At 41.5% G+C, this 72,089-nt stretch overlaps 1 protein-coding gene across 2 annotated transcripts; it reads right to left on the reverse strand.

Annotated features, from left to right (window-relative positions):
* Window positions 1–7,700: 7,700 nt before the first annotated feature.
* On the reverse strand, window positions 7,701–39,651 carry oprm1 (opioid receptor, mu 1). 2 transcript variants are annotated; one of them, XM_020460810.2, is made up of 3 exons: window positions 39,209–39,651; window positions 12,274–12,629; window positions 7,701–11,457 (listed from the first exon to the last, which is right to left on the reverse strand). In XM_020460810.2, exons 1-3 carry the CDS (start codon window positions 39,451–39,453, stop codon window positions 10,925–10,927), a joined length of 1,134 nt encoding a protein of 377 aa, XP_020316399.1. In that variant the 5' UTR covers window positions 39,454–39,651; the 3' UTR covers window positions 7,701–10,924. The 2 variants fall into 2 exon arrangements, with proteins under 2 accessions (XP_020316399.1, XP_020316398.1); XM_020460809.2 differs by having other exon boundaries at window positions 12,262–12,629.
* Between the last annotated feature and the right edge of the window lie 32,438 nt (window positions 39,652–72,089).

The raw sequence follows: 72,089 nt of genomic DNA on the forward strand, positions 1-72,089 counted from the left end.
ATATCCTACCAACGGGACATCAAAAACTGTTATATTTTATGTTTCACCAAATCGTAGCTGAATTACGACATGGATAACATTCAGCTGGTGGGATATACGCTGCACCGGCTAGAAAGAGCAGCATACGGGGGGGGGGGGGGGGGGGTCGAGGGGTGGTAGGGCAGGGTGCCTTGTAAGGATCCGCCGTCGGCGAGTGGGAAAGCTGCCCTTACCATCAATATTACTTGCCAAGATACAATCATTGGACTATAAATTAGACAAGGTACGAGGGGGGGGGGGGGGTCGAGGGGTGGTGGTCTGTGTATATATATTTGTAAACAACAGCTGGTGCACGAAATCTAAGGAAGTCTCTAGATTTTGCTCGCCTGAAGTAGAGTATCTCATGATAAGTTGTAGACCACACAATTTGCCAAAAGAGTTATCATTCATTTTTTTTGTGGCTGTTTATTTACCACCACAGACGGATGCTCATCCAGAGGCGGCGCTCCTAGTGGCCGGGGACTTTAATGCATTGAAACTTAAATTAGTTTTATCTCATTTCTATCATCATGTTAAATGTGCAGCCAGAGGTAAAAAATCTAGATCACCTTTACTCCACACACAGAGATGCCTACAAAGGTGGTAACCTAGTGGTTAGAGCGTTGGACTAGTAACCGGAAGGTTGCAAGTTCAAATCCCTGAGCTGACAAGGTACAAATCTGTCGTTCTGCCCCTGAACAGGCAGTTAACCCACTGTTCCTAGGCCATTGAAAATAAGAATTTGTTCTTAAAGGACTTGCCTAGTTAAATCAAATTTAAAATTGGCGAATCTGAACATAATTCTATCCTCCTGATTCCTGCTTACAAGCGAAAATTAGCAGGAAGCACCAGTGACTCGGCCTATAAAAAAGTGGTCAAATGACGCTAAACTACAGGACTGTTTTGCTAGCACAGACTGGAATATGTTCCGGGATTCTTGGCATTGGCATTGAGGAGTACACCACATCAGTCACTGGCTTTATCAATAATTGCATCAATGACGTCGTTCCCACAGTGACTGTACGTACATACCCCAACCAGAAGCCATGTATTACAGGCATCACTTGCACTGAGCTAAAGGGTAGAGGTGCCGCTTTCAAGGTGCGGGACTCTTATAAGCTTATAAGAAATCCTGCTATGCCCTACGAAAATCCATCAAACCGGCAAAGTGCCAAAACAGGACTAAGATTGAATCGCACTACACCGGCTCCGACGCTCGTTGGATGTGGCAGGAACTGCAAACTATTACAGACTACAAAGGGAAGCACAACCGCAAGCTGCCAAGTGACACGAGCCTACCAGATGAGCTAAATTACTTCTATGCTCGTTTCGAGCTAAGCAACACTGAGGCATGCATGAGAGCATCAGCTGTTCCGGACGACTGTGTGATCACGCTCTCCGTAGCCGACGTGAGTAAGACTTTCAAACAGGTCAACGTTCAGAAAACTGCTGGGCCAGACGGATTACCAGGAGGTGTGCTCCGGGCATGTGCTGACCAACTGGCAGGCGTCTTCACTGACATTTTCAGCATGCCCCTGATTGAGTCTGTAATACCAACATGTTTCAAGCAGACCACCATAGTCCCTGTGCCTAAGAACACTAAGGTAACCTGCCTAAATGACTACAGACCCGTAGCACTCACGTTTGTAGCCAAGAAGTGCTCTGAAAGGCTGATCATGGCTCACATTAGCACCATTATCCCACAAACCCTAGACCCACTCCAATTTGCATACCGCTCAAACAGATCCACAGATGAAGCAATCTCTATTGCACTCCACACTGCCCTTTCACACCTGGACAAAAGGAACACCTACGTGAGAATGCTATTCGTTGACTTCAGCTCAGGGTTCAACACCATAGTGCCGTCAAAGCTCATCACTAAGCTAAGGATCCTGGGACTAAACACCTCTCTCTGCATATGGATCCTGGACTTCCTGATGGGCCCCAGGTGGTGAGGGTAGGTAGCAACTAGGGCTGGGCGATAAATCAATATCAATAATTATTAAGGTAATTACTTCCTCAATAACGATATAAAAACTTTTAGATACATTTTCGATAATGTCGATATAGAATAATTAGGTACAGCAGTCCATTTTACCTTTGTGACGCAGCAGGAACGTGCGGAGAAGTGACAATATGCACGCGGACAGGTATATGCCCACTAAAAACCACTTAGCACCTCAAGTGATGGAGTAGCCACTATTAACAACGAAAAATGAGGGATGGAGGCGAAAACAGTGGTAGTGATAGCCATGGAGAAGGAGCAGATAAATAAAAAGGGTTAAACTGTTTCAGTAATTTGGAAGTGGTTTGGTGTTTTGAAGTCCGGCAAAGAGCAGAGCAATGTTCGGTACAAATTGTGGCTGCGACAGGTGGCTACGAAGTCTGGTAATACGACAGACCTTTTTCAACATCTGAAGCAAAATCACTTCTTTGGAACATGCAGGAAGTTTGAGTTTGTGCCACGGTATTGATAAACGCCCCTCAAGCACCAGCCAATCTAGGGATGTTTGAGTTTGCTCCACGGTATTGATAAACGCCCCTCAAGCACAAGCAAATCTAGGGACGTTTGCCCGAAGCAGTCAACACTGACAGCATTTATGCCCTACAAGCAAACATCGAAAAGACAAAGACATCACAAATACTATTATGCATTACATTGCTAAGGACATGCTACCAATTAGCACAGTCGAAAAGGAAGGTTTCAAGAGGCGTATCAATTTAATTGACCACAGGTCCCTGGCCACAAACATGGAACAATTTTCCTTCAAGTATAATTTTATGTGTAGCTCACATAATTAAAGAAAATGTCAACTTTATTTAACTAGGCAAGTCAGTTAAGAACAACTTCTTATTTACAATGACGGCCTATTGGGAAACAGTGGGTTAACTGCATTGTTCAGGGGTAGATTTTTACCTTGTTAGCTCAGGGATTCGATCTAGCAACCTGTCAGTTACTGGCCCAACGCTCTAACCACGGTTTGTTCAGGCATTCTTGAGTTGGAAGCAGATATGCACCCTTTAAACATTATTATAATTTTTATTTTATTTTAAATTTAACCCCTTTTTCTGCCCAATTTCGTGGTATCCAATTGTTTAGTAGCTACTATATCTTGTCTCATCGCTACAACTCCCGTACGGGCTCGGGAGTGACGAAGGTTGAAAGTCATGCGTCCTCCGATACACAACCCAACCAAGCCGCATTGCTTCTTAACACAGCGCGCATCCAACCCGGAAGTCAGCTGCACCAATGTGTCGGAGGAAACACCGTGCACCTGGCAACCTTGGTTGGATGCGCCTGGCCCTCCACAGGAGTTGCTGGTGCGCGATGTGACAAGGATATCCCTACTGGCCAAACCCTCCCTAACCCGGACGACGCTAGGTCAATTGTGCGTCACCCAACGGGCCTCCCGGTTGCGGCCGGCTTCAACAGAGCCTGGGCACGAACCCAGAGTCTCTGGTGGCACAGCTGGCGCTGCAGCACAGCACCCTTAACCACTGCGCCACCTGGGAGTCCCCTTTAAACATTATTTGATTAATATCGTGATAATTATTCGATAATTATGATAATAGTTCGCTACACCCGCAATAATGTCTGCTAAACACGTGTATGTGACCAATAAAATTTGATTTGATTTGAAGCACACAGCTAAGACAACGCAGGAGTGGCTTCGGGACAAGTCTCTGCATGTCATTGAGTGACCCAGCCAGAGCCCGGACTTGAACGGACTTGAAATAGCTGTGCAGCAATGCTCTCCATCCAACCTGACAGAGTTCTAGAGGATCTGCAGAGTAGAATGCGGGACACTCCCCAAATACATGTGTACCAAGCTTGTAGAGTCATACCCAATAAAATACAAGGCTGTAATCGCTGCCAAAGGTGCATCAACAAAGTACTGAGTAAAGGGTCTAAATACATATGTAAATGTTATATTTCAGTTTTTTATTTTCAATAAATTAGCAAAAATGTATAAAAAACAGTTTTTCCTTTTCATTATGGGGTATTGTGTGTAGATTGATGAGGGAAAAAACAATTTAATCACTTTTTTTAAGGCTGTAACGTAACAAAATGTGGAACAATTCAAGGGGTCTGAATACTTTCCGAAGGCACTGTATATAAACATGACATGAATCTATTGAAAGCCACGAATGCTTATCTGAAAATAGACTTTCCAATTACAATGAGAGAGAGGGTCCTGTGTTGCTCATTCAATGTGTTTTAGTTTTTTGGATAAGTGCTCATGTTTTTGGGATTCTCACAGTGTGCAGTTTGTGATGGGGCTGTGTTGCCATAGTAATGAAATATATGAAGCTGAGAGCAAGACAAATAATGTCAGAACTCCCGCCCCATTACGTTTCACTCTGTAGTATTTGCATAGACTAAGAGTTTCTTCGTCTCCAAGGGCACATGGAAGCAAAGGATGCATGTGTTGATTTTTGGAGAAACCTGACAGCTTGTATTCATATACAGTATGCTCACACACTTCCGAGAAGAGATTTCAAGCCATTTGGGTCAATATTAGCCTACCCTGGTTGTCAGAATAAAATATTCTTAACGTATTTCGCAGTTTTATAGCTTTGTTTTATGCAAATGTATTTTATACTTGCCATAAAGACTAAATGATGTATACTTAATTGATAGAAATTGATGCAATTGGCAAGAAACAGTCATGTGGCTTCATCAGAGGCAAACAGGATCCTTGGCAACAACTAGAATGCTTAATATAGTGCATCTCTAACATAGTGCCGTTCTTCCAAGCTACTCCGTAACACAAGTATCTCTGGCTAAGTGCAGGACTAAGTACTGGACTAAGTGTGTGTGTGTGTGTGTGTGCGTCTGTGTGTGTGCGAGCGTTGTGTGTGTGCATGAGTGAGTGTTGTGTCCCAAAACCACCGCCAAGCCTCCTAAAACTGCTGCTTCATCAGACAGAGAAAAGGCTTGATCTCTTACCATTCAGTTGCTTGTATTGTCCCAGAATCTTCAAAAAATTGTAATAATTTCCATCGTTGCCACCCATCATTGCCACCCACTGCCATGCTATCATGTCGTGTCTGCACTGCTGCAGTGGTTGAGCGATGTTCCTAAAAAAAGGTGGTTTCTTCAGTCAGCAGGCATGGAGCCAGTAAGAGGGATATTATTGCAGTACCCGGCCTGCTATGACATACTGCTGCCTGTGACTTACTCCTTATTCAGCAGGTCCTCCATTTCAGCAGCAAAATGCAATTTTCCCCTCATTGAGATTGGGTGGTTAGGTAGCCATTTCTCAAAGTGTGAAATTTGTTAAGGTACAATTACCTTCTACAAGGATGGAGTGAGAAGTGAGTGCATACACTGAGTGTTTTTTCACAGGAAGAAATGTTTGCTTATTTGATGAGATAGGTACAAGTCTGGACAGTTTTTTTCCAGGAATAAATGTTCGTTATTTGATGTTATTTAACTGTTTTACCCATCTCATATGAATATACTGTATTCCAGTCAAAGCTCATCCTATATAACTACTGCTGTACACACCTTTTCTATTCATATACTGTCTATAATGTCTATACCAACCATGATATACATATACATTTATATTCCTGACTCTGCTAGTTCTAATATTTCTATATTTAAAAAAAACATTGTGTGGGGGGGTGTGTGCGTGTATTGTTTCAAATTGTTAGCTATTACTGCACTGTTGGGGCTAGAAACATAAGCATTTTGCTACACACGCGATGACATCTGAAAAATATGTGTACATGACCAATAAAATTAAGATAAGGTAGGGATCTAGCACAGAATTCAATCCAGGACCTTGCTATTTTCAACCTAGAAATAATGCCGGAACTATTACCTACCTTTTCTCAGAGTGATTGAGCAATGTTGGTCAAACAAGAGGGTTTCTTCAGCCAGCTGGCACGTTGACCCTTGGCTTCTTTAAAGGTACAATCTGCAATACTGCTGTTCAATGGTCATTGGAATTAGGCTAGTCGTACTGTATACCCATTGATCCTTGAAGAATTTAACCAAAAAATGCCGTAGAACATTTGTCTTACCCCATTATAACACAAAATAGAAAGCCACTTTTCTCAACAGTTTTTTGTTGTCTTTTGGGGATTTATTTAGAATACAGCTTTAAAAGTTTGTAACTATCAAATTGATGTCATGGACTGTAAGTCAATGCATCCATAGGATCCATCAAATTTGGAACTGGTTACATTTCTTTATCCTCATCCTTCAGCTTTATAACAAGCCAGGTGGCTATACTGAATGGCTTGAGGTTTTCCATGAACGAAATCCAACAAAGAACATAATAGGTTGATGTGAGCCAAATCCTGGATGGTTACTTCCAGCCTCCAGACATCAATGGACAGACAAACAAACTGAAGCCTGTCGTCTGACACATTCTTTGAGGAACCAAAAGGGATTATTACCCTTTTCACAGATCTTCAGGATAAACACTTAATTCATAAAGACTGAGAAAATCCTATTTCAATCACTTGCAACCATTTTTAATTACTTCTCTTTTCTTTGAGCCACTACAACAGCTTAATAGTCAACTGAATTGATCACTCATATCACCTACCACACAGCTCTCAACTCCACAGAGTCTATCTTCTCTCCGTCACACAGACATTGGCATCCTAATGAAATAGGAGCCCACCTCTTTGATTATGTTAAAACTTGACAGAGTTGGTACTCTGGGATAAGGTCTAAAGCAGACCATGTCATATTAATGGAAGGGCAAGAGTAACAACCTTCATTATCATTCAACTCAACGAGGCTATTCAGACTGACAAGTGACAACTAATCCAATCCGATATTTAGGCCTAATTCAGTCACTTCCTCTAGTCTGATGGCATTACACTCCTGTGTAATAATGTATTGGTAAACTGCCATGGTGGTGTATTTGTAAATTGTAAATTGTGAATACTTATACCTCTCATAAATAGTCATAACCATGCATTATTCAGATTATCAGATTTCATTTGCTAACTTTTTATGGCCATTACAAAAGTCTGAGGAATGCATGGCAAATCAATTAGCACTGCAAATGACTGTAAAGAAATGCATTGATTTTACTTTAATGATGGATCAATATCTTTTCTTAATCCAAACACAAAAGCTGACTCAAATTAAATTTCCCTTAGGTAACACTGCAGAGAACAGTGTACAATGGGCATGACATATTTGATTTCAAAGTATTACAGAATCAAATTATAGCCCCTCTACAGCCGGTGGTCCCATGTCGGGTAATAAACAGCCTGGCAATAACTGAAAACAGCTGCTGCTTTCAGGGGGTTCATTTTGTTCCCAGGCTAGCTAGCTCTCCTATAATGGAAGAGAAGAGGAGAGACTGACATCACACACAATGCTATACTCTGAATCAATAATTCTTACCTTATAAAACACTGTCTCAAATTGTGGCCTTTACGCATAAAACATGCATGACACATTGGCCTGTTGATACCGAATGTGATGCCAAGTCACAATGTCAAATGGTTTTACAACTTTGACATGACAAGTGGATCAGATGGGGGAAACTGATTTGTCAGTCATATGAAATCTAAAGTGCTTGATGCAGTGCATCTCAACCAAAACCTTTTTTGCTCCATTACAGAGAGAGAAGGTGTGGAGGTCTATTGAACATTTGTTGGATAAAATGGTAGCAACAAATAAGATACACATAGATTCAATATTGTGGTAAAGGTAATATTCATTACAGTGTTTGATAGATAATGGTTTATTTGACTACTTACAAAAACATTCAAAATTCAGAATTTAAGTATATTTAGAAAAACAACATTTGCTGATTAACAACTTTATGTAAAATGTAGTATCATGCATATTTATCATTTGAGATATTTGAGTGAAAATCACATAAACAGTTTCAAATTTACAACAATCATTTAGAAAGTACAATGTTCACCATGGTAACATTAAAAGCATCCACCATTTTAAGACAAATCAGGGATTTTGTAAAATACAAAGTCACATGTACATGTTGGTCTATGATACAGTATATTGTCTTATCCCTGAAAAGATACACAGGCATAATGATACCATCATATACAACTTGAAAATAATATCATAATACACAGCTGACAAAGCCTGACGGCATCCCTATCTACACATACTTTCTAAAATACTTGAACGGACTGACATACAATGTATATCTTTTTTTAAATAATATATAAATATATCAAGCAAGTACAAGCAAGTTCCAACCTGGGTCCAAATGCTATTTAAGGGATTTCAATTACTTTCACATACATTTCAAAGTAAACATTTATTGTTTTCTCAAATAGAAGTAGTTGTTTCAGTCCCATTATTTAAAAATACTGAAATACACCGAAAATATGTGCAAAAATATAAACGCAACATGCAACAATTTTAAAGATTTGACTGAGTTCCAGTTCATATCATGAAATCAGGAAATTGAAATAAATAAATTAGGCCATAATCTAGGTTTCACATGACTGGGAATACAAATATGCATCTGTTGGTCACAGTTACCTTAAAAAAAAGGTAGGGACATGGATCAGATAACCACGATTTGCCTCATGCAGTGTGACACATCTCCTTCGCATAGACTTGATCAGGCTGTTGATTGTGGCCTGTGGATTGTTGTCACACTCCTCTTCAAATCAAATCAAATTGTATTGGTCACATACACGTGTTAAGCAGATGCCATTGCGGGTGTAGCGAAATGCTTGTGTTTCAATGGCTGTGCGAAGTTTCTGGATATTGGAGTGAACTGGAACACGCTGTCGTACAAGTTGATCCAGAACATCCCAAACATGCTCAATGGGTGACATGACTGGTGAGTATGCATGCCATGGAAGAACTGGGACATTTTCAGCTTCCGGGTATTGTGTATAGATCCTTGCGATATGGGGCTGGGCATTATCATGCTGAAACATGAGGTGATGGCGGCGGATGAATGGCATGACAATGGGCCTCATGATCTTGTCACGGTATCTCTTTGCATTAAAATTTCCATCAATAAAATGTAGTTGTGTTAGTTGTCTGTAGCTTATGCCTGCCCATACCATAACCTCACCGCCACCATGGGGAACTTTTTTCGTCAGCAAACTGCTCGCCCACACAACACCATACGTGGTCTGCGGGTTCTCAGGCCGGTTGGACCTACTGCCAAATTCTCTAAAACGACGTTGGAGGCGGCTTATGGTAGAGAAATGAATATTAAATGATCTGGCAACAGCTTTGGTGGACATTCCTGCAGGCAGCATGCCAATTGCACACTCCCTCAAAACTTGAGACATCTGTGGCATTGTGGTGTTTGACAAAATTGCAAATGTTAGAGTGGCCTTTTATTTTCCCCAGCACAAGGTGCACCTGTGTACTGATCATGCTGTTTAGCTTCTTGATATGCCACACCTGTCAGGTGGATGGATCATCTTGGCAAAGGGGAAATGCTCACTAACAGGGATGTAAACACATTTTTGCACAACATTTTTGAGAAATATGTTTTTTGTGCACATGGAACATTTCTGGGATCACCACTTTACGTGTTGCGTTTATATTTTTGTTCAGTGTACTGTAAGTATTTAAAATACAAATACTTAAAGAGATTCTCCAGTACTTTTCAATACTTTTTAGCCAGTACTTCTGAAAGTAGTGCTCACGAGCCAAAACTGTTTTTCCCGAAAATTGCGTACTGTCACATATGTGCAAATATGTGCACCACATCATTGCTGTTTCCCTCTGCTCTGCTGTGGGTGAATCGCTTGCATCTTGATAGCTGTCACTCATATGGTGAGGGGTTGAAGCTCATTGGCTGAAACTTGAAATGCTAGGGTGCTGGCCCACACGGGGGAAAATGTAGGGAACAAGGCGCAGCACAGCTTCCAGAAAATAGCCCCTTTCCAACTAAGGATTTCGTGGCTAATTGACGTAAAACAGTACTTCTGCTCATAGATTACGGATTATGGATTTATGAACTACACATTTGCAAATCCAGCCCAAAGTGAGAGGTTTAAAAAAGACTTAGTAGTCACCAAAGTCACCATGTCTTTTTTCACCAAAGTCACCATGTCTTTATTTAAGCATGTATTTGAACCCAGGTCTGCCACAACTCAATGGTTAGGACTTTATCTCCGTAAACTTGCAAGCACTGTAATATATCCGTTTTAAATATCAATAAATATTTCAGTTACTTGACGTTGATAAAGCAGCATTATCATGTTGATGGAACATTTTGCAGGTGAGCAAGTTCTGCCAAGCACTGTTAAAAATGACTAACAGTATTCAATACAATATCTGATAATAACTAAATGTAATCATATATACGGTATATATATATTTTAAATCACTTTCAGTTTGGATATTTTGCAGGGCTACATTAAAGGCAATTCACATACACATACAATACATAACAATTTAGCACAGATCATATAACATATAAAAGCAGCTATACACAGCTTTAAAGCTGCAGTCTGTGATTGGTAGGCTACATCCATTTTCTGACTTTTAAATTAATGATATATAGCCATTGACTCTTGAAGCAAACAATAATGTAATTGTAAACAAACAATGTACAACTTCAAAACATGGCCAATTTATAATTTTCAGTATGTTCAGTATACCAGTCTAAAAGGATAGCCTACTGTGTACATAACAGCTGATGTTGGTTCATTTCAGTGTTCAGCCCAAAGTTCAACATTTTAATAATGCTACCTGACAGAAAGCCTTACGCTGAGCGCTATTCTACATTCAAATATTTGTCAGCCTTGCCAGAAAGAGGCGACAGTAACATAGATGCTCATGCCAGGTTGCATTTCAGCATCTTGGCGCATTACGTGTCAGAGCTTTGTGTCAGAGCACCGTGGTTACCTGGGTGACTTCCGAGATCATGTCGTCGTTGGGCTGGCAGCATGAGTCTAACGACAACATCTCCATACCTAGTCATACCTCTTGATTGGACCTCTCCACCGTGTTGGCGCTGGAGTGGTGCTCGTGTTGGTGGTGGTGGCGGGTACGAGAAGAATTCTGCAGCTCCAGCATCGAAGGACTCAAGGGGATGCAGAACTCGCGGAAGCAGCGTTTGAAGTTCTCGTCCAGGAAGGCGTAGAGGACGGGATTCAGGCAGCTGTTGGTGTAGCCCAGAGCGATGCAGAAGTGCCAGGTGACGGACTGCAGCAGGGAGTTGGGGATATTGATAAGGGCTTTGATGATGACGTAGATGTGGATGGGCGTCCAGCAGATGATGAAGACGGCCACCACCACCAGGACCATACGGGTGATGCGGCGCAGGTTGCGGTCCTTCTCCTTGGAGCCGGACAACATGCGCACGCTCTTTAGGCGCAAGATCATTAGCCCGTAGCATACGGTAATGATGAGGACCGGGATGATGAAGGCAAAGATGAAGACGCAGATCTTCAGAAGATTCTCCCAGTACCAGGATGGGTGGGGGAAGATCAAAGTGCAGTCGATGATTCCTGAAAATGTGAAGACACAGTTGAACGAATGTAGCATATGAGGAAATCAACGCCTCACAGCAGTATTTTTCACAGGTAGATAAAACTACAGTATATAGGCCACAAAGCATTGCTCGAAATGATAAACATAAAAGTCAGTTATGTTTTCGTTTGTTAAACAAGCTTGTGCTGACAGCTTGTATTCCTCAGGCTGACATCAGATACATCATGAGACTGCAAATAACACAATCTATTCTCATCTAACCAATAACAAGAGCTAAGAAGATTTTGACAGGCACTTTGAAAACCTAATTCAGGGATCAAGCATCACCAATGTTGGTGACAAGTTTCTATCCCACTACTACTACTACAATTATGCACAAACTTTCTGAAGATTATGCCTGGTGGTAGCTGCTAGTCTATGGCCATATATACCATCTTTAAAGCATAATATTGATGACTAAATTTGGAGGCCTACATTAAGGCCAATTAGGGATGAACGCTTGCAAAACAATTGAATGAGTTTGTGTCACATGTAAACCTAAATAAAGGATCTGAAAGTGTTCTTATTGATAATAAAAACATGCTTATGATATGATAATAAAAACATGCTTCATAGCTAACGTGGCACTCGATTTCTCTCTATGACAGACCCAGACCATGCGTAGAACAGCAAAGTGCTTAAATTCCGTTGGCTTTCCGTTCACTTCACAGAAATAACTATCAAACATAATTGTTACTCTCGCTGCTGTGGTATGCTCACGAACATTACGGATAGGATATCTATAACTGAGGATAAAAGAAAAACAGCAGGGGGAAACGTACTGTCGTACTTGCCGTTATCGGTTACAGTAGTTAAGGCGGTGAACATGACAGGCAGACCGATGGCAGAGGACAGGATCCAGTTGCACACGTTGACAATCTTCGCGTTACGGGGCGTGCGGAAGTCTAAGGCCTTGACGGGGTGGCACACTGCAATGTAACGGTCAATACTCATGGTGGTCAAGGTGAAGATACTGGTGAACATGTTGTAGTAGTCGATGGATATCACTATCTTGCACAGCACGTCTCCAAACGGCCAGGTCCCCATCAGGAAGTTGACACTCTGGAAGGGCAGCGTACTGGTGGCTAGTGCATCAGCCAAGGCCAGGTTGAAGATGTAGATATTTGTGGCGGTCTTCATTTTAGTGTATCTGGAAAGACAACATATAAAAATAAAAATTAAGAGACCAAATTAGGGTGTGCTTATCAGAAAACAAATAATCTGGACAGCAACTCGTCTATCGGAAAACCATTTAAAGGTAGACTCAGAATTATCTTTGGTTCACTCTGCCATTCATGGCAACGTCTTACCGCTGTGTCTGTTACTCAGTCAAGTCATGCCTACCAGAACAGGATTACAAAATATTGCAATGGATTCATAAGGAATTGATATTACAAACATACAGATGGATGGTGTATTGACACACAAACAACTGTCAATTAACTATAATCCAATTTCTCTTTACGGAGATTTACTTACTAGGATGATACTATTGCATTGCATGTCATGGGAGATTAAAAAAATGTACACAAGTAGCTAGACAGATTCTGAGACTCTATATGTGCAACACCAGGGTTGTGGGTTCGATTCCCACGGGGTACCAGTGCGAAAAACAGTATGAAAATGTATGCACTCAATACTGTTAAATTGCTCTGGATTAGAGCATCTGCTAAATGACTCAAATCTAATACAACAGTTGCACATGTCTGTTAAAGTACTCTAATAATGTTAAATAAACAGATTATCATGGAAACGTCATTTAGCGCTCTGTTCAAACATTCTTTCCCCGAGAGAAAAGCCACATGATAGTTCCACATGTGAAATCAGTTGTGATCTGACAAATTCACATGTTGCCATTAAGTTACTGGCAAATACACAATAGCCTCTTCACAGCGCACCTCATTACTGACACATTATCTTACAAAGTTTGCAGAACAGTCAACGTTAAAGGAGACGCTCTACTTTTATCGGCATAACCGTCAAACACTTCCACAAATACACACATATTTGACCAAGTCCCCAACTATGCTAATGAGCCCCACCAGTACATTACCCCCACCTATATTTCAAACCGGAGTGATGATCGTGCCTTATATTCAAAATATTGGGTAGAAAAATGTCCCATTATACCTACGAGGTACCAATCTGTATCATGGAGTTCATATGTGTACCTGTGAAGTGTAACTTTGACGTTTTTGTACCCCAGGTAACAACACTGTAGTGGACCCTAACCAAACCATATTTTTTTCAGTGTGTTAATATACAGTATGTTCCAAGCAATTAGTATGAGCCTGGTGCCACTGAAGAAACATTGCTGCACTCTCAACCAAGAAATGGCAAGTTCAAATTCCCAAATAATGGATACTCTACGTCAGAACTCTTCAACCCTGTTCCTGGAGAGCTACCCTCCTGTAGGTTTTCACTCCAACCCCCGTTATAACTAACCTGGGCCCAGTTTTCCGAAGTGATGGAACTTACGCTTACAAGTGTTCCACTTAATGCATCTTTCCTACAACGGCAGAAGATGTAACATGCGTTTCCCAAAACAAGTGGCCTGTGAGAGAGCGGTCACTAGGAGCATGTATCGATACTGATAGGAAGGGGAGTGCTGCTCTCGGATCAGCTTTCTCCATTCAAATCTTACCTTAACATTATAATTATTTCACAACACTGACGACGGATCAACTCCTATAGAGATGTTACCACCTACTGCTGAAAATATCAAGTCATCTTATTTTACTGCTTACCTGATAAAAATGCACTAAATCGCTGATTTGGCACACCATTGCGCACAATGCAATTTAAATAAGAATAGATCATGAAATATATTGACACAAATTACAGACAGTAGCCTACAAGTAGCAAAATAGAACTCAATTTAACATTAAATGCCTATAGCCTACTGTATTTATATTTGCAGTAATCTCGTTTTTTTTATACGATGATTGTTTGTATCAATTGTACAAAGACATTACACCGTTTATCAACCTTCCAGAGTAAAATATTCTAAATTACATTTGATAATTACGCTTTCCAAATTTCACCAAACAGTCAAACAGATCAAGAGATATAAACATGTGCCTGCTATAGGCCACCGTGTGATCGATATTAGTTTTCTTGCATATGATGAATCTTGACAGTGTTTATAGCCCTCGACCAGCACAAAAACATCCTGTGGCGGACTGCAATAGCATCGAACAGTCCCCGTGATATGCAACTGTTCAGGGAAGTCAGGAACCAATACACGCAGTCAGTCAGGAAAGCTAAGGCCAGCTTCTTCAGGCAGAAGCTTGCATCCTGTAGCTCCAACTCCAAAAAGTTCTGGGACACTGTGAAGTCCATGGAGAACAAGAGCACCTCCTCCCAGCTGCCCACTGCACTGAGGCTAGGTAACACGGTCACCACCGATAAATCCATGATTATCGCAAACTTCAATAAGCATTTCTCAACGGCTGGCCATGCCTTCCGCCTGGCTACTCCAACCTCGGCCAACAGCTCCGCCCCCCCCGCAGCTCCTCGTCCAAGCCTCTCCAGGTTCTCCTTACCCAAATCCAGATAGCAGATGTTCTGAAAGAGCTGCAAAACCTGGACCCGTACAAATCAGCTGGGCTTGACAATCTGGACCCTCTATTTCTGAAACTATCCGCCGCCATTGTCGCAACCCCTATTACCAGCCTGTTCAACCTCTCTTTCATATCGTCTGAGATCCCCAAGGATTGGAAAGCTGCCGCAGTCATCCCCCTCTTCAAAGGGGGAGACACCCTGGACCCAAACTGTTACAGACCTATATCCATCCTGCCCTGCCTATCTAAGGTCTTCGAAAGCCAAGTCAACAAACAGGTCACTGACCATCTCGAATCCCACCGTACCTTCTCCGCTGTGCAATCTGGTTTCCGAGCCGGTCACGGGTGCACCTCAGCCACACTCAAGGTACTAAACGATATCATAACCGCCATCGATAAAAGACAGTACTGTGCAGCCGTCTTCATCGACCTTGCCAAGGCTTTCGACTCTGTCAATCACCATATTCTTATCGGCAGACTCAGTAGCCTCGGTTTTTCGGATGACTGCCTTGCCTGGTTCACCAATTACTTTGCAGACAGAGTTCAGTGTGTCAAATCGGAGGGCATGCTGTCCGGTCCTCTGGCAGTCTCTATGGGGGTGCCACAGTGTTCAATTCTCGGGCCGACTCTTTTCTCTGTATATATCAATGATGTTGCTCTTGCTGCGGGCGATTCCCTGATCCACCTCTACGCAGACGACACCATTCTATATACTTTCGGCCCGTCATTGAACACTGTGCTATCTAACCTCCAAACGAGCTTCAATGCCATACAACACTCCTTCCGTGGCCTCCAACTGCTCTTAAATGCTAGTAAAACCAAATGCATGCTTTTCAACCGATCGCTGCCTGCACCCGCATGCCCGACTAGCATCACCACCCTGGATGGTTCCGACCTTGAATATGTGGACATCTATAAGTACCTAGGTGTCTGGCTAGACTGCAAACTCTCCTTCCAGACTCATATCAAACATCTCCAATCCAAAATCAAATCAAGAGTCGGCTTTCTATTCCGCAACAAAGTCTCCTTCACTCACGCCGTCAAGCTTACCCTAGTAAAACTGACTATCCTACCGATCCTCGACTTCGGCGATGTCATCTACAAAATGGCTTCCAACACTCTACTCAGCAAACTGGATGCAGTCTATCACAGTGCCATCCGTTTTGTCACTAAAGCACCTTATACCACCCACCACTGCGACTTGTATGCTCTAGTCGGCTGGCCCTCGCTACATATTCGTCGCCAGACCCACTGGCTCCAGGTCATCTACAAGTCCATGCTAGGTAAAGCTCCGCCTTATCTCAGTTCACTGGTCACGATGGCAACACCCATCCGTAGCACGCGCTCCAGCAGGTGTATCTCACTGATCATCCCTAAAGCCAACACCTCATTTGGCCGCCTTTCGTTCCAGTTCTCTGCTGCCTGTGACTGGAACGAATTGCAAAAATCGCTGAAGTTGGACTTTTATCTCCCTCACCAACTTCAAACATCAGCTATCTGAGCAGCTAACCGATCGCTGCAGCTGTACATAGTCTATTGGTAAATAGCCCACCCATTTTCACCTACCTCATCCCCATACTGTTTTTATTTATTCACTTTTCTGCTCTTTTGCACGCCAATATCTCTACCTGTACATGACCATCTGATCATTTATCATTCCAGTGTTAATCTGCAAAATTGTAATTATTCGCCTACCTCCTCATGCCTTTTGCACACATTGTATATAGACTCCCCCTTTTTTTCTACTGTGTTATTGACTTGTTAATTGTTTACTCCATGTGTAACTCTGTGTTGTCTGTTCACACTGCTATGCTTTATCTTGGCCAGGTCGCAGTTGCAAATGAGAACTTGTTCTCAACTAGCCTACCTGGTTAAATAAAGCTGCAATAAAAAATAAAAATAAAACATGTGTACCAAATGTTGCCACAATACCGATATCCTTTATATCCATTTATGTACCAGACCACGCACACAGATTGTTTATTGATCCATAGAGGCCATGTTGTTTAAGATACTAGTCTGGGAAAAAATTGTGTTGAGACCTTTGTCCATAGATGCCACATATCATGTTTTGTGCAGATTGGTAATTCGGTGCCAGAAGAGTAGCACTTTAAGTGTTTAAAAAAAATGCACCATGGCCACCCTATGGGTGGGTCCCTGAGGCAAATGTGTTCCTTATGAGGACAAGAACCTATGTACCAGATTTCATGACTTTAAGTCAAATGGGGTAAGGAGCATGACCTTTCAAAGTAAGCATTTTCAATCTCTTGTTATAGCGCCACCATTTGGCCAATCAGTGTAATTTGATAAATGCCAGATCTCTAATGCAAGACGCATAATTTACCCACATTTAGTCAAAATCCATCCAGTTCTGTCTGAAATATCGCATTTGACTAACGCACGAATGCACTAACGTACTAGAAGCTTTCACGGGTCCGTTCCCGGGTCCGCTGGATCCGTTCCCGAAATGGACATGGGGCTTTACCATCCGGAGCCGATATGCATCAATATTAAATATTGAGACCCGTCCCAAATGGACCCGAGGTCAACTAGACCAGTTCCGTATAGATCTGGCCGGATCCAGACCTGAGCCGAGTGAGGGAAGCAGCAAAAACGTAATTTTGTAAGCTACTTTATAAACCAGAGCTGATAGAGTGCGAGGGAGAGGAGATAGAGAGAGGTGATGCTCTAGCAGGGGCCGTGCTGTGTGACTAGGCTACTGTGAGTGTGAGCGAGTGACACAGGAACAGGGAGGAGGAGGGAGGGAGAGATGAGAGACGGCAACCAAGCAAGCTGACTTCCACTATGGTAGACTAATAACTGCCATACTGTAGCTAGGTTACTTATCATCCAATATGATTACTTAGTACCTGTCTTGACTGCATCAACCCGGGCAAAGGTAGTTAAGATAGCTAGCTAAGGGCCTCCCGAGTGGCGCAGTGGTCTATGGCTGTGCCACTAGAGATCCTGGTTCGAGTCCAAGCTCTGTCGCAGCCGGGCCGCGACCGGGAGACCCATGGAGCGGCAGGGATGTTCTGCCGGACGCAATGCACGCTGAAACGGTCGCCAGGTTACGGTGTTTCCTCTAACACATTGGTGTGGCTGGCTTCCGGGTTAAGCGGCATTGTGGCAAGAAGCAGTGCGGCTTGGCTGGGTTGTGTTTAGGAGGGCGCACGGCTCTCGACTTTCGCCTCTCCCGAGTCCATACGGGAGTTACAGCGATGGGACAAGACTGTAACTACCAATTCGACACTATGAAATTAGGGAGAGAAAAAGTAAAAAATACAAAAAAGAAGATAGCTAGCTAGCTAACTAGGCTAATTGAGGCTGCACACACTTTCTCGCCCTACACAGTTACAAACTACAACTAAATTCGGAATATAAAGTAACAGCCTACCTGTTGGCTCTTGGTCGTTGTAGATTATTCTCCTTTAACTTTTAATTACATTATTTTCATTTAATCTTCCATTGAGTAGATATCTCCTAACTTTGCCCCAAACGGAGGCTCTATGACTGTAGCCTATTGCTGTTTTGATGACTTATGATTGGCCAATCACAAAAATAAGCTACACGCACCACTCTCGTGAAAAGCAAAGAACGGCAGCATAAAGAATACCATCTCTCTCTCTTGCTCTCTCTCTCTCTACTGCAGAAGTCGCGTTTGGATCTGCATAGGTCTTTCCGGACAAGTCAGTTAAAATTACACTTAAAAAGGTCATTTACACTTGAGCTGACATCAGCAGGGTTTACAGTGAATGCAATCTCCGAGAACGTCAGGGAAATTGCCTTGTCGATCCTGCATTGCACGTGGATTGAATCCTGGCTGAAGATTGAGATAGCTGGGGCATGTATGCCAAAATAAATCAAACTATTTTACTTTAAAAGATAGCTGACAAAAAAGGAGTTATGTTTGCAGTTTGAGCATGGAGTCATGCATTGTACATAAGCCATGGATGCAAACACGGAACTGGATGCCTTGACCTTTAAGCATAACATTGTCTGCTAATGCACAGTCCGTGTCTGATGGATGTTTTGTATTGCACATTCTGGAACATAAAATTGCTGTCTATAACAAGACCATAAAACACAGCTGGGGTTAATTGTTGATCATGTCTGTCTTCTGTGTGAAGCTTGAGTCTCCCAGACAAAAAATGATGATTACCTAACAGTTCCAGTGAGATAAACTGAAAAGATGGCTCCCAATATAAGGGGAAATAATATAGGGCAGCAGCTAGTATTCCTGGGGTATAAACATATTGAGGCACTTACATCGCACAAAAAAACAAACAGTACACCATATAACTTTATTACGCCACTACATATCTACAATATAAAATATATAATACCACCATACAACAATATTACAATGTGAAAGGGAAAGAAGGATACCGTCAGTTGCACTCAACCAAAATGTGTCTCCTGCATTTAACCCAAACCCTCTGAATCAGAGTTGCAGGGGGCTGCCTTAATCGACGTCCACGTTATCAGCGCCCGCGGAGCAGTTGTTATTGGGGCAAGAACGGCAGATTTTTCCACCTTGTGTAGAGTCCATGTGCTAGCGTGTGTGTGTGTGTGTCTCGTCACAGTCATTTTTGTTCCATAAGGTGTAGTTTTATCTGTTTTTAAATCAGATTTTACTGCATGCATGAGTTACTTGATGTGGAATAGAGTTCCATGTAATCATGGCTCTGTGTAGTACTGTTTGTTTATCAGAGTCTGTTCTGGAATTGGGGACTATGAAGAGACCCCTTGTGGCATGTCTTGTGGGGTATGCATGGGTGTCTGAGCTGTGTTCTAGTCGTTTGAATAGACAGCTCAGTGCTTTCAACATGTCAATACCTCTCACAAAGACAAGTAGTGATTCAGCCAATCTATCCTCTACATTGAGCCAGGAGAGAGTACATGCATGCTATTGATGTTAGCTCTCCATATATATTTAAGGGCCAGTTGTGCTGCTCTGTTCTGGGACAACTGTAATTAGCCTATATTCCTCTTTGTGGCACTTGACCATATGCCTGGGCAGTCGTCCATGTGCGACAAAACTCGGGCCCGTAAGAGTTTTTTTGGTGATATCAATGTCAAGAAAGAAGAGTAGAGTTTTATTATCCAATCTCAGCTACTGTTGTATCCATATGTTTCGACCATAACATCCAGAGTTACTCCAAGCAGTTTAGTCTCTTCAACTTGCTCAATTTCCACATTATTCATTACAAGATTTAGTTGAGGATTTAGGGTTTAAAATCAAATCAAATTTTATTGGTCACATACACATGTTCAGCAGGTTTCCTCCAAATACAATGCTTTTAGTTTTTTAAATATACTGAGCAAAAATATAAACGCACACATGACTGGGAATACAGATATGCATTTGTTGTTCACAGATACCTTTAAAAAATGGGCCCCTGGATCTCGTCACAGTATTTCTATGCATTAAAATTGCCATTGATAAAATGCAATTGTGTTTGTTGTCCGTAGCTTATGCCTGCCCATATCATAACACCACCGACACCATGGGGCACTCTGTTCACAGCGAAGACATCAGCAAACTGCTCGCTCACTTGACACCATACACGTACACGTGGTCTGCAATTGTAAGGTCGGTTGGACGTACTGCCAAATTCTCCAAAACGATGTTGGAGAAGGCTTATGGAAGAGAAATTAATATTAAATTCTCTGGCCACAGCTCTGGTGGACATTCCTGCAGTCAGCATGCCAATTGCACGCTCCTTGAGACATCTGTGGTATTGTGTTGTGTGACAAAACCGCACATTTTAGAGTAGCCTTTTATTATTCACAGTACAACATGCAAGCTGTTTAATCAGCTTCTCAGATGGATGGATCATCTTGGCAAAGGAGAAATGCTCACTAACAGGGATGTAATCAAATTTGTGCTAAACATTTTAGAGAAATAAGCTTTTTGTGAGTATGGAACATTTCTGGGATCTTTTATTTCAGCTCATGAAACATAACATGTTGCATTTATATTTTTGTTCAGTGTATTTAGTATCTTATTACTTGTTCAGTGTATCTTATTACTTGCCACCAATTCTAAAGCTGTCTGCAGCTCTTTGATAAGTGTTGCAGTGATTTCACTTGCTATGGTAGTTCATGTGTATAATGTTGAGTCATCAGTGTCCATAGACACACAGGCTTTACTCAGTGCCAGTGGCAGGTCATTAGTGATTGAAAAAAGTAAGGGGCCTAGATAACTACACTGGGGAATACCCGTCTCTACCTGGATTATGTTGGAGATGCTTCCATTAAAGAACACCCTCTGTGTTCTGTTAGACAGGTAACTCAATCCATGATATAGCAGGGGATGTAAAGCCAAAACACATACATTTTTCCAGCAGCAGATTATGATTGATAATGTCAAAAGCTGCACTGAACACTAACAGCTCCAACAAGCATCTTATTATCAATGTAGTTCAGCCAATAAAATCAAATCTAATTGTATTTGTCATATGCACTGAATACAACAGGTATTACCGTGAAGTGCTTACTTACAAGCCCTTAACAAACAATACAGTTCAAGAAATTGTCACGTTCTGACCTTAGTTCTTTTGTTATGTCTTTGTTTTAGGTTGGTCAGGGCGTGAGTTGGGGTGGGTTGTCTATGTTCGTTTTTCTATGTTGTGTTTTGCGTTTGGCCTGGTATGGATCTCAATCAGAGACAGGTGTCGTTAGTTGTCTCTGATTGAGAATCATACTTACAGTGCCTTGCGAAAGTATTCGGCCCCCTTGAACTTTGCGACCTTTTGCCACATTTCAGGCTTCAAACATAAAGATATAAAACTGTATTTTTTTGTGAAGAATCAACAACAAGTGGGACACAATCATGAAGTGGAACGACATTTATTGGATATTTCAAACTTTTTTAACAAATCAAAAACTGAAAAATTGGGCGTGCAAAATTATTCAGCCCCTTTACTTTCAGTGCAGCAAACTCTCTCCAGAAGTTCAGTGAGGATCTCTGAATGATCCAATGTTGACCTAAATGACTAATGATGATAAATACAATCCACCTGTGTGTAATCAAGTCTCCGTATAAATGCACCTGCACTGTGATAGTCTCAGAGGTCCGTTAAAAGCGCAGAGAGCATCATGAAGAACAAGGAACACACCAGGCAGGTCCGAGATACTGTTGTGAAGAAGTTTGAAGCCGGATTTGGATACAAAAAGATTTCCCAAGCTTTAAACATCCCAAGGAGCACTGTGCAAGCGATAATATTGAAATGGAAGGAGTATCAGACCACTGCAAATCTACCAAGAACTGGCCGTCCCTCTAAACTTTCAGCTCATACAAGGAGAAGACTGATCAGAGATGCAGCCAAGAGGCCCATGATCACTCTGGATGAACTGCAGAGATCTACAGCTGAGGTGGGAGACTCTGTCCATAGGACAACAATCAGTCGTATATTGCACAAATCTGGCCTTTATGGAAGAGTGGCAAGAAGAAAGCCATTTCTTAAAGATATCCATAAAAAGTGTTGTTTAAAGTTTGCCACAAGCCACCTGGGAGACACACCAAACATGTGGAAGAAGGTGCTCTGGTCAGATGAAACCAAAATTGAACTTTTTGGCAACAATGCAAAACGTTATGTTTGGCGTAAAAGCAACACAGCTCATCACCCTGAACACAACATCCCCACTGTCAAACATGGTGGTGGCAGCATCATGGTTTGGGCCTGCTTTTCTTCAGCAGGGACAGGGAAGATGGTTAAAATTGATGGGAAGATGGATGGAGCCAAATACAGGACCATTCTGGAAGAATGACTCCTGATGGAGTCTGCAAAAGACCTGAGACTGGGACGGAGATTTGTCTTCCAACAAGACAATGATCCAAAACATAAAGCAAAATCTACAATGGAATGGTTCAAAAATAAACATATCCAGGTGTTAGAATGGCCAAGTCAAAGTCCAGACCTGAATCCAATCGAGAATCTGTGGAAAGAACTGAAAACTGCTGTTCACAAATGCTCTCCATCCAACCTCACTGAGCTCGAGCTGTTTTGCAAGGAGGAATAGGAAAACATTTCAGTCTCTCGATGTGCAAAACTGATAGACATACCCCAAGCGGCTTACAGCTGTAATCGCAGCAAAAGGTGGCGCTACAAAGTATTAACCCAATTTTTCCGTTTTTTATTTGTTAAAAAAGTTTGAAATATCCAATGTTGATTCTTCACAAAAAAATACAGTTTTATATCTTTATGTTTGAAGCCTGAAATGTGGCAAAAGGTCGCAAAGTTCAAGGGGGCCGAATACTTTCGCAAGGCACTGTAGGTAGCCTTTTCCCACCTGTGTTTGGTGGGTGATTGTTTTCTGTCTTTGTGTATGTCACCAGACAGGACTGTTTCGTTTCGTGTCGTTCTCTTTGTTATTTTTGTTTTAGTGTTCTGTGTTTAATAAATTCATCATGAACACGTACCACGCTGCGCATTGGTCCTCCGATCCTTCATACTCCTCAGACGAGGACGACGAACGTTACAGAAAGAGTTAAGAAAATTTTCACCAAATCATTTTTTTTTTGGGGGGGGGGGGGTCAATGTAAATAGTACGGGTGGCCACTTGATTAATTCATTGTTAGCTTGGGGGTAGAAGCTGTTAAGGAGCCTTTTGGTCTGAGACTTGACGCTCCGGTACCGCTTGCCGTGCGGTAGCAGAGAGAACAGTCTATGACTTGGGTGACTGGAGTCTTTGACAATGTTTTGGGCCTTCCTCTGACACCGCCTAGTAGATAGGTCCTGGATGTCAGGGAGCTTTGCCACAGTGATGTACTGGGCCATACGCACTACCCTCAGTAGCGCCTTACGGTCAGATGCCGAGCAGTTGCCATACCAGGCGGTGATGCAACCGGTAAGGATGATCTCGATGGTGCAGCTTTAGATGTTTTTGAGGATCTGGGGACCCATGTATAAATATTTTCAGTCTCCTGGGGGGGGGGGGGGGGGAGGCATTGTCGTGGCCTCTTAATGTCTTGATGTGTTTGGACCATAATAGTTCATTGGTGATATGGACACCAAGGAACTTGAATCTCTCAACCCCCTCAACTTCAGCCCTGTCAAAGTTAATGGGGGCCTGTCCAGCCCTCCTTTTCCTATAGTCCACAATCAGCTCCTTTGTCTTGCTCACATTGAGGGAGAGGTTGATGTCCTGGCACCACACTGCTAGGTCTCTGACCTCCTCCCTATAGGCTGTCTCATCGTTGTCGCAAACTTAATGATGTTGTTGGAGTCGTGCTTGGCCATGCTGTCGTGGGTGAACAGGGTTTACAGGGGCCCCATGGTAAATGGTAATGATTACAGGGGCCTTACCACCTGGGGGTGGCCCGTCAGGAAATCCAGGATCCAATTTGCAGAGGGAGGTGTTTATTATTGTCAGATTTGCCAAATGGAGGGCAAGGGAGAATTTTGTATGCATCTCTGTGTGTGGAGTAAAGGTGGTCTAGAGTTATTTTACCTCTGGTTGCACATGTGACATGCTGGTAGAAATGAGGTCAAACGGTTTTAAGTTTACCTGCATTAAAGTCCCCGGCTACTAGGTGCAGCGCATTTGAATGAGCATTTTCTTGTTTGCTTATGGTCTTATATAGTTGGTTGAGTGCGGTCTTAGTGCCAGCATCAGTTTGTGGTGGTAAATAGACGGCTACAAATAATATAGATGATAACTTTCTTGGTAGATAGTGTGGTCTACAACTTATGAGGTATTCTGCCTTAGGCGAGCTATATCTCGGGACTTCTTTACCAGACGTGCTACCTGTTCCAGACCTGCTGTTTTCAACTCTCTACAGACAGCAGGAGTGGTAGAGATACTCTCAATGATCGGCTATGAAAAGCTAACTGACATTTACTCCTGCGGTGCTGACCTATTGCACCCTCGACAACTACTGTGATTATTATTATTTGACCATGCTGGTCATTTATGAACATTTGAACATCTTGGCCATGTTCTGTTATAATCTCCACCCGGCACAGCCAGAAAAGGGCTGGCCACCCCTCATAGCCTGATTCCTCTCTAGGTTTCTTCCTAGGTTTTGGCCATTCTAGGGAGTTTTTCCTAGCCACCGTGCTTCTACACCTGCATTGCTTGCTGTTTGGGGTTTTAGGCTGGGTTTCTGTACAGCACTTTGAGATATCAGCTGATGTACGAAGGGCTATATAAATACATTTGATTTGATACGAGACATCCGCACCAGTGTAACTGACAGTTAACCTGTAAGTCTATGTCGTTGTTTTTTTGTTTGAATTGTTTACGTGTTCGAAATGATAAGACAAGCAGAACTATGTAGCTAATAACTGTTGTAACGGAGATCATTATTGTAGCAACACCCTTTGGAGGGAAGGCAATCCCGCGCTGTGTTAGCTAAGTTTTCATGTCATCGGGTGTAGTTCGTAAAGGTTGAAGTGTGTATGTTAGGATGGTAACGTTGTAATAATTAAGGATGAAGTGTGAATTCATGCCAGGAATAATAAGTGTGAAGTTTGATTTCCTCCCTTCTGTAATAAGCAGCCAATGAGGTATTCTTCCTTTATTCATGTGTTTAATCTGATACTGTTATAGCTCCGGCTAAACTGTTTATGTATGTAAGCACTTCAGAGTTATACCAAGCTAATAAGTCACTCGTAAGATAAGGTTGTAAGAGTGTGCTTAACTGTATTTTCATTTACTTTATAGTTCTCACGGAAGGTGATAATTCTGACTAAATCTACAGAATAAACGCGCCAGTTAAAATCAAGTAACGGTTGTGCTCGTGGTTACTGGAGGGAGCTACAACCATCTATCTTCAGTCATTTGTGTAAGTGCCATACATGTTGAGTGCCGTTCCCTAAAAGCCAAATGATCATTTGTTTACTGTGAAATAGTATTGTATCTGGAGAAACACAATCTTTTCCAAAAGTTTACTAAAGGTTGTTAGCAGGCTGATTTGTTTAAGCCAGTATTTGACATTGGATGGAAACAGAAGAGAAGTTCAGAAGCACGATCAGTAATGGGCTACAGTGACAGCAATGGTTCGAGTTCCTCTTTATATCACATGCTATATGCTACTACGCTCATCCTGTCACTCACACAAGAAATATACGTTTTGCATTATTTACACAGAATAAGCGCAGATTGTAAATAGCCCTCAAACAGAATCCCTTTAAATTAGTGTTAGTAACCTTTTTCAAGTAAGATATTTGTTCCTGGGTTTAGATAACAAGACAATTATAAGTCGAGCAAATATTGTTGAAGAATCAAAAGTCTTTCTCTTAAGTTGAATGCATTTAGCAGGTTTTTCCTCATTAAGGAAATTGTCCTCATAATCAGAGATACCACAGATGAATCATCTCCTGGAATTCTTTAGTCTGGCTTCATACTCTTTAAGGTGGAGAGTGATTATTGTGGGTTAAAGGAATGACAAATCCTCTGGTGCAGCACAGAGAGATAGGATGGAAGTGGCAAGCCATCTAAAAATGGATTATTTTCCCCTCTGGAAAACATTTCTTGTGCTGTGATTTGGGTTTAGTGATTCAGCCATCACACATTGACTGTATGTATCATTTTTTTTTTTTTGACCCCCTTTTCTCCCCAATTTCGTGGTATCCAATTGTTTTAGTAGCTACTATCTTGTCTCATCGCTCACCGTATGGGCTCGGGAGAGACGAAGGTTGAAAGTTATGTGTCCTCCGATACACAACCCAACCAAGCTGCACTGCTTCTTAACACAGCGCGCATCCAACCCGGAAGCCAGCCGCACCAATGTGTCGGAGGAAACACCGTGCACCTGGCAACCTTGGTTAGCACGCACTGCGCCTGGCCCGCCACAGGAGTCGCTGGTGCATGATGAGACAAGAACATCCCTACCGGCCAAGCCCTCCCTAACCGGACGACTTTTGATATATAAAAAAAAAACTAAGTTAGAAAGGATTACCTACACAAACTGACCACCTCATATTATTGACAGAAGCTTGCTACATGGCGGACCAATCCAAACTCATCTCTCGGCATGCCGAGGCAACTCATTATCTCAGCCAATCATGGCTAGCGGGAAGATTGCCTAACTTTTCTCCATGGCTAAACCAACTAGGCTTGTAATTTAACAATTGTATTCGTATTTACAGATGGCATACAAGTTTGTTATTAAGGCCCATGTAAGTTCACATGTTCCAGAAGGAATTTCTGCCCCAAAAAACGGTTCTGATTTTTAAAAAAGTTTACGCTCAAATAGCGCTACTGTGAAGTAGTGACGTGTGACATACGGCTATTTTCCTGAAACTAGTCACATTTACATTTCAGTCAACACACTTATCCAATCGCGACTTATAGTGGAGTGTATTCATGGATGCCCAAATCATTTAGCAAGAAAAGACCATATGAAATGATTTATCTTTAGTCTCTCTGCGTTTCATAGTTTTCCTTCAATTCGCAAGAGGCTGAATGTGGCAAGAGGCTGAATGTATCTCACTGGAGAAAGCATCCGAGTGAGCGAAACAGTGATCCTCTGTCTAAGGAACGTGAAGGCCAAAAAGAGTATGACATTGTTACTGCCCGTAGCTTTGAATGCAAGGTAAGAAAGCCAGCGAGCATTTGGCCTTCCTTGATAAAAAAAAAATCAAATAATATCAAATCAGCGTTGAGCTAAATTGAGTGAGCTTAACTGTGAATGATCCTGGTGCATCCCCCCCCAAAGAAGTGAGGCTAGTTTGGATTTTGCTTCTCTCCAATCACATCACATCGAGAGCAATACGTCATTGACAGAAACAACTTGAATTGTTGCATCTCGTTGTGTTGTCCACTGGCTAGCTAGCTAGCTAAAATTGGCCCTTTCCTAAATTAGCCATGGATGGATATATGGATTTGGACTGGTTTTACGTCATTCTCTGTACTGGCCAAAAATTATAACAGCGATTCTGATCCAACCATAAATTAATACATTGTGCACACGGCCTGAGAGGATGGAAGTTGATTATGTATCTAGATGTAGAAGGGTAATGTTAACTAGCTAATGTTGCCCATAAAAAGGAAGTTAGGCTAGAGAGCAAGCACTTTAGCCAGGTAGCCTAAGACAATAAAAAATACAAGTGTGTACTGTATGACAAAGTCATAGACCGTTTCATCGACAGGAAAGAGAGGAGGATGGCATTGGCGTTTCTCTACAAGTAGGGTGAGTCAACATGTTTTTTCTACTTGCACACACACACACACACACACCACACAGACACAGAGAGAGAGAGAAATCAGGACCATGGACAGCCACATAATATTTAGCTTACGGTGATTGGACTACATTGTTTTTGGCATCTTTTAGTTGTCACTGTAAAATACTAAGTATAGGTGATTTGATGATGTTGAAATGTTGAAGTTCAAATGGTGCTGCAATAGTGGAGGCAGCTCCTGTTTTCTTTGTGACTTGCGGTAACTCTGTGGTTCTAAATCAATAGTTGTTTAGTCGCCCCAAAATGTCCGAAACATTAACTTGCTTGACCATGCGGTAGGTCATGTAAGTGTTAGTAACATGCAATGTTAACTTGTGGACTCTACCAGGTAGACTCTCAGGTTTTGTGATGAAATAAAGGTGTGGTTGAATTTATTCTGCCACTGTGTCTTCTTATTGTCTCTGCCTTAGGCCTAGCTATCATGGTCGCAAATGAACTGACAGGTTATTATCACAACACATAGGTTGTAATATGGCTTTTTTTTCAGCTTTTCTTCCCCAGTGATTTTACCCACGCACCACTACTGGCAACTTACAGGACCAATTCGGGTTAAGTGCCTTGGACAAAGGCACAACAATAGTTGAACCTAGTTGGCTCAGGGATTCAAACCAGCGACCTTTCAGTTACTGGCCCAACATTCTTAAACGCTAGGCTACCTGCCGTCCAGCAAGGGAGTGTGTAGGAGGGAGTAAAGGGAAGGAGGCCTCCTCCATCAGCGCTGTCTATAGTTAGCGGAGACTAGTTAACTATGAAAGACAGTCATCAAAGCATCTGATAAAGACAGACAGCAGCTTAACACTAAAACACTTCAGCTGCCTCATGGTAGCTGCCTCTGGAATTACTGAGTGTGATGGTCCGCTTGGCTGGCAGACATGATCACAACGGTGGCAGTTACCTCGAATCAAATAGAGCAGATATCCCTGCGCAGCCAGCTGTCTTTTCTGATTCCTCAGTGCCAGCAGATGATGTCTAGTGGAACAAATTCGCAAATACTTTGGGATGTTCACCGCTGACACGTGGCTTTTGTGCATGGCGTGTTGTAAGGCCTAATGCACATGCATAGTGACAGCTGACATAGAGTAGGCGTAAACATGCCTTTTCACGGACAGCTCCATCCTCATCAGTGCCATTACAATTTATGTCGTCACTGTGAAAGCATCTAGAATGTGTTTATAGGCAATAAATATACACAGCAACTCACTATGGCATCGTATGCCTATATACAAAACATTTTAGGATTTTAGGAAATGAATGACATGAATGGTAACCCGAGTATAACCGCAGAAACAGAGCAGCAGAGTAGCCTATAGCAATGAAGGCTTGTTGCTAAGGAACAACCGGAACATGTCCTCTGACTCTGTGATTATCTTCTCCTGATACAGCATTCCATTACATTCAGGCCAAGACAGTGTTTCTCCAAAATTGTTTTTCAACATGGGCCTCTTTAATCATTTCAATTAAAATCAATTGTAGGGGAAACACTTGAGTTGAGCTCCTTTGGTACAAACAAGTTAAACTTCTAATGAATATTAAAATGTAAAGTGGGCAATGTATACTCTGACGTCTTTCCTTTATTTTTTATTTATTGTTTTATTTCACCTTTATTTAACCAGGTAGGCTAGTTGAGAACACCTTTATTTAACCAGGTAGGCTAGTTGAGAACACCTTTATTTAACCAGGTAGGATAGTTGAGAACACCTTTATTTAACCAGGTAGGCTAGTTGAGAACACCTTTATTTAACCAGGTAGGCTAGTTGAGAACAAGTTCTCATTTGCAACTGTGACCTGGCCAAGATAAAGCATAGCAGTGTGACACAGACAACAACACAGAGTTACACATGGAGTAAACAATAAACAAGCCAATAACACACAATACTGACACAGTAGACAAAAAAAGTCTATATACAATGTGTGCAAAAGGCATGAGGAGGTAGGCAATAAATAGGCCATAGGAGCGAATAATTACAATTTAGCAGATTAACACTGGAGTGATAAATGAGCAGATGATCATGTGCAAGTAGAGATACTGGTGTGCAAAAGAGCAGAAAAGTAAATAAAATAAAAACAGTATGGGGATGAGGTAGGTAGATTGGGTGGGCTATTTACAGATGGACTATGTACAGCTGCAGCGATCGTTTAGCTGCTCAGATAGTTGATGTTTAAAGTTGGTGAGGGAAATAAAAGTCTCCAACTTCAGCGATTTTTGCAATTCGTTCCAGTTCACTGGCAGCAGAGAACTGGAAGGAAAGGTGGCCAAATGAGGTGTTGGCTTTGGGGATGATCAGTGAGATATACCTGCTGGAACGTGTGCTACGGGTGGGTGTTGTCGCAGTGGTGGGTGGTGTAAGGTGATTTGGTAACAAAACGGATGGCACTGTGACAGACTGCATCCAGTTTGCTGAGTAGAGTATTGGAAGCTATTTTGCAGATGACATCGCCGAAGTCGAGGATCGGTAGGATAGTCAGTTTTACATGGGTAAGTTTGGTGGCGTGAGTGAAGGAGGCTTTGTTGCGAAATAGAAAGCCGATTCTAGATTAGATTTTGGATTGGAGAAGTTTAATATGAGTCTGGAAGGAGAGTTTACAGTCTAGCCAGATACCTAGGTATTTATAGTAGTCCACATATTCTAGGTCGGAACCGTCCAGGGTGGTGATGCTAGTCAGGCTGGCGGGTGCGGGCAGTGAACGGTTGAAATGCATGCATTTGGTTTTACTAGCGTTTAAGAGCAGTTGGAGGCCACGGAAGGAGTGTTGTATGGCAATGAAGCTCGTTTGGAGGTTAGTTAGCACAGTGTCCAAGGAAGGGCCAGAAGTATACAGAATGTGTCGTCTGCATAGAGGTGGATCAGGGAACCGGCCGCAGCAAGAGCGACATCATTGATATATACAGAGAAAAGAGTCGGCCCGAGAATTGAACCCTGTGGTATCCAGCATTTTAAAACAGAAAATCTTTGTCAAAAGGACAATACGTTATTCAGTTGTCAAAGACATTTTCTGTCAAAAAACATCATCACAAAAGCCACTGTTAATATAGGAGCCAAAGAAAGCAGTAATGAGTCTGATTATAAACGCTTTTTTTCTGTAGTGTGTCATCTCCTACACTGAATTATAATCATTTGAGTGGCAGATAAAACAAAGACAAGAGTATATAATGAGTGGAGGCCCAAAAAATATCTACATGAGTAATGCATTCATTGACAAAGCTACTATCAATCATACTGTGAATAAATGTTTACTGTTCAGGAACAGGCCTATTCTTGTCCTCATCTTACCTTGAAGAAAGACATTCCTATGGGAGGGAGGAAATGGTGGACCTATAATTGTTCACCACTGATGACCTTTCAAGACCAGTGCTTGACTTGGGCAGGAGCTCACCGGAGCTGAGTACTGACACCTCAAATTGTCTAATGCTTGAGCTCCTGTTCCGCTTCTAGAATATTATCTCAAAAGGATTATGAGACAAAAGGATTATGCACCTAAATACAAATGGTACCGGCACCCAAAATGAGTACTGGAACCTATTTCAGATCAAGTGAAGCACTGTTCAAGACCAATATTATTAATCTCCCTTAATAAAGATGGAAAGTCACTGCGTATGAGAATAAGGGCAGTGCTCCGGAAACCAAATGTGTAAGGAATCACACAGCATGCTACATCCTGTAAATAGATCTCAGGAGTTAATCATAAGGAGAGCCAACATATTGAGCATAACACAGTGTGACATAAACTGCTTGTTGGAGATCCATAGGTTGCTGAGTTACAATGGACATAAATTATGTGCATGTTATTTCCTGGAGTTTGAGAGGATGGAACAACTAAACTCTTAGAAAAAAGCATTCCAAAAGGGTTCTTTGGCTGTCCCCATTGAAGAGCAGTTTTGGTTGCATGTAGAACCCTCTGTGGAAAAGGTTCTACATGGAACTCAAAAGGGTTCTACCTGGAACCAAACGGCTTCTCCCTGGAACCAAACTTGTTGGTTCTAGATAGCATCTTTTTTCTAGGAGCGTAATATTAACCTGTATTTTCTGCCCATTGAAATGATTCTGTTTGGCTTAGAGTACTGTGTTGAACCTATTCAAACACATTTCTAAAACCGTAGTTATCCCCACAGGACCTCCAGCACATGGCAAGTCATCTTTGAAGTGACTTATGAAACCTACTAACATCATGAAACAAGGAGAGATTTTATTACTAAAGTGTTGGTGAATGATGTTGAGTAATCGATCAGGGAACACTTAGAGAAAAATAAACCTAATGTTTTTATTTATTCTGTATCCCTTAGCTCAGAACCCTCCTTTATATCATACATGAATTGGACCTGCTGTATTAGGCAGCTTGTGATAAGAGGACAAATGAAATGATAAATCTTTATTAATCAATATCATTTTGTTTGTGCATAGAGGGAAATTGTACCCTGAATCAATTTCCCTATCTCGCTGAGCTTTGCACATTGTACAAAATTATGATAAAAAACAAGCACTAGCCTGACAATAAGCCACCTTTTTGTTAATCAAAGAACAAACATATGGCCATGAAGGGTACAGGTCCATCTTGAATGCATTGTTTGTGACCCAAAAACGTAAGTGTTAACAGCAATTACGGGAATGGATCAGACGTGATGATTTATTGTACTGTAAGATAGGAAACACGCTCTGCTCTTGCAGGTAGGCTGACTCTGGGAAGGGATGGTCGGAGAGAACGCATCGGTGTCTCCATGACAACAAACAGCACTCTACTATTTTCCCTGCGGTTTCCTGCAGTTCTAGAATTGATTTATCACATGAGTGTGCAGATATCATTCTGTGGGTGACACAACTTGTCATTTGTTTGTGCTTGTGAGAGTTCCTGGATGTAAGCAGTGATCTGGTGGAACTTGTGGGTGGGTCAGGTGTCGTTGCTAATGGCATGAACGTTATCCACCATGTAGGTGCTGACACTCAGCAAAGACCAAGAAAGGTTAAAAAGGTATATTAATTTAAGATAGTTTGGGTTGATCTGCACTTAGGAAGGATCCAGTTTTGAGATGGGAATGATTAGCCTGATTTTGCGTAAATCATGCATTGATGTCAATGCAAGATTTGCACGAGTTATGAGCAAAGCTACTTGTCTTTAAAAATTGTTTTTATCATAATGAATATCAGTTCAACACCTGCTCATTGGAGCAGTGGCTAAGTGCAATTTCGCAAGTCTCCCAGCAATGTCAGAGCAAGGTATCTGCTATCACACCATGTAAAGTAAAAACTTTAAAAAAATATAAATTGCAACTAAGTGGATTTATGTCAACTCCGTCAGACACATTAAACGGCATTTCATTTGTTAAATTATTGTCCAACAAATGTTTAAAGGCATTGATTGTTTAATTCTAACATTAGATATTTAATACAAATACAAATGTGCAAACTTATTTTTGTTTTGTTTTATAGCACTATTAAATCCTCCAGGGCTAATTTCATTAGCATTTGTGCCATAATTTTCTACATTTAGAACATAAAACATTTATACAGCAAACATGATCCCTTAGGTTTAGCACAGGAAATACTACCATTGTTTAAGCATATATTGCAGACCGGGGGTTAGCCATCAGTGATGGAGTTGACAACAGATACTCAAAACAGACATATTTTTGCATCTAAAAACAAAAGTTCAATACAAACATTTGTAAAATATGGAAAATTACTATTTTGAAAATCCCCAAATGAAAACATAACCAAAAATCTGACGGAGTTGATGTTTTACAAGGTTGACAAAAATGGCTTTTTCTTCTTCATTCAAGTGTTATACACAGTCTAATTCTTTGCTTAATAAGTCTAAAACTTAATTAAATGTAACAAATTTTTACCAAAATGTATATTCTATTTCAATATATCTGGCAGATGGAGTGACAGTTTATGGTTGTGACCATGGTGATTCCAATATTGTTTGAGAAAACTTGACAGACTAAGAGTGGTCCTGTCGCACTACATGTATTGAGGACATGAATAAGGGGTCCTTATGGTATAGCTGACCCTGCTCATTCCTGATTCATTTAGGATTTTAGACCAATCTGACAGAGTAAATCCAATCTCTGAACACAGCTTTTTGGAATGAAATGTCTTAATCTTAATCTTGGCACTCCACCACCATTGTAAAACATATTTTGGAAGCTATAGAAATGCATTTATTGTCATCTTAATGCAAACTTTTAAATTATCGTATGTGAGCTAAACATAAAAAATTAAAAAAGCCAAAATATATTTTTTTAAATGTATAATTTTGAGAGATTACTAACGTTACTGTCCCCACTACAACAAAACAATACTTAAATACATGTAATTCAAACATTTAATTGAAATACTGTAAAATTCCATTCATTCCTATGGAGGATTGCTTCTACTGGTAAGGGCCAATATGGCCGACCGGTGGCTTCAAAGTAATCCAGGGTTAATATACATCATTGGCTACACCATTGCATTGGGTTAGATGGAGGACTTTGTGAGTGTATTCTGAATTCCCCAAGGGAGTTGACTCTCGCGGTTGTGCTTACAGTAGCTTACATGCCCCAGGGTCATATTGAAGCAGTGAATAGTGGCAATATGGGGGGAAAAACATACCGAAATTTGTGCTGTGGATTACGAATATCTGTATTCTTATTGAACAAGTTCAGGTAGTAGTACGTCTGAATAAGACTGAACTCGACCCAGGACTCTTAGACTACTGTATGTCATCAGCAGAGATCAGTTGGTCATCACATCCTCTTATTCATCAAATAATAAATTAAGCAGGTGAATGCTTATGTACAACTAATCCTACTACAAACACCCCAGGCTGAGGAAGACATTTCTGAGTAACATCGTTGATTTACGGTTGACCTTGACCTTTTGGGATTGTGACTGGGGAATGGCGATGCTCCAATGATTCAAGGCTTTGTTGTGTTTCTGACATTTTCCATCCCTCTCTAATTCAGGCTGTTATCCCCACCTGCTTCAAGATGTCAATTACCATCCCATGCCCAAGAAAGGGAAAGTAACTGAACTGACTGACTACCGATCCGTAGCACTCACTTCCGTCATCATGAAGTACTTTGAAAGGCTAGTCAAAGACTACATCACCTTCTCCCTCCCTGACAAACTCTACCCTCGCCAATTTGCCTACTGCCCCAACAGATCCAAGGATGACGCAATCGCCATTGCCTTGCACACTGCTCTCACCCACCTGGACAATAGGGATGCATATGTGAGGATGTTCGTCATCGACTACAGCTCTGCCTTCAATACCATAGTGCTCTCTAAGCTCACCACAAAACTCACAGCCCTGGGACTGAACTCCTTCCTATGCAACTGGGACCTGGACTTCCTGATGGGCCGCCCCCAGGTAGTGAAGGTAGGCAACATTACCTCCTCCACACTGATCCTGAACACAGGGGCCCCACAACGCTGCATCCCCAGTCCCCTGCTGTACTCCCTGTATACCCACTACTACATGGCCTCACACAGTTCCAACTTCATCATCAAGTTCGCTGACGTCACGACAGTAGTAGGCCTGATTACCAACAACGACGAGATGGCCTACCGGGAAAAGGTAGACACTGGTGCCAGGTAACCAACCTCTCCCTCAACATCCGCAAAACAAAGGAGCTGATTGTTGATTTCAGGAAGAACCAGCTGAGCACGCCCCCATACTCACCAACGGGGCCGCCGTGAAGACTGTCAAAAATGTCAAGTTTAGGCCTCCCGAGTGGCGCAGTGGTCTAAGGCACCACTGTGCCACTGGAGATCCTGATTCAAGTCCAGGCTCTGTCGCACCGGCCGCGACTGGGAGACCCATGGGGCGGTGCACAATTGGCCCAGCGTCGTCCGGGTTAGGGGAGGGTTTGGCCGGCAGGGATGTCCTTGTCCCATCGCGCTCTAGCGACTCCTGTGGCGGACCAGGCGCAATGCACGCTGACACGGTCGCCAGGTGTACAGTGTTTCCTCTGACACATTGGTGCGGCTGGCTTCCGGGGTTAAGCGGGCATTGTGTCAAGAAGCAGCGCGGCACGCCTGGGTTGTGTTTCGGAGGACGCACGGCTCTCAACCTTTGCCTCTCCCAAGTCCAAATGGGAGTTGCAGCGATGAGACAACACTTGGCTGGATGTCCTTTGGGTGGTGGATCAGTCTTGATACACACGCGAAACAGTTGAGAGTGAAAAACCAAGCAGCTTTGCAGTTCTTGACACACTCAAACCGATGTGCCTGGCACTTACTACCATACCCCGTTCAAAGGAACTTAAATATTTTGTCTTGCCCATTCACTCTTGGCATTCTCTCAACCAGCTTCACCTGGAATGCTTTCCCAACAGTCTTGAATGAGTTCCCACATATGCTGAGCACTTGTTGGCTGCTTTTCCTTCAATCTGCTGTCCAACTCATCTCAATTGGGTTGAGGTTGGGTAATTGTGGAGGCCAGGTCATCTGATGCAGGTCTCCATTACTCTCCTTGGTCAAATAGCCCTTACACATCCTGGAGGTGTGTTGTGTCATTGTCCTGTTGAAAACAAATGATAGTCCCACTAAGCGCAAACCAGATGGGATGGCTTGCAGAATGCTTTGGTAGCCATGCTGGTTAAGTGTGCCTTGAATTCTAAATAAATTACTGACAGTGTCACCAGCAAAGCATGCCCACACCATCACACCTCCTCCTCAATGCTTCACGGTGGGAACCACACATGCAGAGACCATCCGTTCACCTCCTCTGCATCTCACAAAGACATGGCGGTTGGAAGACAAAATCTCAAATTTGGATTCATCAGACCAAAGGACAGATTTCCACCGATCTAATGTCCATTGTTAGTGTTTATTGGCGTCCTTTGGTAGTGGTTTATTTGCAGCAATTCGACCATGTAGGCCTGATTGACGCAGTCTCCTCTGAACAGTTGATGTTGAGATGTGTTTGTTACTTGAACTCTGTGAAGAATTTATTTGGGCTGCAATTAACTCTAAAGAACTTATCCTCTGCAGCAGCGATAACTCTGGGTCTTCCATTCCTGTGGCGGTCATCATGAGAGCCAGTTTAATCATAGTGGTTGATGGTTTTTACGACTGCACTTGAAGAAACTTAAAAAGTTCTTGAAATTTTCCGCATTGACTGACCTTCATGTCTTAAAGTAATGATGGACTGTCATTTCTCGTTGCTTATTTGAGCTGTCCTTGCCATAATATGGACTTGGTCTTTTACCAAATAGGGCTATCGTCTGTATACCTCCCTTACCTTGTCACAACACAACTGATTGGCAGAATCGCATTAAGAAAGAAATTCCACAAATGTACTTTTAACAAGGCACACCTGTTAATTGAAATGCATTCCAGGTAACTACCTCATGAATCTCAAATATAAACTATATTTTCATTTGTATAACACTTTTTTGGTTACTACTACTATATGATATTTCATAGTTTTGATGTCTTCACTATTATTCTACAATGTAGAAAATCGTAAAAATAAAGAAAATCCCTTGAATGAGTAGGTGTGTCCAAACTTTTGACTGGTACTGTATATATTATTATTTATTATTTTTTATTGTTTCATTCACACCTGCACTGTTGGAGCTCAGAGCATAAGTATTTCACTGTACACTGCAACTACATCTGCGATACTATGCATGTGACTAAATAAAAACCTGATCTAATCGAATAATATGAAGGACGTTAGTGAAGCTGTTTAATTAAAAACACATCTAATTAAAAACACAAATATGTGCTAACAGATGTGTCATGAGCTGCCACCATTCAACACACCTGTGACAATGATGGCATGTCTGTATAGCAAGTGGTGTGATGATATCAAAGTAACATGTTACTATGTAAATCGGAAAGCTACAGCAGTCTCATGGCCAATCCATCCTCTCAATGTCTCCATGCAGGCTCAGTCTCACAATGGCAGATCACGGGCTACACATGCTATACATTTCTAATAAGCCATTACCCTAGTGAATTCTTCTTCTGTGAAAGGGTATAGGCCAGGGTATTGCTTACACCAAGTCCTTCTAGTGGGAAAAGTCATTCTTGAGCGGTGAGGTCCCACCGTACAATAAGTGACCCTAATACCAATTTACTGACATATGGACAAGTTCAGTGTAATTACAGTGTAAGTACACATTGTTACATTGCTCTTACAACTGCAAAAAAAAAATATTGCAAAATAAGTCTTTGTAATTGTTCTGGCCAATTTGAAATGCATTTATTTGGGGGGGGGGGGGGGGGGCGAGGAATACGCTCTTAAAATAAAAAAAAATCAGATGTTTTCAAAGTAAAGTGTTTATGAGGGTTAAATACCAATAATAATCGAATTATGTCAAAATCATATGTAGCCAATGTCCGCCTATCAATGGTCCCACATCAATGGTTTCTTTGACAGTTAATATTATTATGGTGACTCCACTGGGGTCTGGAAATCCATTGCGTTATAGCCGAATCCAAACGCGTTCATTTCTGACCGTTCGAGGCACTGCAGATGTCTGTGGTTGCAATAAAATGCTATCTTTAACAGCAAACAGTTGTGACTATGCTATATAAAATTACACATGGTGCAATACTCTGATAGTCTATTGACAAAATGTTTGCAATACATTTTTTTTATGATAGCCTTCAGCACATACTCTAGTTGCAATGAATTCCCTTTAATTACAGGCGGAATAATGTAGCCATTTACTGGTCTATATCATGATTTACGTGCGCCTAACTCCCGGTGGAATTCTTTCACGTGCTCTGTTCAGAACAATTATTGAGCATGGTGCCATATTGGTCTATCAACAACCTGTTTCTTTCAATATACCACAATGTGGTTCCTCATGGTATCCCCTTCTATGGCCGGTTACTGTCAGTTGATTTTCCTATTAAACTATGAAATGTACACATACTACTAATCTAACCTAGACTCGGATTTACCATGCATCAGAACAATAGTGTCAGGGCAGTGTAGGCTATAAAACCTGGGATTAGTTGTTGATATCTTACCTGATAATGACATACATGACGAGCACGTTTCCCACCAGACCAAGCACACACACAATAGAGTAAAGAGTCGTGATTATAATCGCGATGATCACTGGTGTCGAATCTTTGGCCAGATTGTCTGTTCTCTCACATTTGGCATCCAAACTCATGTTATCGCTGAAGTTCCGACAAAAAACACTATTGTTCATCATGGCCATATTCGAGAAATGGTACGGATAGTTCGACGTGTTGCCACCGCTTTCCATGGTCAGCTGAAGCTGTCCCGGCTGAGGCGCTCAGGACAAGAAATCTCGCAACGATTCTCTCACGTTCAAGGCTGCACCGTGTGAGTTAAAGCGTTTTTGTGTCACACCAAGTACCCTTACGCACGAGTTATTGGACGTGGATGAAACATAAATGCATATTACCAGTTCCCCCTATTGCGTTCTCAATTTATCAAGCAAAATGACGTCACTCCATGAACCAACCCCAAGGCACTGGCGTTAGAATGCGGTAATTGCCTATAGCGAAGCATTAGCCTTCAGAATTATTTAACAATATTGCGCTACAGTAGACTGCATACATTTTCAAACTCAGCCCTTACGAAAAAATATTTCAATCAGAGTGCAGTATAACTGCAGTACACAGCAGTATAACTGTAGTTAGAGTGCAATATAACTGCAATATGCGCAAATACTGATCCAAAATAAGTCTTTTTTACTTCAGTAATTTTGCAGTGTAACTACAGTTCGACTGCAGTACACTGCAGTTATTCTGCAATTACTGCGCCCAAAATACCAGTTGACTGCTCTTACTGTACTTTTACTGCAGTTTCAAAACTGCTATCTTTTTTTGTAATGGAGGTCAATCTGAAGTGCAGCTGTAGACCCTAGCCTATAGGCTACAAGTGAACGTGTCGTTGGGAACTTAAGTTTTTGGTTTCCCATTGGTTCTGGGAACGAAGCCAGAAGTTTCCTGACCATTAAAACATAACGTTTTTTTAAATGTTTTCAGAACGGAAGTGAAAATGTAGACTTTTCTGGGAACTAACATTTTTAGGTCACAGGGAATTTAAGATAATGTTTTTCTATAGTTCCCTGATTGTTTTTTGGGAGGGGGGGATATTAACATTTTGAGAAAGGTTATGTAATAATGTTCTGAGAACATGTTTAGATTTTCATTTTAGTCATTTAGCAGACATCCTTATCCAGAGCGACTTACACTCTTAAAATAGCTCGGTGGGACAACCACATATCACAAGCATAGTAAGTACATTCTTTTCAATAATGTAGCTGCTAGTAGTCAAATCAAATTTGATTTGTCACATACACATGGTTAGCAGATGTTAATGCGAGTGTAGCGAAATGCTTGTGCTTCTAGTTCCGACAATGCAGTAATAACCAACAAGTAATCTAACTAACAATTCCAAAACTACTACCTTATACACACAAGTGTAAGGGGATAAAGAATATGTACATAAAGATATATGAATGAGTGATGGTACAGAACGGCATAGGCAAGATGCAGTAGATGGTATTGAGTACAGTATATACATATGGGATGAGTAATGTAGGGTATGTAAACAAAGTGGCATAGTTTAAAGTTGCTAGTGATACATGTATTACATAAAGATGCAATAGATGATAGAGTACAGTATATACATATACATATGAGATGAGTAATGTAGGGTATGTAAACATTATATTATATTAAGTGGCAATGTTTAAAATGGCTAGTGATACATTTTTACATCAATTTCCATCCATTTCCATTATTAAAGTGGCTGAAGTTGAGTCAGTATGTTGGCAGCAGCCACTCAATGTTAGTGGTGGCTGTTTAACAGTCTGATGACCTTGAGATAGAAGCTGTTTTTCAGTCTCTCGGTCCCTGCTTTGATGCACCTGTACTGACCTCGCCTTCTGGACGATAGCGGGGTGAACATCAGACAGTGGCTCGGGTGGTTGATGTCCTTGATGATCTTTATGGCCTTCCTGTGACATCGGGTGGTGTAGGTGTCCTGGAGGAAAGGTAGTTTGTCCCCGGTGATGCGTTGTGCAGACCTCACTACCCTGTGGTCCACCCACACACGGTTGTGGGCGGAGCAATTGCAGTACCAGGCGGTGATACAGCCCGACAGGATGCTCTCGATTGTGCATCTGTAGAAGTTTGTGAGTGCTTTTGGTGACAAGCCGAATTTCTTCAGCCTCAACGCTGTCTGTGTGGGTGGACCAATTCAGTTTGTCCGTGATGTGTACGCCGAGGAACGCCGAGGAACTTACTACCCTCTCCACTACTGTCCTGTCGATGTGGATAGGGTTGGTGTTCCCTCTGCTGTTTCCTGAAGTCCACAATCATCTCCTTTGTTGTTGTTTTTTTCTTTTATTGAATTTTTACCCCTTTTTCGTGGTATCCAATTGTTAGTAGCTACTATCTTGTCTCATCGCTACAACTCCCGTACGGGCTCGGGAGAGACGAAGGTTGAAAGTCATGCATCCTCCGATACACAACCAAGCCGCACTGCTTCTTAACACAGCGCGCATCCAACCCGGAAGCCAGCTGCACCAATGTGTCGGAGGAAACACCGTGCACCTGGCAACCTTGGCCGGGCGCGCACTGCGCCCGGCCCATCACAGGAGTCACTGGTGCGCGATGAGACAGGGATATCCCTACCGGCCAAACCCTCCCTAACCGCGGCCTGGGCGCGAACCCAGAGGCTCTGGTGGCACAGCTGGCGCTGCAGTACAGCGCCCGTAACCACTGCGCCACCCGGGAGGCCTCCTTTGTTTTGTTGACATTGAGTGTGAGGTTATTTTCCTGACACCACAGTCCGAGGGCCCTCGCCGTCTCGTCGTTGGGGGGGGGGTTTCAATAATACTGCTAACTTAACTGTTTTGAACCCCAAGCACAGATGGGTCACATGGAAATGAATTAGCTTTTTTTGGCATGGCATCAATGAGATTTGAACGTATGATCTTCTACTCTCTACCCATGGAATTGGTCTACAGCGCCACCAGGATGGAGCTGGCGCGCCATGTTTTTTTTACTAATACAAAGCTGTCAATTTAAGTCTATTCAAAGAGACCCTATTATAAAGCATCATGCCACACATTAAGTGAGTGCTTGTTTGCTTTTTAGCATAATACTGCTAACTTAACTGTTTTGAACCCCAAGCACAGATGGGACACATGGAAATGAATTAGCTTTTTTTTTATTGTGGCATGGCATCAATGAGATTTGAACGTATGATCTTCTACTCTCTACCCATGGAATTGGTCTACAGCGCCACCAGGATGGAGCTGGCGCGCCATGTTTTTTTTACTAATACAAAGCTGTCAATACTGCTAACTTAACTGTTTTGAACCCCAAGCACAGATGGGACACATGGAAATGAATTAGCTTTTTTTTTATTGTGGCATGGCATCAATGAGATTTGAACGTATGATCTTCTACTCTCTACCCATGGAATTGGTCTACAGCGCCACCAGGATGGAGCTGGCGCGCCATGTTTTTTTTACTAATACAAAGCTGTCAATTTAAGTCTATTCAAAGAGACCCTATTATAAAGCAAACAAGCACTCATTAAGATCAGGTGTGGCCAATTAAAGGGTGCGGCCAACACACCTGAACACACTTAACAAGAAAGAATAGAGTTTTGTTGATTCTGAGAACGGAATGTATATGTTTTTAAATAACGTTTTTAGAATGTTCTTAGAACATTAATGTTTTGTGTAATATTCTGAGACCATGACTTTAAATAGAACCATGAGGAAACCTGTAGGAAATGTTTTGGGAAGGTTGTATGCAAAGTTAACATAGGATAACCACTCTAAGAAACATATGGTTCTCTGAACGTTATGTGCTAGCTTGGTAAGCTACCAATATCAGAAAGATATTGCTTACAAATATGTGGGTGTAATAGTGGTGGTGGTGATGAGGGCAGTTTGAGGTATTCTTATAGTCAATGTTTTGTGTTGCATTTTAATTGCATTATAAGTGAAAGAGGTCTGGTCCCCACAGTTCTGTAATCCAATAGTCATTGATTTTAATCATGATAATGCAACTGTGTGTTACACTACTATTTCTGGGAAAAGTTAAGTGGATCACATTTATTTGTTAAATGTATTGAAGGCCGAGAAACTTTGGTACAGAACAAAGCAGCTTGGAAAGGGGATCCCTAGTCAGTTGCACAACTGAATGTGTTCAACAAAAACATTTGGCTTCTGCATTTAACCCAACCTTGCTTTAGGGCAGAACAGCAAAGTTTTCCATCTTGCCAACACAGGAATTTGATCATGCAACTTTCCAGTTACTGTTCCAACGCTCTAACCGCTAGGCTACATGCCATCCCAAGAAACACCTAAAACATTAAGTTACGACAATTGTTACAGTGAGTCCTATTTGAGTCATTTGCAAACTTAGACAATCAGTGTTGTTGTGATGTTATCAAAAATATTTAACATCATCTATCACAGGATCAATCACAAGCCCAGCTTTTAGTTTTTTCAAGTCTTTGTAGTAATGTATGCTCATAGGAGTCTACAGCTGGAAATGGCTCAGGGAGCTACAGCTACATGTTAGGTACTGTACTACTACAGTAAAGTGCTCAGAGAGCTACATGTTAGGTACTGTAAATTGCTCAGAGAGCTACAGATACATGTTAGGTACTGTACTACCGCTGTACATTGCTCAGAGAGCTACAGCTATATTTATTTCACTAAGCAAGTCAGTTAAGAACAATTGACGGCCTGCCAAAAGGCAAAAAGCCTCCTGCGGGGACGGGGGCTGGGATAAAAAAATTATATATAAGACAAAAACACACATCGCGACGAGAGACAACACAACACTACCTAAAGAGAGACCTAAGACAACATAGCAAGGCAGCAACACATAACACAGCATGGTAGCAACACAACATGGCAGCAGCACAACATGGTAGCAGCATAAAACATGGTATAAACATTATTGAGCAGAGACAACAGCACAAATGGCAAGAAGTAAGAGACATATCTAGAGGAAAAAGAAGCACACACCTATTTAGGCGAGGTGCTGGCCAGCGGAGAGGAAAACCCCAAAATAAAGGAGAGCCACACACTCTAAGAGCGCAGATGCAAAAATGTAATGTTCAACGTTTCGACAGGCAAGGTGTCTTCGTCAGGGTATAACCACAAGCACTGCAGGGTGACTCGTTTATATAGTGTCAAAAGACACACACACTGGTGTCTGTAATCATGGCCAAGTATGGCCTAATATCATTGGTTAATTGTCAAATATTAAAATGACATACAAAGAACAACATACAAAAAACAAATGGATAGTATACGATTATAGATTCAATTTAGACTACATAAGCCTACAAACAATTACAATGGCAAAGTCACAATAATCACAAGAATGGCTTCAGATCAAAGTCTACGTTGAAACCGAAGGGAGCAAGGGTCTTTAAATTAAAGATCCAGGAAGCCTCTCGTTTTAACAATAAATTATTGAGGTAAGAGGCAACAATACATCCCGCAAAGCAGCCACAACTGTCAGTAAGATTGTCTATGATTGAGTCTTTGAATGAAGAGATAAAACTGTCCAATTTGAGTGTTTGTTGCAGCTCGTTTCAGTCGCTAGCTGCAGCGAACTGAAAAGACGAGCGACCCAGGGATATGTGTGCTTTGGGGACTTTTAACAGAATGTGACTGGCAGAACGGGTGTTGTATGTGGAGGGTGAGGACTGCAGTAGATATCTCAGATAGGGGGGAGTGAGACCTAAGGGTTTTTTATAAGCATCAACCAGTGGGTCTTGCGACTGGTATACAGAGATGACCAGTTTACAGAGGAGTATAGAGTGCACTGATGTGTCCTATAAGGAGCATTGGTGGCAAATCTGATGGCCGAATGCTAAAGAACATCTAGCTGCTCATGAGCACCCTTTTAACGTCTGCTTCCAACTCACACTCTCATACACATAGATCCCCTGAATGCAGCTCACTCTCCAGATGCCAATCACCTGAATTCTGATCACCTGTTCACACACCTATATGTAATTGATGGTCACACACTATTTAGTTCAGGTCCTTGCAACCCATCATTTTGAGCTATTGTTTGTTTTGTGACACACTTTTATACTGAGCTTTGTTTTTCCGTAATTGAATCCTCCTGTGTATGTTAGTTTTTGCCTGCCGCACTAACGACGCCTTTTGCCTATTCCCTGCCTGTACATTAGCCTATCTGATTTCCTGTTATCAACCTATTGCCTCATCTCCCGGATGACGTTACTAGCCTTTTCCCTGCCTGTACTGTTGCCTTGTTGGACCCTCTGTGTATGACCTTCTGCCTGCCCCTGGACCCAGCTACCTGCCTCCTCCTGTGGTACTTTACAATAAAACACCTGCTGTGCCCTGCACTTGAAACCAGCTCTCGGTCTCCCATCGTGTTCATTACAACCCTTCCCTACCGATCTATAAATTACGTCTCCATAATCTAGCATGGGTAGTGTCCTGTCTTTACTATCATTAACTGAAGACTGATAGAGAATCTCTGTAAAAACTGTAATTAGCATTACGCGATTAGACTGATTAATCATGTAACCTTAATTACTAGGAAGTTGGGGCACCAAGGAAAAATATTCAGATTACAAAGTTATCATTTCCTAAAATAACTTTTCAGATATTTTATCTGATCAATTCGTCTTCGAATTAATTAATGATTTACTTTACCTCACGTTAGTCTCATTCCAAATGTCGTAAATTGTTGGTTATCTGCACGAACCCAGTCTTCACTATGAGTCATCCATACATCAATGGTCTTAAATCATTTATTTATTACTAAGTAATTCACAGAAATGCATAAACAAACAAGGTAAATGTGGTTACATGAAATGACAAGGAGAATGTGCCCTAGTGGGCTAAACCGGCATGGCGGCTTGTTAGACAAAAGGGGAAATGGGGGTCGACTAAGAAGTCACTACAGAGTGATAATTATAACAATTGAAATGTAATCCCTTGCACATGAACGCTCACTCATTCGGGAACAATTGCAATCAATATATATATTTACGCTCAGTGTGTCGTCTTGATCTCTGGTGAAAAGTTTGTTTCTTTTGTAGAATTGTCCGTCTCTCTCCCTCTCTCTCTTGGTTTCTGGTTAGAGGGGATAGTTCAGAGTGACATGGTCTGCAACCTATAGCCATCTTGTAATTGAGGTAAGCTCGGTCTGCTGATCGAAACCCTGAGTGGGGATTTTATTCGAAAGGGGCGAAAAAGGGCTGTCCCAGGAGGCCTGACCCTAACTGGGCTCAGGGGTGGTCCTCTGATTTAGTTCAAATCAAAAGGGAATTGTATTTTTCTTCATTAAACAGTCCAAAATCATATGAGACAATTATATAAACAGTATCATACTCACTCATTCATCTTATACAACAATTAGATGTAAACTATTATATAAACAGCGTTATGGTAATGTGCCCACACCGTCTCCCATGAGCTTCCCCAAGTTGTGACAAATGGACCAGTTCGTAGCTGGATTCTTCACCGATCTTTTATACTTTCTCCGGAACTTGAAATTTGTTCGTACCTCAAGTTCTGTGAGGTGGAAGGATTTCCTTTGTCCTCTATGAAAATTTACTCTCTCTATACTGTGTGTCCATGAGGAGATCCTCAGGAATTTACGACGTCTCTCTGACTACAGCAACCTAGTTGAAGGAGGAAAGGGGGAGGCAGGGAGAGGGGGATGGGGCTTGCTATACCCAAAGAGGCCAACATCATGACAGTAGGATAGTCATCTGAATCAGGGTTAGTTTGGCAGCTGGGGTGAAAGGGGAGCGAATACGATAGAGGAAACCAAGTATGGATTTAACTTTAGCCTGCAGCTTTGATATGTGCTGAGAGAAGGACAGTGTACCATCTAGCCATACTCCCAAGTACTTGTGTGAGGTGACTACCTCAAGCTCTAAACCCTCAGGAGGTAGTAATCACACGTGGTGAGAGGGGCATTCTTCTTATCAAACCACATGACCTTTGTCTTGAAGGTGTTCAGAACAAGGTTAAGGGCAGAGAAAGCTTGTTGAACACTAAGAAAGCATTGTTGTAGAGTGTTTAACACAAAATCCAGGGAGGGGCCAGCTGAGTATAAGACTATCATCTGCATGCAAATGGATGAGCGAGCTTCCTACTACCTGAGCTATGTTGTTGATGTAAATTGAGAAGAGGTGGGGCCTAGGATCGAGCCTTGGGGTACTCCCTTGGTGACAGGCAGTGGCTGAAACAGCAGATGTTCTTACTTAATACACTGCACTCTTTGAGAGAGGTAGTTAGTAAACCAGGCCAAAGACCCCTCAGAGAAACCAATACTCCTTAGTCGGCCCACAAGAATGGAATTGTCTATCATATCAAAAGATTTGGCCAAGTCAATAAAAATAGCAGCACAACATTGCTTGGAATCAAGGGCAATGGTGACATCACTGAGGAACTTTAAGGTTACAGTGACACATCCATAACCTGAGCGGAAACAACATTGTATACCAGAGATAATACTATAGACATCAAGAAAGCCAGTCAGTTGATTATTGACAACTTTTTCCAACACTTTTGATAAACAGAGCAAACTAGAAATAGACCTATAACAGCTTGATCTCCCACTTTAAATAAAGTACGAACTGTGGCTGCCTTCCAAGCAATGGGAACCTCCCTAGAGAGGAGAGACGGGTTCAAAAGGTCGGAGATAGGCTTGACGATGATATGGGCAGCAACCTTAAAGAAGAAAGGGTCTAAACCATCTGACCCAGATGTTTTTTTTTCGGGTCAAGTTTAAGGAGCTCCTTTAGCACCTCTGACTCAGTGACTGCCTGCAGGGAGAAACTTTGTAGTGGGGCAAGGGAAAAAGAGGGAGGAGCATCAGGGCTCGTTGCATTAGAAGGGGTGGGAGATGAGGAAATGTTGGACGGGCAAGGAGGCACGGCTTAGTAAAATTGGAATCCTGACTTAATGAAGTGATGATTAAAGAGCGCAGCCATGTCCTTCTTGCCAGTAACAACCACATCATCAACATTAAGGGACATGGGTGGGAGGAGGGTTTATTCTCCAGGTCTTTAACCGTTTTATAGAACTTCTTGGGGTTAGCCCCACAGAGAGAGAACTGCTCCTTAAAGTAACCAACTTTGGCCTTCCGGATAGCCTGAGTGCACTTATTTCTCATTTGCCTGAACGAACGCCAGTCAGCCTGAGTATGCGTGTGCCGAGCCTTGGTCAGGAGGTTTAAGCATGTCCCAGTTTAGGTCACCTAACAGGACAAAAATCAGACTTAGTGTTCGGGCCATGAGAGAGCTTAGGCAGGTAGGGTACAGATGGTGCTGATGGAGGACTATAGCACCCAGCAACAGTCAGCTAATAGTTATTTGAAAGTTTAATGCTTAAAACCAGCAAATTAAATTGTTTGGGGACAGACTTGGTGGAGGCAACCAAGCACTGCAGGCGATCCTTGGTAAAGATTGCCACTCCCCCACCTTTGGAAGATCTGTCTTGCCGAAAAGGCTATAACCTGAAAGGTTAACATCAGTATTCAAAACACTCTTTCTTAACCACGTCTCCGTAATGACCAACACATCTGGATTGGAGCTGTGAACCCACACTTTCAATTGATCCATTTTAGGTAGTAAGCTTCTCGTGTTAATGTGCAGAAACCCAGGCTTTTACGAGAGCAGATATCAGTGAAGCAGATATCAGAGCACAAGTCAGAATTGGGGCTTGCAACAGTAGATGGGCCAGGGTATACATGCACATTTCCAGATATCATCAGCAGTAACACAATCAAGGCATGGCAGAGGACAGGGAGAGCTCTGCAGTGCTTATTTATGACATTTGCATGTGCCTTAGATGGCAACAAGATCATATTGTACGTCAATTTTATCAGGTACATGTTAGGTACTGTACTGTAAAGGTGTTATGAATGTTATGTATAATGACTAAATGATGTATACCTTTAAAGTAATGATAGGACTATAACTAACAGATTTCTATCCTGTCCTTGTATAATGATGAAGAATGTTTGTGCATAGGAAAAGAGGAAATGTTAACAGACAACTTGTGACAGACATCAGTTTCACTGTGGTCACAAGTTAACAGGAAAGAGTTCTCGTCCCCACCAGGGAGGGGAGAAACCGTTAGGCTTGCAGTAGATTGCGTAACATGTTGCAGCATATGAAAAGCAATATATGTGTTGGAATAAAATTGTAAAACAGCATCGTCATTGTCTGAGAGGAGGAGGGACATTTATGACAAAATGGGAGGTATATAAACCAATGTACATGATATGATTGGGAGAGCTCTCGTAAATAAAACATTCTGACTATTGTAAGCGGGGACTCCATCTGTTTCATTCAACTAGAATCTTACAAATTCTGGGTTGCAGACTGAGTAGTTTAATTGAAGTTCAGTTTATGAACATTGATAACATAATTCTCTTAACAAAAGGGCAGATTTTTGTCCCATATTATATTGCTATCTGATTAAGGTTATACATTGTGTGGAATTCAGGCAAGTAGCTGGCATGTTATAGTTAACAGATATTTTGGTTCTGGACTATTGACTTATTCCTGCTAAGGGAAGAACAAATTCTTATTTCCAATTACGGTCTGGCAAAGCATGTGTTCGGATAGCTGTAGCCTAGCGGTGAAGAGTGCTGGGCCAGTAACCAAAAGATTACTGGTTCACATCCCCAAGGTGGAAAAATCTGATGTTCTGGCCTTGAGGAAAGCAGTAAACTCCCTGGGTGCTGTAGATGTTGATTCAGAGGGGTTGAGTTGAATGCATTCAGCTGTGCAACTGACTAGGTATTCCCTTTCCCCATACTGCCCACACCGTCTCCCATGAATAAAGAGGTACTTTCTGTAACATTATTGTGCAGACCAGGATTCGAGTTTTATTGTGTATACTTTAGCTGCGTTTGTTTGAGCTTGCCTGGTGCAATGGAACCAAAGCTGGATCTTCACAACAAGAGGGCTGTCAGACCTGGGTTCAAATAGTACATATTTCAAAAACGTTGAAAAGGTTTGATGAAGCCAGCCAGGAGTGCTAAATGGGCGGGAAATGTACTTTTGGGACTATAACTTTGCACCAGAAAAGCTTAATCAAACACTGAAGGTATATGAAATAAAACAAATTCTATTTAAACCCAGGTCTGTCAAACAGAGCCCTCTTGTAGTGAAGATCCATTGAAATTGTAATTACTGTATCTCTTATGGAGATGTACTTTTAGGAGCTTCAAAAACATGCCTCAAGCATCAGCTTGGAACTGTGGTCTCCCTTAACAACATAGACCATAATGAGCTCTTGACATTTCAACTATCTTCTTGTAATACATTCTTATTATTTGCTGATTGATGTTTGATATATCTGAGACATCAAAAGGAGACTATTGTCCATTTTCTTTTCAGATCATGGAAATGTGTGTTTTTTTCTTTTTACATTTACATTTGACATTTTGTTAATTTATCAGACACTCATCCAGAGCAACTTACAGTCAGTGCATTCATCAAAGGTAGGTGAGATAATCACAGACTGTATCACACTGTCTTCGAAACCCAACTCCCTGAAAAACACACACAACCCGAGCAGTTGAAAGCCAGGGTTTATTTTATTTCTTTATTGGATTTTTTTTCTTCAGCTCAGTGGACAGCAATCAAGCTATATTAGGGACTTTTACAACAACAACAAAACATACAGTTCAAACATTGTAATAGAAACAAGAACATTTCATGAAACTGTAAACAAGTGCCTTGCTCAAGGTAGATGGCATCTAAGATACAATTGCCATCAAAACACTCCCCACCAGAATTTCCCTTCGGACTTGGGATCTCTACCCTCTAGGCTACATACACTGTAAAACCATGAAATGTGACAAATGTATAACCTACACGTCTGTGTTTAAAACTTAAACATTCGGCATTTAGATTTGCCAATATGTGGCCTCATCTTAAACACAGGCAGTTAAAATGCAAGATTTAACATGACAGTCAATTTGTCCAGTCAGATTCCAACCAGGAGAACACGTATATCTCCTAAGTATTCCGATTTGAAACACTAGTGTTACTTTAATTTCATCCTGTTTAGTGTGCATTTAGTCGTTAGAAATGTGACTTTCCATCCCTTTATTCAGATCAGTGTTAGGAATGGCTGTCACCTTACCTACATTTCAGCACAACTGAACAGGACATTTGATTCAATAAATTGTTTCAATCGCATTGTTGTTCCTGGACTGTGTTGAGTTAATTGGAGGGCCTCATCATATTTCCCAGCATGCTTTGTTGCAGGTTGATTTTTAGAACAGATTGTTTTACTATATGTTTTCTTATGCACATTAATTGATTAATAGATCTTATACTATACAAAGATAAGTAATAATAATAATAATAATAAATACTTTCTCTAAACTAATTAAATCTGTAAGTGGTTGATCTTTTGCAACCGTTACTGAGATGGTTGTTCCAGTTTTGATTGAGTATGACAGGTAGTCTTATTTGTTACACCCTTCACCATAGCGGTCATTATGAGTGCAGTTTGTGGATGATAAAATGATTGGATATACTCTCCCTGGATGGATTTCAATAGGAATTACTAATCACTTCACAAAACAGTGTATTGTGTCTTGCAGGTTGGGTGTGGCTCATGAGCCAGGATTTTCCAACCACAATGTCGAGCAGGGCCGGCCTGCTCCAATTGCTGGATATTTGTGGGAACTGGAGCACCCTGTCGTACACGTCAATCCATAGCATCCCAAACATGCTCAATGGATGACATGTCTGGTGAGTATGCAGGGAATGGAAGAACTGGGATATTTTCAGCTTCCAGGAATTGTGTACAGATCTTCCCACTGAAGTCGGTTACGATGCAGAACTGCAGTCAAGTCAAGACCCTGGTGAGGATGACGAGCACGCAGATGAACTTCACTGAGACAGTTTCTGACACTTTGTGCAGAAATTCTTTGGTTGTGCAAACCCACAGTTTCATTAGCTGTCCGGGTGCTTGGTCTCGGATGATCCCACAGGTGAAGATGCCAGATGTAGAGGTCCTGGTCTTCAGTTGTGAGACCAGTTAGACGTACTGCCAAATTCTCTAAAATGATGTTGGAGGCGGCTTATGGTAGAGAAATGAACATGCAACAGCTCTGGTGGACATTCCTGCAGTCAGCATGCCAATTACACATGCCCTCAAAACATCTGTCATATTGGGTTGTTTGACAAAACTGCACATTTTACAGTGGCCTTTTATTGTCCCCATTACAAGGTGATATGCCACGGATGGATTATCTTGGCAAAGGAGAAATGCTCATTAACAGGGATGGAAACAAATTTGTGCACAACATTTGAGAGAAATAAGGTTTTTGTGAGTATGGAAAATATACAAAATCTTTTATTTCAGTTCATGAAACCAACACTTCACGTGGCGTTTACATTTTTGTTCAGTGTATATGTGTGGTCATGAAGGGTTTACTTTTAATTTAAAGGCATTTACTTACACAGTCACTTGGTGAAGGATTCAGGAATGTAAATAATTGAATGCAACAACCATGTCTTTTTCACTAATAAACACAGTCATGGTTGTGTATATCTCACATTTACTTGAAAGGCTTGCTGGGAAATATGCAAATATGGCTTTACACCCTACAGTGTTAAAACAACACTCTCGGTGTTTAGTGTTTGAAACCTAAACACCTTAAACTAAGGCTGGGGAATTGATAGGGATCTCACAATACGATATTATCACAACACGTTGGTGCCGATGGGATATGTACTGCGATTCTCACGATTCTATAAGTATTTCGATTCAATACTGGGATATTATTGCGATTCGATGTTCCAAACATATTGCTCACCATATGTCTGCTGCAGAGGGACAAGAGAGAGCATGACATTTTTTTTTAATCAATCATGGAAATAAAAGTGTCAAAAAAATTGGGTCCTCATTTTAAAAGAATATGGAAGGAAAAATACTGGAGCTTTGGTGCAGGTACTGCCAACTAATGCAAAAAGAACATTGTCAAAACAATGATATATAGTCAAAAACAATATCCCGATATGTAACTATTGTTTTTTTCCATCACTAGAATAAACGTGTTCATGTGTTTAAAAAGTGTTAGTGAATCAACATGTTCGGGTGTTTACAATCTAAAAACTGACGTATTTTCATTGAAATTCAAAATGCCTTGAAACATTTGAAAAGTGTAACAAAAGTATGTGTTCAGATCCTAGACACTTGGTTTTACAGTTTATATACTTATAAATATATAGAATGTAGGCCTAATACATTACCGAAAATCTGAAGCAAAATATGCACTTAACAGTTCCAGTTAGACAACCATAAGAGACTCCTGCCCATATCTTGATAAGAGGCTATAGTTCATGTGGTGTAATTGAAATGAATGTCAATTACAGATATTATTCTGTGACGTGTTATCTCGAACATGTTCCTCAGTTATTAGGCCTGCAGGCAGAGGACTTGGACTGTTACTAGGCAACAGTTGGAAGGGTCTATACCGGCAATAATGCTCATGTGTTCTGCCTTTGTCAATCAAAGCTAATTATTTTAAATGCAGTGTTTTACTCCCTCTGTGCAATGACAAAACAGAGCAGATTCACAGCAGTACCCATTTTGTGTGGTGGTCCAATCATGGGTCATTCATTGCATGAATGACATTAACGGGTTGTTGGAGCTCCACACACTGTAGTCCTTTGTTTGCCATCCTGTGAGTTGACTATAACTCTACATCTTATGAGCTCACTCTGCATACCAGCTGTTAGCATAGAGAGGCTTGGTGAAGTAGCTAGTCATCCATAAATCAAAGTCTTACAGAGCTCCTTACAAACCATGGACTGTGGCCATATCCATTAAAAGTCAGTGATCTTTTTCTCACCTGATCTGCAGTACTTCAAACAACTTTGCTGTTGCCTTGGTTGCTTTTGTCAAAAAATGCTAAAAAGTCAATTAAAATAGAATTAGACATGTTAATGCTTTCAATAGTTAGTTCTTTATATGCACTGATTGATGTGGTGGTGTCTGTCAAATACGCTGGAATAAATATCAGACCAAGCTGCAGCGCAATATGGTTTCCACATATTAACTAGAAACGCACAAAACAAAGCAAGAACGAACCGTAACTAAGCTGTAACATACACTAACTCAAAACAATATCCCATAAAACACAGGTGGAAAAAATGCTACTTAAATATGGTCCCCAATTAGAGACAACGATAGCCAGCTGCCTCTAATTGGGAATCATACCAAACCCCACATAGAAAATAATAACTAGAAAACCCCCCCAGTCACACCCTGACCTACTCTACCATAGAAAATAAGGTCTCTCTATGGTCAGGACATGACAGTGTCTTGAGACAAAGAAAGTGTAAAAGTCAGTAACAGAGACACTGTGAGTAGAGAAGCAGGTGAACATTTTAATAAAAAACAAATATGAACCAAGACACCATACCAGCAGCATTTACCCATGAACACAGGATCAATACTGAGTGAGGAAGGAACCCAAGGGAGTTAAAGATATAGGGGAGGTAATCAGGAAGGTAATGGAGTCCAGGTGCGTATCATGATGATCTGCAGGTGCGTGTAATGATGGATGCCAGGTGTGTGTAATGATGGACCCCAGGACCGGTAGTTAGTATACCGTCGAATGGAGGGGAGGAGCGGGAGTAGACGTGACAAAGTCTAATGGGTCCTAGTCAACCATGAATAATAGAATGTGTGCTCATGGAACATAGTGTCTTTTCCCTCTTGGTCGTCCGTGGTCTCTCTCTGACACAAACACGCACATACACACACACACACACACACTTAAAACATTCCCCAGGCATGTCCCAACCTCTGTGGAAAAGTGATTTAGGAGACTCAATAAACCTCAATAAACAAATTTAAAATGTTTATTTTACACTAGAGCATCCTCATAAATGAATTTCCCAGCATTGGGAAATATTAATTTTACAAACAAACACCCACCCAGTTTCATCTTCTTTTTAATACTAGATATTCAGCACACATATTTCAAACAAAGCTATTAGGGTTCTTATGTTATCCTCATTACAGTATTAAATGCTGAGCTGTTATGTTTGAACATTTAAAGTAAATTAAATCTATTTTCAAGGTCCACAAATTAAATGATCACTTTGCCCAAGTTATAGAAAAAGCTATCTTAAAAAGTTGGTCTTCAACCATGTAGATAAGATTTACAATCTATCTGTGATTACTTCCTGATTATTCATCAATTGGGACACTACAGTTTTAAACTACAATGGATGATAGCTACTGTTTGTCGGTCTGCTGTGTTATAGCTTTACCATGCATCACACAACCCCTTTGGTAATATTCTGCCCTGGGTTCTCATTATTACCACTGTCATTGATTTCACAGATTAAGTTCAGCAGGAGCAGCAGTCCTGGATACGTGTTAGTGCTAACGTGTTAGTGCTAACAGACTTTCCATGTTTACAGTTTGCAGAAAACACAGCACAATGCCCTCGTTGCCACATTGATCTGCTCACCTGCTTTTAACACCCTTTGAGGTGAATGCATTTTGGAATTGGTTGGATGACCAATTAGATGCTAAATTAATTCTGGTGCCATTCCTTTAGTTTCCCCTGTGAATGCGACAAGGGTGACAGAGCTCAGATAACAGCTTGACATTCTTCCATTTCACATTGCTCCAAACAATCTGCAGACTATGTTCTGAGTTTGCTCATCTTGGACATATGCCTTTCAGTATGTATAGGACCCTGCCTTGGTGCAGTGGTAGACAAATGTAAGTGTTTTTCCCTAGCGGGTGATTCAGTCTTCGGTGCTCTCTTTTGTCACTGCTGTGCTGCCTAGTTGAAAATATTCGATCCAGAGCTTATCTAAAACAGACAGACCAGGGAAAGAGGACGCTGCACTTCAGAGTGTTTGATGTGCAGAAGAGACTTCACACTCTGCACTGCTTAGAGAAACAATATTTGGATCTAATGGATGGTCAGTCCTTCCATCCATAGCCATGTCGATGAATTTGAGTGCGGTTACATTTCTTTAACCCCATGCCTCAGTGTTTACCAAAACAGTGGTGGGATGGTCGCTTTGCTGTTGTTTGACCTGCATATTGCCCTTTTAATGATAGTTAGTTATTACAGTATTGACATGATGCATTCATGACTTGCACAATGGCTAAATGCATCTTAGTCTGATTATTTCAATCTTTAGCTCAATGTCATAGAAATTAATCTCATGCCTTTGAGATATCGCTTGATCCTAGAGAAGAGGATATTCATTCAAATTTATGGCACGTATGCACGCACACACACAAATACAACGTCACTCATTGATATGTGTCATTGGAGTCTGTTGGATTCTGAGTTGAACGGATTTGCAGAAAATCCATGCAAAGGCAACCATTTTTTTTCTAACAAAAAATGAAGCCTTTGTCAGTTTAAGGCCATGTCTGCAGAAGGTAAACGGGGTGATGTGGCAAGGAAGGCAGGTTGTTAGCTTCTGACCGTTTAAAATTTTTTTTGTCCAAGGTTGTTTTACATCATGAAGCAACAACCATGCACATGTTTTAGTTTAGTTTTAGTTTTTTGTTTCAGAATGTGTTATTTCTGTTTCATTAACCTGTACCTAACCCATACCTTGACCATAACCACACAGGGTTTATTATCTAACCTTAACCCTACACGGTTCTTGCATCCTTGAAGTCCTAATTTTGTTGAGTGAATGTGATTATTTTTTACAAGGCATGTCTCCCATAAAGAATGCAACATTTCTACATTTAAAAATAAAGAATATTGTCAAGAGCTTGTGAGATCAAGCTGCTCTCAGAGGATTCTGCTGTTGTAAGCAGAGAGTACGACATATTTCAAATTTATATTTCTTTGTGTCTTTTTTTATACTGATAACTAGACTACAGTAGTTGTGTAATACTTGGATTCAGCCTCTGGGATTTTCTGTGTTGCACTATTGGATTTGAAGTGAATGGTTAAATAAAAACCCAAGGCTCCTTCTTGAGTATTTAGCATGTATTCTGAAATGCAAATGAAAGAGGACATCAGAAAAAAGTGATGATGCACTAATCAGTCACGCTCCCATTTCTCCAGTGACACAGCGAGGCCTCAAGCAAGAAGCCCTTTTCAAGGCCAATGAGAGAAATGGGAGAGACACTTATATACACCATCAAGATCAACTGGGGTGCGTTTGACAGTCTCCTCTTCAAAGTTATAGGTTCCCTCACAAATTGACAGTTTGACAGTTTACAAGGGACAACTTCACCAGTCAGACTGTCTAATTGATTGCCCCATCTGTTGAAGTGTGTGCAGGAGACCCATTGTAAAGTTACTACTAGAACATCTGCTACCCATTACATGCATTTGTCTTCATAAGGATGCTTACTAGAAAGCATGAAACGCTTTATTATACTCATCTTATTTACATTTCAAATCTATTTATATGAGTGCAATGAACTGCAGTGTTTCCATGGTGATAAAACCAGACGAACCTGGGGGCTCTTAAATTGCTGAGCAATGTGTAATTGATGGGGAGGCTAATTTCCATGTATATAATCCCATTAGCCAAAAAATGGGCCGTACAGCATGGTAGATGTGATTGGATCCCTGTATCATTACATTATACTTAACCTAAAGTAGCAGGTGTAAAATAAGCCTGGGCTGAGTCCACACATCGTTTTTTCAGGGGAAATGGAAGTTAGGGTGAAAATACTGTATCCTTGAAAACCGGAAACATCCGCTTTCTACCAATGCCGCTAAGGGTGGGTGCATTGTACTAAGTCCGAATCTAGAAGCCTAGGAGGGAACACTGGAGAGGCCCAAATATTTTGGTGTGTAATTCTACACTTTTCCCCCTTTTATCTTTCTTGTTCAACAGACTATTGGTTCCCCCAAATGTATTCAGATTATTCAGTGCTGAGAAAGAAAAACACAGTGCAGGCCTTTTAATTGGGAAGTGCAAGTGCTGATATTTATAATGAGGAGTAATACTGTTCCATTCGCTTTGTTTGTTATTCCCAACTGAAATATTAGGTGCAAACGTTGCTTGGATGAAAATGCTTATTAGTGAAACTATCCTGAATTCTAAAGGGTCGCACTTTACAATCTTAACGCTGCAGTCTAATTCAAACAACAAAACAGTCCCTCAGTCACTTTATTTTGGTAAACATACCTCAAAGACTGTTAAAGGGCTCACCATTTGAGGACAATGTGATATTCTGTACATACAGTTGCAAAAAGTAGCAAAAAGTTAAGCCTGTCAGATGGAGCATCTTGATCTATCCACCAGGGGGAGACAATTAAGACCTGTCCTGATGTCCTCAGAAAGCTGACTATGGTCTCACTCATTGAATCTCAATCAGTAATCGTTTTTCCTTGACAGCCACACCCATCACCCACTTGAGTGGACCACCCTGTCTGGCAGTCATGGCCCACATGGCAGTGCTGTCTTGGACTCTTAACCCCCTTGGCATCACCACAACACAATGTACACCATGTCTCAGGGCTGCTGAGCCATCACCTGTAGGGCACCTCAAAATGCTCAAGGCCAGTTCGGACATGCTGGGTCTTCATAGAGAATCAAATACAATTTATTTATATAGCCCTTCGTACATCAGCTGATATCTCAAAGTGCTGTACAGAAACCCAGCCTAAAACCCCAAACAGCAAGCAATGCAGGTGTAGAAGCACGGTGGCTAGGAAAAACTCCCTAGAAAGGCCAAAACCTAGGAAGAAACCTAGAGAGGAACCAGGCTATATGGGGTGGCCAGTCCTCTTCTGGCTGTGCCGGGTGGAGATTATAACAGAAGATGGCCAAGATGTTCAAATGTTCATAAATGACCAGCATGGTCGTATAATAATAAGGCAGAACAGTTGAAACTGGAGCAGCAGCACGGTCAGATGGACTGGGGACAGCAAGGAGTCATCATGTCAGGTAGTCCTGGGGCATGGTCCTAGGGCTCAGGTCCTCCGAGAGAGAAAAAAAAAGAGAGAATTAGAGAGAGCATATGTGGGGTGGCCAGTCCTCTTCTGGCTGTGCCGGGTGAAGATTATAACAGAACATGGCCAAGATGTTCAAATGTTCATAAATGATCAGCATGTTCGAATAATAAGAAGGCAGAACAGTTGAAACTGGAGCAGCAGCACGGCCAGGTGGACTGGGGACAGCAAGGAGTCATCATGTCAGGTAATCCTGGGGCATGGTCCTAGGGCTCAGGTCCTCCGAGAGAGAGAAGGAGAGAATTAGAGAACGCACACTTAGATGCACACAGGACACCGAATAGGACAGGAGAAGTACTCCAGATATAACAAACTGACCCTAGCCCCCCGACACATAAACTACTGCAGCATAAATACTGGAGGCTGAGACAGGAGGGGTCAGGAGACACTGTGGACCCATCCGAGGACACCCCCGGACAGGGCCAAACAGGAAGGATATAACCCCACCCACTTTGCCAAAGCACAGCCCCCACACCACTAGAGGGATATCTTCAACCACCAACTTACCATCCTGAGACAGGGCCGAGTATAGCCCACAAAGATCTCCGCCATGGCACAACCCAACAAGAGAGAACAATAGGGGAAAGCTCCATCTTCGGCCCTGCCACTCCCAGGACTACATAGGTCATCCTGTAGGGAAACAAACGTCAAAAGCAAACAAACTACTCTACAACTGTCCACTCAGTGGCCCAAATCCTGCAGACTATGCCAAATGTCAAGAGGTGGAAAAGTGACAGGTTCTTTTGGATTTGAGTTGAGCAGGCAGAGTGAAGTAGAAACCAAGGACCAGTTTCAGCATTTAATAAATAATCGGGAATGGTTTACAAGTTCACTTTTATAGCAGTGGCCATTCTCACTGGCCCAGGAACATTCACAAACCATGCAACAAACAATCAAAGTAACAAAATAGCACAGGGTGGGTGCATTATACTAAGTCCGAATCTAGAAGCCTAGGAGGCCCCCATACTCCCGGAAACCACCTTACCTCTGGACTGCATCACCTCCCGTGAGCAACCGCGCCTCAAACAGAAAGAAAACAAGGGTTTTAAATAATGTAGGTGAGGAACCATATTAACCAATGCGATTGCTATGAGATTTAGCGAGGCAATCAGTCACACCTGCGACAGTACCCTATTCCCTATATAGTGTATTCATTTTTTCCAGTGCCCTGTCAAAAGTAGTGCCCTACATAGGGAATAGGGTGTCATTTGGAATGCAATGTATTTTATGGAAGGTTATGGTCTGACTTTAACAAGAGAGTAGCAGCATCATAAGAAGCGTTCTGTTGACTGAATCTAGCATTGTGAAAAAATATAATTTCTGAGCCATTTCTCTGAATTCGGTTGTCTGGCTACACATCCACATCGCTCCAGCCAAACGCCATGCGCACAAACGTTTCTTTTCAACCATGAGTTTGGATTTGCCTCCCTGCCCGGTGACTTCTGGAACGCGAACACATTCTGACCGTTCTGATTGGTTCCAGAAACTGATGGGCTGGGGAAGAGCCCGCTTACATGATGACGTTATCAACTTTGATACTCTGATTGGTTAGATTTGTTAGACAATCCAATTGCTGATTAATTTGTTTTGTACAATGCCCCTCGTTTTAACGTCACAAAAACAACTTCTATGATGGCAAATTCAGACTGAAAATATGTAGCGATGAATAGAGCAGCGGAATTCAATTCAGGATAAGTCATCAGGCAATAGGTTTGTAGCATTCAGGTACATAATGTAAATTCTGCTATCATCAATGGTGTAAAGTACTTAAGTAAAAATACTTTAAAGTACTACTTAAGTTGTTTTTTGTGGTATCTGTACTTTACTATTTATATTTTAGCAAAATTTTTGTTTTACTTCCCAACATTCCTAAAGAAAATAATGTACTTTTTACACCTTACATTTTCCCTGACACCCAAAAGTATTCGTTGTTATTTTTGACAGCAAAATGGTCTAATTCTGTCACGTCTCCTCCCCTCCAGTGTTTGACGTCTCGCCAGTATACTAACCACTGGTCCTGGGATCCATCATAATGCACACCTGGTATCAATCATTACGCGCTTCTGCATGTCATCATCAGACACACTTGGACTCCATTACCTCACTTATTAACTCCCCTATATCTGGCACTCCCTTAGGTTCTTTCCCCAGTCAGTATTGTTTATGCTTTTCATATCTTTATTCTATTCGTGTTGGTTATATTGTTTGATGCACCGATTATTATTAAACTCACCACCTGCACTTGCTTTCCGCCTCCCAGCGTATACGTTACAAATTCACACACTTATCAAGAGAACATCCCTGGTCATCCCTACTGCCTCTGATCTGGTGGACTCACTAAACACAAATGCTTTCTTGTCAATTGTGTTGTAGTGTGCCCCTGGATATCCGTCAAATGAAAAATTGTGCCGTCTGAAAAAGGAATTTGAAATGGTTTATACTTTTACTTTTACTTTTGATACTTAAGTACATTTTAGCAATTCCATTTACATTTGATACTTAAGTATATTTAAAACCAAATACTTTTAGACTTTTACTCAAGTAGTATTTTACTGGGTGACTCACTTTAACTTGAGTCATTTTCTATTAAGGTATCTTTTACTTTTACTCCAGTATGACAATTTAGCACTTTTTCCTCCACTGGCTGTCTGTCACGCCATGACCTTAGAGATCCTTTTTATGTCTCCATTTGGTTTGGTCAGGGTGTGATTTGGGGTGGGTATTCTATGTTCTATAATTTGTATTTCTATGTTTTGGCCGGGTAGCTGTCTATCGTTGTCTCTGATTGAGAACCATACTTAGGTAGCCCTTTCCCACATGTCTTTGTGGGAAGTTGTCTTTGTTTGTTGGCACTATAGCCTTAAGCTTCACGGTTGTGTTTGTATGGTTTGTTTTGTCTGCGTCATCCTAAATAAAAAGGAATATGTATGCTCACCACACTGCACCTTGGTCCAGTTCTTTCAACAGCCGTGACACTGTCATAGTCCTTCAGATGCAGTTCTGTGTTTGCCAACATGATTAATGAGGAATTAATACAATAATTTGATAGGAGCTAAGATAAGTGTTACCTACTTCTGAGAAATGCTAAAGGACTAATCTCGGCAACAGAGATGTACAGTATCTACCTATGAGTGATTACAGAGGACAGACAAGAGGATTTGTAGAAGCATTTGCCTGTATACATCTTCTTGTTGTATACCTATATGTATTTAGACAAGATAATATATAGTTAGTTCATCCCTATTTCTAGAAGTATGTAAATTAATCATGGTACACTCATTTCATGTGAAGGATTTTAGGAATTTAAATAGAAACCAAACTGAATAATATCCCATGTTGGCTGTGACTAAGTAAAAACTAGTTACTGAAGAGTTCTCTCCCCCATTAGAGCTGTCAGGCCTGTAATTGTGCCTTGATAAACACCCATTTCCTAAATTCCCAGGAGAAGGACAATCTCGTCTGCCGTAATAGACTATACTATCAGCTCAATTAGTGTCTATTGGACATATCCACAAGTGACTTTCCAGAAGCCCGCTTTCCAGGAAGCTATTATTACTGACTCATAGACCTACTCAAACATTCCATTAATTCCATGTTCAAGTATGGCTTAGATTTCTTGTTTTTTTGTATTTGTGTGTGTTCTTTGAAGGTGAGTTAACATTTATTTAAATGGGCAATGTACCACTGTGTTTGATTGAAGCCAAGGTCAATTAATGCTATAAATGGAACTGAGATTCTATAGATGTGATTGATTAGACCAGTGGAGCCTAATAGCCCAACAGTGATTTCCTCTGGGAGCTGATGCAGTGTTTCTCTAGCTTTTTGTGCAAGGAACACACTTTGATAGAGCTGAATCGATCCTGTCTAATCTGTTGGGAAGACAGGATACGGTGGTGGGCAATATTTAACTCGAACAAAATGTTCAAAACAAATTCCATTAAAAAGGCAGCATTCTTGATTCAGAACTATTATGGGATGCAATGAAGGCACACACGTGTCTAACATTGGACTGCAGTACCCAATTTGACCAATGTCCAATTTTAAACACACTTGTTATTAATTATTTAAATTAAGAATGTATGATGGAAATAAAGAACCCAGTTTGTCGTTAATTGTTTCATCATAAACAGTTTCTGGGTTAGAGAAGGTTAATTGTTGAATGTGAGAGAGGTAAAAGGTTAATTGTTGAATGTGAGAGAGGTAATGTTATGTAAACTCCAATCCCAGCAGATGTATTACATAATACTGGCACATACAGTCCACTCTTAATACACTCACATGAACACTAACACTGTTATTGTGAGTGTATTAAGAGTGTACTGTATGTGCTAGTATTATGTAATACATCTGCTGGGATTGGAGTTTCCATAACATCACCTGTGTCATATACAGCCAGAGTTAAGTAGCAGTACATGTAAATTAGACACTGAGGGGAGCAATTTTCTCTACTGAGGGATGTTATGGTTTTTAATCCTTGCTTGTTTTGTGTAATGTAATTATGTAGAGCTCTCTTAATGAGTGTTTGCTGTACTTTTGCTATTGGTCATTTCAATTACCTATTAAATCCAGTTGGTAATTACATACTGTATTGTGATAATGCTTATCCAGTGATCCAGCAAGGGCTCCCTCTTTTTGCCATGGGGCAGAGAGGAAAATGTATAGTTTTATAGCTAATCTCATGCTCATTTAAAAAAAATTCCCCCACAAAGACCAAACTATCAGCTATCACACCATGTAAAGAAACAACCTAATTGTATTTTAACTTCAGACACCATAAAGGGCATTTTATTTGTACAATTATTGTTCAACAAGTGTTTGAAGGCCTTGCTTGTTTAATTTTAACATTAGATTATTTAAATATGCACATTTCTAAACATCTTTTTGTTTAGTTTTATAGCCCTATTAAGTGCTCCAGGGCTAATTTTGTCAGCATTCTGGCATGTTGTACTAGATTTAGAACATTAAACATGATTCCTTAGGTTTAGCACAGCAAATGCTTCAATTGTTTAAGCATGTGTTGCAGAGAAGTTAATAAAATATTTGCTCAGATTTTTTACAAAAAAAACCTTGACTTTAAGGGTATTAGCCATCAGTGACGAAGTTGACAAGCCATTGACGGAGTCGTTAACAGATATTCAAAACAGACATATTTTTGCCTTTAAAAATAAAAGTTGAATACAAACATTTGCAAAATATAGAAAATTATTCATTTGAAAATCACCAATAAAAACATATCCATTCTATCAGATCTTTCAGCACTCTGACAGAGTTGATGTTAGACACATATAGGATGGAGTTGATAGAGAGATTAAAGTAGATGTCACGTGTCAAAATTTTGATTGATGACCCTATGTGAACCTATGTGAACTCTATGTGAACCCTATGTAGTGATGACGTGTGCATGTCTTCTGGTCAGGCAAGCCTGGTTAGGTGGGGGCTATGGGGTGAGTAAGGGTCCATTTGACAGGCCGTTAATGATTGATGACCCAAGCCTGATAGGCAAGCCTGGTTAGGTGGGGGCTATGGGGTGAGTAAGGGTCCATTTGACAGGCCGTTAATGATTGATGACCCAAGCCTGATTTATGACCCTATGTAATGATTTATGACCCTATGTCATGTAGAAGGGTGCATGCCCAGGGTTGAGTAAGTGACCATGTGTCAGGTCAACCTGTTACTGTTTCTCACGGTTTGGGGTGGTTAATGCCCCTTATAAAGCGCCTGAACAATACCTGTTTAAGAGTGCACAAGATCTTAAGAATAACCATGGAATTTGGGATCGGTACCAAACAAGTGATGACGGTAACAACTGAAGCAGGCCCTCGGGTTGCCCATAGAGCAAGGGCAAAGTATCAACCAGCAATATATGATGCGCCAAAAAAACGTTTTTTAAATGTGTATAGAACCCAAATACCGCCAGCAAATGCTCTGACAGATCAAGTTTTGATGTCTAATGGCCAGCAGTGGGGGTATCGGTTTGATTACCTGGCCTGTAGAGTGACCCTCTATACGGTAGATGAAGGAGAAGAATATACAGACCAGACTGTAGGCTTGGAATATGGTGTTGAAGACTGGTCGGTTTTTCGCAAGGTTGTGTGTCCTGAACTGAGCCTTATCACCAAGGGGTATAGTGTGTTCACGGGCCACGAGACCCGTTGGGAAGGTACCCCTGACTCCTCAGGACAAATATTTCACAGGGTGAAAATACAAAGAAAGAATGGCCGACCGTGCGGCAGCGTGGAGTTCTATATCGGCACCGAGGCAATCCGAAACCACAACCTTAGGGGTGGTGGCCTGACTGGGGATACCCGACTGCGTCTGCTTATTCCTTTTAAGAGTTGGGATGTACTGGAATTGAAAATGTTGCAACCGTTGGATGCTCTCTTTGTACAGAGCCAACAGCGTCAGAGCCTTGTTCATTTAAAGAAGTGCATAATATATACGAATCGTAAAGATTACGATGCAAAAGAGCCTCAAGAAGATACAGCGTCAGAAGAAAACTAAGTAAGCGGATGCTTTAACCCCGCCCCCCCAGATACCCAAGGGCCTTGTTCTACAATAAAAAGAAAAAAGCAGCCAGTTCTTCATTTCAGCATACACCATGGATCTCCAGACCATCTACGAGGAAGCCACTACGTCATGGGGGCCCGACACTAAAGACTCTATGCCACGAAGCCCTACACTCTACGCACCCCTGGCAAGACCCGTGACACCCCCGACATTTACCCAGCCTGAGGATGTGTTTGATGGGGTGGCCAGTACTATTTTTGTGGATACAATCAAGGCCTCTGTAGCTACACTTTTAAACGTGGTGATTGGCGAATATATACGAGAAAAATGCATCGGCTGTGAGATCAATCATCCCAGCCAGCGTCGTCATCCTTGCCTCTACGACCCTCCTAGATACTACTTTTTCAATCATTTTGAGGAGCTGGTGAAAAGACTGTGGTCCTGCCGTTTTATACCAGCGCTGGTCATCGCCCTGGAGTCTATGGGTATTGCGCCGTCTATCCCTAGAGTTTACGGGGTAACCGAAGCCTTCCTACATGAACTGAAGGAGGCCATCTTCATCCATGAGAAACTCAAAGAAATCCGACACACCCTGGTGGACGACAACAAATACAGGGAAGCTGTGGTGGCTGATGTGATGCTTTTCTGGCTCAATAAATCCCAAGAGACCGAGTGACATTTTGTTTATTTAGAGCTATGGGTAACTATGTGTCTACGATGTTTGAGCGAATAAATACATTTTTTCTTTTGAGAGACCTTACAAATGTTATGCATCAGATTATTGAAAATAAAGTGAACAATGTAAAGTTCTACACAACCCACAATACAGGGGTTATTGTAGAGCGTGTGTTAAAAATGGAGCAAATCATGAAACATGTCCGACATACGGGCGAGAGTTTACAATGGTCACATATGGTATCAAGGCTTGTTGAGGATTCTGAAGAACTAGAAATAACTTTGGCTAAGATTTTACATTATTTGTTTGAACCACCCTTTAATGTGAATGTGTATCATATTTGTTGTTTATATACTTATATATCAGACGTGTGTGTTTTAAAAATTCAGCGAAACAAACCTGTAAATCTAAACAATATATACAGGGTGTTGCATGCTGTGATTGTTGAGAAAACGGGGACTTGTATCTTGCAACAAATCCTGAATTGTCTGTATACGTAATAATTGTTGCATTCTTAAAATAAAAATTCACAAACTGAAATGTTGTCGTTATATGAAAGTGGCTCATTACAGTTATTGTACCTCAGAGAGGCAAGAAGGATGGCTGAGCAGCTGTTGAAAAACATATATTATAATCCCTCTAACCCCGGGTCTTATGGGGGTAAAGAGCGTTTACAGAGAGCTATAGTCGAAGAAACAGGTAGTCTGTTAAGCGATGCTAAAGTGAATGAATGGTTATCAGAGCAAGATGCCTACACTCTACATAAACCTGTAAGAAAACATTTTCCAAGAAATAGAGTTTTTTCTACGCATCCATTATCCCAATTTCAGGCGGATCTATGTGACATGCAGTCCCTTGCCGATAAAAATGATGGAAATCGCTACATGCTAACGGTTATAGATATTTTCTCTAAATTAGCCTATGTAAGGGTGTTAAAAAATAAGAGCGGGGCAGAGGTGACCAGGGCCTTTGAATCGATCTTGAAGGCAGGAGGCGCCCCCAAGAAAGTGCAGACGGATGGCGGAAAATAATTTTTAATAAAACATTTCAGAAGCTAATGAATAAGTATAATATAGTACATTTTGCTACAGGCTCTGATTTGAAAGCTTCGGTTGTGGAACGCTTTAATAGGACTTTGAAAGAGCGGATGTGGCGCTATTTTACAGCTCACAACACCAACCGATATACAGACATAGTTCAGGATTTAGTAAACGGGTACAACCACAGCTACCATAAGACTATACGTATGAAGCCCTCGGAGGTCTCTTCGGAAAACTCTTTTCAAGTCTTTAAAAATATGTATGGTTTGTTCCCACTTCGCCGTAAGAAAAAAATGACTTTTAAATTCCTAGTGGGTGACTTGGTGCGTATATCAAAGTTGAGGGGTGTTTTCGACAAAAAATACGAACAAGGCTTTAGCTCGGAGTTGTTTACCGTTACCGAATGTCTGCCACGCATTCCGCCGGTCTACAAATTAAAAGATTATGACGGGGATCTTATAGAGGGATCTTTTTATGAGAAGGAATTACAGAAGGTCCAGTTGGGTAAAGACAAAGTCTTTCACGTGGAGGAGATTCTAGATCAGAAGAGAGAAAAGGGTAAAAAATGGTTACTGGTCCGCTGGAAAAACTGGCCTCAAAAGTTCAACAGTTGGGTATTGGAGCAGGATGTGGTGGAGGCAACGGGGGTTAATTTAAACCCCTAGTCATGATAACTAGCGCATCATTCGCGTGTACACAGTTGGGCATCATGGAACACAGCGGCTTCTACCTGACTCTCCCCAGTAATGCGTCGGCACAGATATATCGTAATAATCAGAGTTCGAAGTATACAACCAATTTTCCAAAGCCTATAGAGTTATCAGAGGCTTGGGAAGTAGGTCTCAGCGAGATTACATACCCCCATAGTTGGTATAATATCAAAGCTAAGGACCGTGATTTTTATTGCAAAAGGTTCTCGGAACCTGCGATACTTATTAAGCTTAAAAAAGGTTTCTATAGAACCGTCGACAGGATCGTCTCAGAGTTGAATGAACACCTAACCCTGAACAAGATGGAAATATTCCTATTCTACAATCCAATCCATAAAAGGATACAAATCTCAGGGCCTGCTAACGGAGGTATAAAGACCAGCGGTAATTTATCCTACATGTTGGGGATGGGTCCCAATAAATGGACGTATGTGAACGATAAATTATTCCCATTCCCTGCGGATATACATGCAGGCTTTTACAACATATTTGTCTATACCGACATCATAACCTATCAAAGGGTCGGAGACAGCTGTGTGCCCCTCCTGCGAACAGTTCATATAGACGGCAAGGATGGGGACATCGTCACTGTCAATTATGACAAGCCGCACTACGTACATGTCAGCAAGAACTATATTGAAAACATTCTGGTTGAGCTTAAAACGGATCAGAACGAAAACATTGAATTTACTTATGGTAAAACGATTGTAAAACTCCACTTTAGACCCACCAAAACCTCTCTACATATATAATAGCTGTATTATATTTATAAACATAATACAAATAAAAGTGTTATGGAGCACCATCAGCTCGACCCTAACCGTTATGTTTCATACTATGTGGATCAAGTGGGTAATGGACTACCAGGATATCATGGAGCGCCGACAATGTATGGTTCGGGGATAGGAGGTATATTCCGTAACCTCTTCAGGATGGTTTTACCGTTTATGAAGAGAGGCTTCAGCATAGCCAAACCACATTTAAAATCAGCGGCTAAAAATATAGTAAGTGAGGTTGTAGCCAATGCTATGACCCGAAGGGCGTCACCAGAGGTGGAGCATCAAGAAGGCTCGGGGCTTATGATATTGTCTCGAAGGCCAAAAAAGAGACCCCCTGGTTTAAGGCGTAGACCGGCACCTAAAAAGCGGCGGTTAACTGTTAAAAGAACCTCAGTAAGTCAAAGACGGGGTAAAGTGAGGAGGTCTGTACCAAAACAGGCTAAAAGAATACTAGGAAGTATTTTCTAAAAGAATAAGTGACATGGCTCTTTTACATCGAATGTCCTCTGAAGCTGTAAAGACAGAACTTGATCTTTTCACGGCACCGTTAACGCAGCATTCAATAGATAGATCCAGTTATGTGGAGATAGCCCCTCTCTCTGCTATTACCGATAACGGGCCTATTGAATTTTTCATACCAGGCCATGGTGACAACTATCTGGACCTCAACAACACCTTGGTGCATTTACGTCTAAAAGTGACCAAAAGAGATGGGTCTAATATTGCAGACGATGCCAAAGTGAGTCTCATTAATTACCCCTTGGCCACCATTTTCTCCCAAGTTGATGTGACTTTGGGTGAACGCCTAATCAGTCAAAGCAGCGCTACATACCCTTATAGAGCCATCATGGAGTGTTTACTAAACTACTCCGAAGACACTCTCAAAACCCAATTTAGCGCCGGGCTGTTTAGCAAGGATACTGCAGGAGCCTCTATGGAATCGACAGACCCTTCCACCGGTGCAAACAAAGGACTAGCGGCACGAGCTCGCTACTGCGCCGAATCTCGAGAGTTTCATTTGCTAGGCCCTATACACTCTGACATTTTCTTTCAAGAACGGTTACTCTTAAATTCGGTTGATTTAAGATTAAAATTAACCAGGGCCAAGGATGATTTTTGCCTGATGTCTCCCCAAGACGGGGATTTTAGTTTGAAAGTGTTGGGGGCAACCCTTTTTATTAAAAAAGTATCTGTATCTCCGGCCGTGCGCCTGGGTCACTCACATGCTTTGATGAAAGGAAATGCCCTTTACCCTCTCCAAAGAATTACCATGAAAACCTTTAGCATACCTGTGGGCAGTAGAATCTGCAGTCAAGAAAACCTATTTCTAGGCCCTTTACCTAGATATGTGGTTATAGGTCTGGTTGATCACGCCTCTAATACGGGCAGTTTAGATAAAAAAACCTTTAATTTTCAGCACTTCAATGCAGAGTATGTAGCGCTCTGTCAGGACGGACGTCAGGTTCCGGCGAAGGCTTTCCAACCACAATTTAATAACAACATATCTGTGCGAGAATTTTACAATCTATTCCTGGCTACAGGGCGACATCTAAAAGATCTCTCTTTACCTATTGACAGAAATGATTTTGCAGAGGGTTACACATTGTATGCTTTCAATTTATCATCTGATGATGACACCTCAGGAAATCTGTCTGTGGTGTCCCAAGGTAACCTCAGGCTGGAAATGCGTTTCCGTACACCTTTAGCCTGTACAGTTAGCATGATTGTTTACGCATGCTCTGATTCAATCTTGGAAGTGAATGCCCGAAGACAGGTCTTAGTGGATTATTATTAAGGACCTTTGAACAAAGACATGAATACCCAAGAGTTGGACGGGCTCATGAGCCGCTTGATTGGAAAACAATTTTGTGGAGTGTTGGCTTGTGATGAATTACCTATTGAGATATGGTCTGAGAGGCCTGCAATGTTTATTGTCAATACCCATCCTAAACACATGCCTGGTGAACATTGGCTAGCTATGACATTAGAACAGGAAGGTGGACGAAAAATCTCAACTTTTTTTGATTCCTATGGCTTTCCCCCCGGTTTTTCACATTTCCCTAAATCTATTAAAGATTTTTTGACCCTAAACGGTACAAAGATCTACTACAACATCAAACAAGTGCAAGATAACCTTTCCACTACATGCGGTCACCACTGTGTATTTTACCTGTGCCAAAGAGCCCGGGGAGTTTCTTTTGAAGATGTTATGTCTCTTTATAAGGATGATTTAAGAAGTAATGATAACCTTGTATCTTGTTTTGTTAGAAAATATCAAAAGTGTTCAAATGTGTGTCCTTTAAGAACGCGTAATCAAGGCGTATGCTCACGTCATATGTTTCAAGAATGCCACAAATGTTAACTTGCTTATTTTTCAAATAAAAAATTTATTGAATTTAATCATAGTCATTCAAAAGTCATTTTCAAAAGTCTAACCACGCCGAGAGATCGGGTTTAGGAAAAGGTCCTGAGACGTTCATGGGAGTAAATGAGTTAGCATCATCGCTTTCATAGGGGGACGGTGTCGTTGGGGCATCTTTAGGGGTGCTGTATCTCGTTGAAGGCTTTTGTTTTAAAGCTTGAATCTGTTGACGAAGCTTATGGTTGGGTACACCGGAGAGGGGGATGTTGAGGATTGCCAGGGCCTTAAGAAACTGACGCCAGCCGGGAGGCCTTCGGTCATCAGCAACCTTGTGGGCAGCCGTGGTACTTTTAAGCAAGTCCTGCATATGGGACCCCCTAACCACAGAGCCCTGAAGGATAAACTCTCCAGAGTCGTTCCAAGCAGCTATCCCCTTTGAGTCTTTTATCTTGTTCATAATGTATTTAACATTCTTCCTGTTACGTAAAGGCACATGTGTCAGTAGGTCATGCATAACTTTATCTTCAAATGGCATTTGAGCTTCACCCGACATATTATCTCCACTAGGTAAGATCGACGGTACAGGCCTTACAGGGGCATGGCTATCGTTAGGTTCGACATCTGTTAAAGGGTCCGGTAGGGAAAGGGTTAAATGGTTAGTCTCTCTCTCCCCTTGCTTTACCCGAGTCAAATACCTTTGCATTAGGTTTGTGTATTTTTGAATCTTATCATAGGGGTTCAATCCTTTTCGGTTCAAAACATCCTTCATGGCCGTATCCAAATCATTTTCCGCTGTTTGTCTGATATCTTCAGGACCCTGC

The sequence above is a fragment of the Oncorhynchus kisutch genome, linkage group LG25, assembly GCF_002021735.2.
Source record: "Oncorhynchus kisutch isolate 150728-3 linkage group LG25, Okis_V2, whole genome shotgun sequence".
NCBI classification, from domain to species: domain Eukaryota; kingdom Metazoa; phylum Chordata; class Actinopteri; order Salmoniformes; family Salmonidae; genus Oncorhynchus; species Oncorhynchus kisutch.

Coding starts and splice junctions, on each gene's coding strand:
- oprm1 (XM_020460809.2), bottom strand. CDS start 39,453: ATGGAAAGCGGTGGCAACACGTCGAACTATCCGTACCATTTCTCGAAT. Junction 12,630..39,208: donor GTCATGTATGTCATTATCAG/GTAAGATATCAA, acceptor TTGTCTTTCCAG/ATACACTAAAATGAAGACCG. Junction 11,458..12,261: donor CGATAACGGCAAGTACGACA/GTACGTTTCCCC, acceptor TCACATTTTCAG/GAATCATCGACTGCACTTTG.